This window comes from Vipera berus (genome assembly GCF_964194415.1).
Source record: "Vipera berus genome assembly, chromosome: 1".
Lineage (NCBI taxonomy): Eukaryota > Metazoa > Chordata > Lepidosauria > Squamata > Viperidae > Vipera > Vipera berus.
The window spans coordinates 202,616,833-202,688,921 of NC_138202.1; positions in this window are offsets into that span (position 1 = coordinate 202,616,833).

The window sequence follows — 72,089 nt, forward strand, 5'->3', positions numbered from 1 at the left end:
TTGCCTCTAGGTGTTCACTGATTCGTTGTTTGATTATTTTTTCCAGAATCTTCCCAGGTATTGATGTCATTCAGACTAGAGAAGTATAGCTAGATGGTGAACAAGAGAGGCAAAGCAGTTAAGACTGATGGGGTGGAACTACCAGCGGGTCACATAGTGGACATACAGACCAGTAAGAAGTACCTTGGTATCCCACAGTCACAAAGGAACTACAACGAGGAGGCAAGGAAAACAGCAACACTCAAGTACCACCAAAGGATCAGAGAGGTCCTGAAGAGCCAGTTCAATGGCAAGATCCATGCCATCAACGTTTGCTCTTCCAGTCATCAGATACCCTGCCAGTATAGTAATCTGGTCAAAGAAGGACATGAAAGCTGCCAATGTGAAGACCCAGAAGCTCCTCAAAATGTACAGATGTTTCCACCCCAAGCCCAACATCCAGTCAGAAAGAGGGCCATCGGGGTCTGGGGAGTGTCAAAGCTATTGTTGTGGATGAAACTCAGAGCATCCAGGAGTACTTTAGTAAGATGGCATCCAAAGATGAGTTGCTTAGAATGCCTGAGGCAGCAGCAGAAGTGGGAGAAAGATCAAGCAGAAGAAGAGCCACGACAAGACACAACCCCACGTGGGACGTACCATTGACAGATAGCTGAGGTCTATGGTGGAGAAATTCTGCCAGTGGCTGGAAAGGCCTGGACTAAGAGACAGCGCTGAGGCACTGACCATAGCAGCACAAGAACAGGCACTAAGCACCAGATTTATAGAAGCAGGGTGCTACCACCCTAAACAGGATCCAAGGTGCAGGCTGTGCAAAGAGGCCTCAGAAACAATCTGACACCTGAACGGCAGGGCGTAAGATGCAGACAGGAACAGCATATACCAGGGGTCTCCAATCTTGGGAACTTTAAGACTTGTGGACTTTGCTGGCTGAGGAAATCTGGAAGTTGAAGTCCACAAATCTTAAAGTTGCCAAGGTTGAGGACCCCTGGCATATACTGAATGACACAACAAAGTAGCTGGCATTGTGTACAGGAACATCTGTACAGAAGATGGGCTTGATTCTCCTAAAGGTAGATGGGAAATCCCACGAAAGGTTGTGGAGAATAAGAAAGCTAAGATCTTATGGCACTTCCAGATCCATGTAGACAGGCAGCTACTGGCCAATCAACCAGACATCATAGTAATGGACAAGGACCAGAAGACAGCAGTAGTGATAGATGCACAATTTCAGGAAGAAGGAGTATGAGAAACTGGAGAAATATCAGGGCCTGGTGCAGAACCCTCAGACTTCCAGGCCTTTTCTAGAAGACCTGAGATTGTGGAAGAAACATACCACTTGTAAGAGAAAGAAGGGATTTTTAATCTATACAGTGTACCCATAGACACATATACATGTACACACCTAGATGAATTTGATTGATTGAAAAATGGCACTTGTTTTTTCTTCCTTCTCAATAATTCAAAATAGACATTTTGCCTTCTTTTCATAAAAGATGTACATTGGGTTTCTGCAAATTGCTATTAAGCGGAACCCCAATGTCAATCGGTGCCCCTCTTTAAACCCGTGAGATTGTTTCAATATATTACGTCAGTTTAGAATTTCCTGCCCTGCTATATTAGCATAGGCCCGTGATAATTCCTCTGACAGCTTGTCCTCTGTCACAGTGTCAGGGTCTCTTTAAATATCAAGAAAAGCATATGTTAGCTGTGGATTTGAGGTGATAAAAGAAAGCTAATATTTCTTATTAGAATGTTTGGAAGCATCTGCTATTTAGCTTTGAGCAATAAACATCTTTGCCTGTTTAAGCAAAACAGTTTTAATGGGACAATATAGAGCATTACATTGGGTATTACGTTGGTGCCCAGAGAAACACTGAAGCACTTCCATTTAATGTGCTCTGCGTGATCTTGCTACTCAGTGAACTGCTACATGCATTTTTCAAAATTATTTGTTCTCATCATCCATTGTTAATGTAGCTATGTGTAGTAGAATAACCTTCAAGTGAAGTTTGACTCCTGTTCACCACATGGATAAATCCATGTTGTTGTTGTTTTTCTTGGCAACAGTGCAGTAGGCTTGCTACTGCTTTCTTCCAGTCTATACTTCTGGGACTTTCCAGTGCTTTCCCATCAAAGTATTAATCTGGCCTGATCTTGGTTTAGTTGTTCTTGAAAGCAGTCATGAAAGCGAAATAAGAGCATATTGAAATTCCAGAAATATCATTTCCCTAAGAAAGTGAGTTTACAAATTGCCTTGCTCAAATGATTATCTTCATGAGGAAGGGAAGGGAAGAGGGGGAGGGGGAGAGGAAATGGAGGGAGAGGGGAGAGAGAGAGAGAGAGAGAGAGAGAGTGAGTTTTGGTCACCACAATGTAAAAAAGATATTGAAATTCTAGAAAGAGTGCAGAGAAGAGTAACAAAGATGATTAAGGGACTGGAGGCTAAAACATATAAGGAACAGTTGCTGGAATTGGGTATGTCTAGTTTAATGAAGTGAAGGGTGAGGGGTGATGTGATAGCAGTGTTCCAATATCTCAGGGGCTGCCACAAAGAAGAGGGAGTCAAGCTATTCTCCAAAGCACCTGAAAGCAGGACAAGAAGCAACGGATGGAAACTAGTCAAGGAGAGAAGCAACCTAGAACTAAGGAGAAACTTCCTGACAGTTAGAACAATTAACCAGTGGAACAACCTGCCTCCAGAAGTGGTGAATGCTCCAACACTGGAAGTTTTTAAGAAGAGACTGGACAGCCATTTGTCTGAAATAATAATAATAATAATAATAATAATAATAATAATAATAATAATAATAATAATAATAATAATAATAATAATAATAATAATTATTATTATTATTATTATTATTATTATTATTATTATTATTATTATTATTATTATTATTATTATTATTATTATTTTATTTGTATACCGCCCTTCTCCCGAAGGACTCAGGGCGGTGAACAGGGCAAACATATAAAAATACAAGAATACAAACATTAAAAGAGATTAAACAAGTGCCCAGAAACTAAGAAAAATGAATTAAAATACATTAAAAGAATATTAAAATCTAAACCCATCACCCATCAGGCCAGGCCGGCTTGTTCAAACAAGTAGGTCTTCAGATCGCGTCGGAAGGAGCGAAGGTCGGGCGCCATCCGGAGCTCAACCGGCAAACGATTCCACAATTCCGGTGCGCCCACAGAGAAGGACCTCCCCCTGGGGGCCACCAGGCGACATTCTCTGACCAGTGGCACCCTGAGGAGGCCCTCTCTGTGGGAGCGCACAGGGCGGAGGGAAGTTGATCCTAGGTGATCCCTAAGGTACTCCGGACCCATGCCATGTAGGGCTTTAAAGACCATTACCATCACCTTGAATCTCACCCGGAAGACAACTGGCAACCAATGCAGCTCACGGAGCAGAAGTGTAACATGGGAATATCGGGAGACTCCCAACACAACTCTTGCGGCTGCATTCTGTACCAGCTGGAGCCTCCGAGTGGTCCTCAAGGGCAGCCCCATGTAGAGAGCATTGCAGTAGTCTAAACGAGAGGTCACGAGCGCATGAGTGACCGTACGTAGGGCATCCCGGTCTAGATAGGGCCGCAACTGGCGCACCAGGTGAACCTGGGTGAAGGCCCCCCAAGTCACAGCAACTATATGATCTTCTAAAGAGAGCTGTGAATCTAGGAGGACCCCCCAAGTTGTGAGCCCTATCTACGGGGGGGTAATAACTCACCCCCCATAGAAAGAGATGGAATATTCTGAGTATCCCAAGATGCCGATACGCACAGCCACTCAGTCTTGTCAGGGTTGAGTCAAAGCCTGTTCCTCCCCATCCAGACCCGAACCACCTCCAGGCAACGGGACATCACGTCAAGGGCATCACTGGGGTGGTTTGGGGTCAAAATAAAAAGCTGGGTATCATCAGCGTACTGATGATACCCAACTCCAAAACCACGAATGATCTCACCCAGCGGTTTCATATAGATGTTGAACAGGAGAGGCGAGAAAACCGACCCCTGAGGAACTCCACAAGCGAGAGGCCTCGAGGTTGACCTCTGCCCTCCTGCCAACACCGACTGTGAACGTCCCAGGAGATAGGAGGAGAACCACTGAAGAACTGTGCCTCCCACTCCCAGTCCCCTGAGACGCCGCAGCAGGATACCATAGTCAATGGTATCGAAAGCCGCTGAGAGGTCTAATAGGACTAGGACAGAGGAATATCCCCTGTCCCGGGCCCTCCAGAGATCATTCACCAGAGCGACCAATGCCGTCTCCGTGCTGTACCCAGGTCTGAAACCCGATTGGTACGGGTCTAGATAATCCACTTCATCCAGAACCAGAGGAAGCTGATGCGCCACCACACTCTCAACAACCTTCGCAAGAAAGCGAAGGTTGGAGACTGGTCAAAAATTATTTAACACAGCTGGGTCCAAGGCAGGCTTCTTGAGGAGAGGTCTCACCACCGCCTCAAGCCTGGAACCAGCCTCGTGTCCCCTCCCGGGCCGCATAAACCAGCCAGGAAGGGCACGGGTCCAATAAACATGTGGTGGAGCTCAGCCTCCCCATAATGGTTTAGGGTTTCCTGCCTGAGTATGAGGTTAGAGTAGATGACCTCCAAGGTCCCTTCCAACATTGTTGTTGTTCTTATTATTCGCACAGTGAACCAGATGTTCAGACTGGAATTGACATTTTTGTCTACCTATGGAGTCCTTACCAAGGGCCTGGGATAGGCAGATGTGGAAGTTTGATGGCATTTCAGATATCCTCGCAGGATGGAAGCAGTTCCTAGTAAGGCCGCCTTTTGCAATTGACTAATGGCAAATTTATTTTATTATTATTATTATTATTATTATTATTATTATTATTATTATTATTATTATTATTATTATTATTATTATTAAATTGCTTACTGAAGCATTCGTATAGTTCATTAAGGACTAAGCATCATGAGAGGTGAATTGATTGATGGTCTCTAATTTTAGGCAGCTGAATAACTGCAGGCCTCTGAAGATATACCACTCTCTGAAAACATTACAAAAAGCATAAACCACATTTAAAATATATATATTAAAAACAGTGTGATTTATAAGATATTCTTCCCAGTTGGAGAGATTTTCACTTTTTTTTCTTAACATAATCCTTCTTTTTAATCCAGTTCAGAATACATTGGTTTCTCCTTCTTTTGGCTTATAGAAAAAGAAAGTAAAGATTGATCACTTCGGATCAAACCCTTGATAACTGTACAGATGCCTCGATGCGGCTTTTGCAGCAACAGTTTTACAAATCTTTTACTAGATACTCACCAATCAGAACCTTTAGCAGAGTGAATATCTAGAGTACATTGAGACATATGTACCCAGGGGGAGGGCCTTCTCTGTGGGCGCCCCGGCTCTGTGGAATCAACTGCCGGTTGAGCTCCGGATGGCACCGGATCTCCGCTCCTTCCGGCGCGGGTTAAAGACCCACCTATTCGAACAAGCTGGCCTGGCCTGATGGGGAGTTAATTTAGGGTTTTAAATATTTGTATATTTTATTGTTTTATCTTGGGCATTAATTTAATTCTATTTTAACTTTTGTATTTTTGTATTTTTATTATATGCCCTGTTCACCGCCCTGAGTCCTTCGGGAGAAGGGCGGTATAAAAATTTAATAAAATAAATAATAAATAATAATAAATATCACTCCCATGAGGATAAAAAGAGTTTCCTCAGATGTTGGCTGAGTCATGTTTGCTTGAAAACTAATCAGCATTTCAGCTACACAGTCTTCCTCGTGTGGGCATGAGCAAAACATTTCTCTTTCTGCTTTCTGCTTCATGGCTGAAAGAAGCATTGAAAACTAACAGAGCACTTGCACTGAGGTATCAGTCAAATCCCACAGGTTGCCATCACTTTGAGAACACAGCAGCTTGAAGGCTCTAAGGATTTGATATAAAAGCAGTGCAAGACATCACTTCAGGTTTTAAAAATCATTTTTATTAAGAAACATGACTAGGTAGGTCAGCCCGTGTAATCAACTGGAACCATCTGTATTGAAATTTGGTATAATAATAGAATCTTGCAAGTCTGATTATGATGCACTCCTTCTCTGTGTCCTTCCCACTCCTTCTTTTATCCCAGCGAATTAGGGAGGCATGTGCCTGAGCAGCTTCTGGATATTATCTTGTTCCTGTTTTTAAAAAAAAATATTTTATTTTCCCTTTCTCTAGGTAAGAGTTCATAATTCCATCAAGGCCATCTTCTTTATTCTTTAACTAGGATTGCTTGTTTTTGTGATTTCAATATTTTGTTCTTTGAAACCTCACATCATCCTTCAATTTCTTGGTATGTTGCCCAGCACTTGCCTGAATTCATTAATTAATATTTACCTCACAGTAGCCCAAGATATAGTATGGGACTGACTTCTCTCAACATTTTCTTCTCCACTCATTTTGAACTTCAACAAGATGTGTTCTCTTTCCTCCAAGATTCCTGATAGACCTTCAATCGATTGACCAATTCCCCTCTGTGGCTCAGGATTAAATCAAGATAGATGACCTCCTTGTTTCTTCTTTTGCATTCCGAAAAATAAAATTGTAATTAAAATAAATTAGAAATGTGCTAAATTTCCCACTCCTACCTGAGTTAATTTTCCAGCAAATCAAGATAATTTGATTATTATCACATAATAATAATGCTATCACAATAGTCTGTCCTCTTAAGAATTTGTTGTCTTTGGAATAGAAAGGCATTGTTAATCTTTCTCTTAAGTAGACAGCCTATTGTAAATTCCAGAATTGTTTTTCTTTGCTCCTTATTTCTTTCAATTGTACCAAGACAGTTCCAACAAGATTTCCATATTCAAGGCAATGAATGTTGTCAGCCAGTGGTGGGATTCAAATATGTGAACAACCAGTTCTCTGTGTGGATGCCACTTCCAGAAGTCCATTCTGGGCCTGGGCAAAAAAAAAATTAGCTACTGGTTCTGCTGGACTGGTGTGAACTGGCTGAATCCCACCATTGTTGTCAGTGTTATAAAACTTATTTGTATATAAATCACTCACCTCCCCATCTTTTCTTTTGGTTTGACCAAAATATCCTCCATTTCCATGTTTCCACATGACTCTCATCCAACCAAGTTTCTGTGATACATGTCAGGTCATATCAACTCTCCTGTATAATAAATGTTAGTTTTATCTGCTTATTACCAATGTACTAGTGTGGGGAATATTTGAATATCTTTCCTGCTTCTCACTTTCTCTGTTATCTTGTGCAACTCAGCAATTCTCTCTTTAATTCTGTGCCTGTTTCTTCCCTCTTTCAAAGTAATTTAAATCCTGCCTAATATTTTTAGGGTTAAGTTGTGATGGAGTCCTTCCTTCACATGTGTGTCAGTAAAGATATATTGCTATGAGTACTGCCTAACTATTTCCTTTGGTAATCACTCTTGAAAATCATTACCTTTGTTAATTCTTGTTCATCTAACTAATTCCATCAGGCAATTTTTCAAATATTTTGAAAAAGGAAGCACTCATGAGTCAGAATTTCCTGGAGCAACAACACAATGAAAATTGTTGCCGGGTAGGGGGGAGAGAAAAAACATGTAATAAAAGCTTGTCGGTGCCAATGTTTTGTTTTGTTTTTAAAAAAATCACATTAAGTAAAGGGAGTTTTCTGAAAATGCCTCCAAAAAACAGCAAGTGCTTGTTAGCAAGCCGTTCCCTACCACCACACATCTGTTCTTACAGGCTATTATCCTTCCACACTTTGGGGAAATGGGTCAGATTCCTTGACATGTTGATAAACCCACCTATGCAAAAAAACAAATGCAAAGTAATATTGTTCTTTAAATGCTAAAGGCATAACAAGTTGATCATAGTGAACATTAAGTCCTTCTACTTGCCTTGGCACATGGAACACAGTGTCTTCTTTTAATTAAAAATGCCACCTTTGAATCTATATAATTAAGGAAAGAGGTGGTCAAATAATTGCTATCATGTGCCTTTCCTCTTCCTCTGAATATATTTGAGGGTTTGCACCGTAACAACTGCATGTCTAAAGCTGCCAGGGTTGTTTTTGGTTGGGTTTTTTTTTGGGGGGGGGGGAATCTATGCATCTTCAAAAGAGATAAATAATTAAACTGGTGGCACAGTGTCGTGGCAACACACGGAACAAAGCTAGGCCCGAGCCAAATGTTCCACAGTGAACAGTTTGAAAGTTGAGCTGTTGAAGGGGCTGATGAGCTTGATGAAACATCCTTTCCTTACTAATTTTATTTATCCTTCACCATCTGTACATAGCCCTAGCCAGGGTAGTAATTAAGGCACATGGACAGCAAAAGCAACTAAAAGGATGTCTTTACTCAGTTTGGGCTTTGAGATATCATCATGTGGCCATGTGTGATTGGCTACCAGAGTGGGACATAAAAAGGAAAATGTGTTTTGCTTCAAATTTAGAAGCAGATAAAACAACCCCCACTGAAAACATTGCATTAGAACACTTCAAGTTGTTAGAGTTCCCACAGAACAAAACTCAAGTTGACTTAAGTTTTATATTCCAATAAAACACTGTAACAACTATATCTACCAAGGTAGGATCTATAGCCCACACACACACACACACACAGAGAGAGAGAGAGAGAGAGAGAGAGAGAGAGAGAGAGAGAGAGAGAGAGAGAGAGAGAGAGAGAGAGAGAGAGAGAGAGAGATTTTGCATAGAAAACTTCAATCTAAAGCTCTTTAAATCTGAAGTCCTGAGAGTATCTGCACACATCCTTTTTTTCCAGCTGAGGATCACACTCAACCAAGGGCATCCTCAGAGGGATCTAAAAATCAAGATGGCAGCCATGACCATGATTGAAGCATTGACCCTTTTTAATAAGTGTTATAATGCCTACAAAAAAGGGGCAGGTCTTTGATTGTGTGGTGGCCATCCATTTTTTTAACTCCCACTCCACAAATGATCTGCACTCAATCTTCAAAGTGGTCTGAAAAGGGTGACATGAAACAAGGATGAGCCAAGAAAAATCCTAAATTACTGTAAATAAGTACAGTTGTTACCCATGTACTTTTTAATGTTTTCCTTCTATTGTTAAAAAAAAAACACATAACATTCCACAGAGGGGACAGGCTTATTTCTGGAGTGGATCTAGAGCCAGGTTGTATGCAGATTCAGCACTGCGGGGTTAGCATCTGTTATGCAACAGTCTGTGGTAACAGGACCTGCCACAGTACAATCTCAGATTAAATAACTTCTTTGTGGGGAGAGGGCAGGAGATCACTTAAGCAGTAACAAAGCAGAGTGGGAGTACTGACATGTATTACCAGGTCATACAGAGGCAAAAAGAGAGTGAAAGATTCTTCAGAAACATTTTGCTATTCTGATAGTTATAAGTTTCAGCCTTATAAGCCCCCCCACACACCATGTACTCAAATATCCACTCTGATGGATATCAATAGAAATCTATGTGCAGTGATGGAGTGCTATCTCGTGTGATCTCTGCTCTGTAGCATGTGGTCATGACCTAGATTTTTTAAAAATGGGCTTTCTCTATTGACAACTGTGGAGATTAATATTTCAAACAACAACCGTAGGACAGGCATTTTACCAGACCCTCCCTAGAAAAAGGCAACTTGCTTCTCTGCCTTTCTTCCATCCTTGGAGCTAGTTGTTCCCTTAACACAAGCACACATCTTCTGATTTTCATCTGTCAACTGTGAGAGGGCACACGCGGTGGCTTTGCTCTGCCTTGGCTAGCAAAGTGGTTTCTCAAGGGACAGTGGGAATCTTTTGACTTGAACAGTGGCCAGGCATTTCTTCTTTAATCCTGCCCTGCACAGAGATAGGAAAGGAACTCTGGACAAGACACAGGATTTTCTTTTGTTCCCCACTCCCACCCCCGCAGGCTGTAAATACATGGCACATTATCACTATCCCTGTCAAAGTTCACCCCGATAACTATTCCAAGAAGAGGAGAGGAAAAAGGGACACACAACCATTAAGTGTGTGTGTGTGTGTGTAGGGGGGGGGGTAGATTAGCCCTGCCTTGATAGCTCATCTCTTAGCAAAAGCCTCACACAACACCTGCTCTTAAGCCTGGGATCTGGCATTGCTTAACCCAGAAGAATTAAGTTCTTTTCAATCTACTGCCCAACTTTCAACTACCATAAAAAGATGCCATAAATATTCATGTCTATATACTAGTCCAAAAAAGCTTGGGATGATTCCAATCATTTCTTCCAAATATTCTGCAGCAGCAGTAGAGGAGTTCCTGATGAATGAAGAGATAGCCAGCAAGGAAAGGCTTTTCTGAAGAAACATTAGCTGGGTATCCTCTGAGCTTAATGAAACGGGCTGCATGATGAACATCCAAGTTAGAGGTTTGCATCCCGCCATGAACCACAGTTAGTGTATCCATGACTTTAGTCTGAATACCAAGATTCAATCCAGGAACTGTACTGTCTAATGTTTAGGTTAACACCTTTTTAATAGATCACTTGACAATCCAGAAACTGAAATGGAAAAACCCTGGTCCTTGCTAACTATTATTTAGCATGACATCTGAATTGACAATGTATAGAATGTTTTACCTAGCACCAAGATGATGAATTGATCATAGTTTTCAAATAAAACACACTGGCTGGATTCTCATAGCTCAAGTAAACTATAGAACAAGGTTCAGAAGCCACTCTGACTGGCTTCAAAAGAACACTAATCCACAAATAGGCTCATATTTTGGACTTAGCATGTAGTATTTAGACCAGCTATATATAGTTCCAGCATGGTTACATAGTGAAATTCACAGAATGTGAGATTAGACTATCAATAACAGATAAAATTTTAAAAGACAGAGGTTCTACAGCACTGCATGTATTTACTTAGATGCATGCAACTGCTTGGAGTGAGGTATGTTGAATAAGCAGAGGTGAAGCCATCCAGCAGGTGAGATCAGAGCAGCCTTTTACTGATAATTAGGTTTCTTTCTAAATCCTAGGCAAATGAGTTCATTAAAAAAAGTTACAATTCTGAAATCTGAACACCATGAATGGATATCATTCTTTCTTCTGATGGGCTTGTAATCACATCAATTGCCCAAGAAACACTAATTTGTGTTCTATCCTGAAAAATACACCAATTTACTCTCAAGTAAGCTTTCTTGGGTTCAATGTACCTATGGTAAGTGATAGAAGGGGAGCAAAAGTGTCATTCTTTCCATTAAGTATGTTTTGGCACACCTCCCCATTATTTCTAATCATCACTTAGAGCTGGAGGCATGAGCATACTTTTAATTTTTCAGAGTCTTGACATCTGGAGATACAACATTTACATTTATGTTGAATAGGCTTGCTTAGTGAAATCACAATAACATATTGTGCTTTTAAGATTCCCTCAAAGATGTCCATTAGAAATCACATGTGTCTATATGCACATACTTTCTAAAGCATCATTCCGAAGAAACCAACTTTTATATGGCATTTTCTAACATTCCTGTTATATGGTTTACAATGTCTACATCTCATTGAAACCAGTGGCCTTATTTCTTCAAAAGCCAGATCAACTCGAATCTTTATTGCTGTCAAAGACCAGCATAAGGAGGGTGAGGTACAACTTAAAAGGCTGCCAGAAACACTAATAAATTTCAGAGGCTTTCCTGGATGGTTAAAAAAAAATCAAAGTAATCTAGCTACACCCAGAAACTTTATATAATGTCCCTTCTTCTTCCCAGCTTCATATTTTTTTAAATCATGTGTTAACTTCAGACATCTTTCTCACACACATAAAAAGAAAACTTGGATAAATAGTTGGGTTAACACATGAATTGACATTGGAGGTAGAAACATATACGTCTACATGCCCATACATTATTTTGTTAAAGGAAGAACTCTAAAGATCTCAGGAGAGTAAAAAAAAATAACGATCCCTCAAAAAGGCAACCCACTTCCATATTGCTGTGAGGAAAGTGACAAAGACGTGTCCATGAAATTACCAAGAATCAAGTTCAGCCTGGTGCCTTTAAGTCTACAGACCCTTTTTCCAAGGTCCATATTTCACAGGCTGTATTTGTGGGAGGGAAATTCATGGAAATGGCATTCTCTCTGCATCTATGAACTGTTCTAACCACTTGAGCAAACGGTTAAAGACTGGGAGGGAAAGGATCCTCAGAGACACTCATCTTCTCCATGATTGATTCTCACCTAGTGCTAGTTAAATAGTTAAATTTAGTTAATTATTAATTAATTAAATTTAATTAATAGTTAAATATTTATGAGAGAAGAGGAGCCTCCCCTTTCTATCAAGATGTAATTTAGATAGAATAAAGGACATTTCTGTCTTCATATATTAATAAATCTAGCTTTTAGCTTCAAATACCACACATGGACAGTTCGTCTGCATTCATTATGGCTGAGCTAAGCCAATTTTCTGCAACCCATCCATTTTATTATGAACTTTTTTTAAACAGAACTTTTTGTCATTTATTCAGAATTTTTCAGCACACTGCTTATGCTCAAGAGCAAACAGTATTGTCTAACGAGGGTGCCTATTGAGTATTTATCAAGAGTATTGAAAGTCGAAATTAATACAGATGTTTATGCCTCAAAAAGTATTATTTTTTTTATTAAAGAAGTGACTTGCTGTTATAGAAGGTCACTATTTGGGGGGAGGGGGGCGAAGGAAAAAAAGAGGAAATGATCTATGATCTATTTTTCCTGTAGGAAGCAGGCTGAAAGGGGAAGCCTAAAGAGAAAGCATCAGATATTTGGGGGACAGCGTGGGTGGTGTAGAGCATACACAGAACAGGAGGAATAAGGAGGAAGACCATCACTTCTTATCTCTACTCCTGATTTCCATAGCAATCCATGGAATAATAATGGTAAAAGTGAATACTTCTAAAGATGTTTCTAACAGGTGCAATGTAGGTCAACTGGTTTATTTGTTCACATAATCATATCCCAACTTTTCTTACCTTATTCGGAGGCAGGCAGATAGGCTAGGCAAGCATTAACAGATGGTAAAGGGACGCGGTGGCTCAGTGGGTTAGGACGCTGAGCTTGTCGATCAGAAGGTCGGCAGTTTGGCGGGTCGAATCCTGAGTGCCATGTAACAGAGTGAGCGCCTGTTCCTCATCCCAGCTTCTGCCAACCTAGCAGTTCGAACGCACATAAAAATGCAAGTAGAAAAATAGGGACCACTAAGGTGGGAAGGTAACAGCGTTCCGTGCGCCTTTGGCATCTAGTCATGCCGGCCACATGACCACGGAAGATGTCCTCAAACAAACGCTGGCTCTTCGGCTTTGAAACAGAGATGAGCACCAGCCCCTAGAGTCGGAAACGACTAGCACGCATGTGCAGGAAAACCTTTACCTTTACCCTTAAAGCATCTTAAAGCCAAGATGATGATGATAATGTTATCCATTCAGTCATGTCTGACTATTGGGCAATTCTACGGGCCAGGCCTCTCCACATCTTCTGATCTTGCACCATTTCTTTGAGTTTTTCTGTGGCTGGAATCAGCTTTGATGGTGTCCAACCACCGTGTTTTTTGATGGCCTTCTTTCCTTTTACCACTAACTCTTCCAAACATAATTGCTTCCTCCTTAAAGCCAAGAAAATCAGGCAAATAATATGTCATTCAGTTCAAATTTTGCTGGGTTAGGTGATTTCAGAATGAAATAAAGACCCCAGGCGGAGCTTCCAGGCTTAGCATTCTGTATGAAGGATCCTGCAGTAATTTGATATTCCTTACTACACCACTCCATCTATAGTTCGATACAAATCTGCTTATCCAAAATCAAATAATATATTCATCTACTTCTCATCCGTTTGCTTCTGTCTTCTCTCTCCTGGTGCCCAATAAATCTGGAGAGCACCTGGAGAACTCTGGTCTGTTCTCACTTCAAGTACTCTCCAGGGCTTGAGGGAGACAGAGAAGGTTTTCCCATATCTTGTACATGGTCTTTTATCGGAAACGCCACTGAATGAATGAGTTACCTGGGTGCAAAGCACCATTCAGGCAGTGATTTTTCCTAAGCCTCGTGATCGATCAATCAATCTTGAGCTAAAAACAACCACTCTGGAATGAGAATTCTATATATTTATAAATATGTATTCTAACCTAAATAACAAAGCATCTCAGCATGAATGAGGCTAGATATTTGTCAGATTTCATTTGGGCTCTTCTATCTTTAAAAAGAAAAGTCATAAGGCTCTTTTAAATTAGGTATAGAGAAGCTGGTCGCATTTGTTTTTTTGCTGATTCTCATTGTACCAACTCAGTTTGGTTTGGCTCCATTTATCTGCATGCTGGGTGGTTGGGTGGTTTTTGTTTTGTTTTGTTTTTGTGTGTGGATGTGCATGTTTCCCTTAACCCAGGGGTGTCAAACTCAATTTCATTGAGGGCCGCATCAGCATTGCGGTTGCCCTCAGGGGGCCGGGTGGGTATGGCTAGGGTGGGCGTGGCCTACTGGGTGGGTGTGGCTAGAGTGCATATGGCCTACTGGGTGGGCGTGGCCAGCTCTACATCGTTCGCATCAAGGGTGCCTATGGGGGCCTGGGCAGGAGTGGGACAGATCTGAGGGTCTCTGGCAGAAGGAGGGTCTCTGGGCCAGGGCCAAGGCAGTGGGGGCCATTCCCTCACTGTTTCCAGGATGGCTTCGCGGGCCACATGAAACCACTTCGCGGGCCGGATCTGGCCCCCGGGCCTTGTGTTTGACATGTCTGCCTTAACATATGCTTACGCACACTTCTGCTGCACACATACTATTTGTTAGCACATTTTTCTTTTTTTCCTTTTTTTTCTTTTATTGAAAAGTTTTACAATACATTTTTAAATACAAAAAACTCCCTCCTCCCCCTCCCCTCTCCCCAACCCTCCCCTACCCTCCCCTCCCCCCTCCCCAACTTCCCAGAGCTGAATACAGGGTATAATAATACAAACATAAACTAAAATATGCTAACAACAAAAATAACACATTAAGTTCTATCGGACTTTAACTCTCCATAGTCATAATATTAATAAAGTAACAAATGACTAATCATGCATCATAAAAATCCACTACTTATTCAAATGCTAAATGAAACTTTTTAGTCCCATATTTATTCTGAATATATTCAATCCATCTTCTCCATTCCACAATATATCTCTGTTGCGATTGATCTTTTAAATATGCCGAAATCTTTGCCATTTCCGCCAAATTGGAAACTTTCAAAGTCCACTCTTCTATAGTCGGCAATTCCTCCTTCTTCCAATATTGCGCAACTAAAAGTCTTGCCGCCGTAATTAGATGCAACATCAACTTAGTGTCTATAACAGTAGTATCTGTAATAATACCCAATAAAAACAATTGCAGAGAAAACTTTATCCTTTTCTTAAATATCTTTTGCATATTCCACCAAATTTTAATCCAAAAAGCTTTAACCTTTTTACAAGTCCACCATATATGAAAATATGTTGCATCCTCAATTTTTCTTAAGCCCAAATTGTTCCCTATTTACTTTTTAGCACATGTTCCCTTTGTCTGTGCATTTTGGGTCCATCTGTCTGAACTCGGGACCACATCTCAACTTCTTGACATTTTCCATGTTTGTATGCCTTCCAATTCACCATCAGATCAAGAAGGGGGAAGGAATAATACATTGTTGACAAAATCCAGCTTGGATTTTCAGCCATGCCATCTTTAGGACAACTTACTATTGCACACTGAAAATCTCTTACAGTGCCAGGTAGTCTCAGCAAAGCATAGATGCTTTGGAAATTGTGAGCTGTAAGGACAGCATTTAGTATGCCAAATTGGAATGGCTGAGTAGGAAAATAGTTCTTTAATCTAAAAGGCTTTGCTAGCACCCAGGAATATTGGCTTCAAGCTTCAACTTCAGAGACCTCCACTCCAAATCTCATTTCTTTTTTCAGTGGCCTTCCTTTTTCTTTCCTTTCCTAGCCTCTCTTCATCAGATTGTGTTTTTCTGCTGTTTATTTGTTTATATCTTTGCTGCTAGAGGCATGCAGTGGGAGGGGAGATGGATTAGGACCGAAGCATTTTGGCATATTAAACTTGCCATTTGTTATTAATATAATTTGCAGAACAGTTACTAGAAGTCCAAAGCCATTCACGAGAGGGTTTTTTTTTAATTCCACTAGAAACCACAAGATAATAAGAGGAGGCTCCAAGAGAGGTGTGGATTGCCCACAAGAGGTCTGAACGACAACATGTATTTTTACTGGAAGTCTGCTTACTAGCCAAAACCTTTGGAAAGTCATGACACTAATTTGGCAAGGCACTATCTCCGTCTGCTTCACTGAAAACATCTTAGACAGCCTAATAAATAAAATGCACTTCGTTTTTTGGGGTTTTCAACTTGTCTTTCTCTTGGCCTGCAGTCTGTCAGCAGGCAGAGATTAGAGAATTGACTGGAGCTTAGCAAATTTGGTTCGAGAGAAATCAGAGAGGTAGCAGAGGATAGGACTGTATCTCCTTTCCAGCCACCCCGGTGTTGAAATATTGCCAGCAAATGCATTAAATACAAACCAAACAAAACCTCATCACCCCACCATATACAAAGTTTCTGAGTTTCTGCTCTGGGAAGTCTGCTGTAAAATATCAATAATTATTTCAAAGGAAGAACCAAGCTTAGAACTTTTTTTTAAAAAAAGATACCCCAAACCAGTGGTGGGATTCAAATTTGTGAACAGCCAGTTCTCTGTGTGGATGCCACTTCCAGAAATCCATTCTGGGCCTGGGCAACAAAAAATTAGCTACCGGTTCTGCTGAAGTGGTGCGAGCTGGCTGAATCCCACCATTGCCCCAAACCAATGCAGAAACTATATTTCTGACAAAACAGGCTTTTTTTTATATAGCTAGATTTGCAATGGCAGAGTGCCAAAATTATCTTGGCACTACTGAGACATAGGATGGTACAGGAGGATTTCTTGGTGTCTCAAGCGCTTACCCACATCAGAAACTTTCCCAGAATTTATTCTTCTTCTGGTACCAGTTTTTCACTTGGTGGAATTGTTAGAATTCCTGCCAGTGCAGAGATTCACGAGCTCTGACATTGGTAAAATAGTCTCTTGTTTGCTTTCTGCTGCAGGTAGTATTGTTCTCCTTTTTTTCACTTTGCCTCATCCGACATTCCCTTTCTCATTTAATCATGAAACTGATGGAACAAGTTGCATTTCCTGAAGGTCTACGGGAAACTACAATCTTATGGTCTACAAGAGATGATTTTAAAAGGAGGCACAAGGGTATAAAAAGATGTGTGAGGAATTAGGAAAACAAATGCGAAGAGTGTCTATGAAGATTCTCAGTCATCCAGGTCATGGTTGTCCCAAAGGTGCTTTTTCAGGAGGCAACTGGACTTTCTTGTTTTTCTTTGAAGATGTTTCACTTCTCATCCAAGAAGCTTCTTCAGCTCTGACTGGATGGTGGGGAATGGAAGGACTGGGACAAGTGTGATGAGGTGAGCTGATCGGAGTAAGAATCCATGTTTCAAAGAATGACTCTGTAGGATACAAAACTTCAATTTTATAGACCTGGACCTACCAGCCACCTCGCATCTTGGTATACTAGACTTCATGATAACCACCTCCTGTGTGGGTCTCCAGCCTGTGTATTGTGGCTTCGATGAGTGTTGTTACTTAGCATGGAGAAGGGAAAAGTGGAGGAAGAAAGGTCTCTTGTCCACTTGCCTGTCAGTGATTGAGAGGCTAGCCAATGGAAGAGGAAACTATTTTGGCAGATGAGATTTAGAGGAATGGCTTTGGGAAATGTAAATTCTTCTCCAGCCTGGAGGCTGGTCCTAAAGGGAGAACCTTTCAGAGGTGTTAAAAATTAGCCCTTCCTTAAAACCAAGCATGTACTGTACATCCTTCCCCCTCCTCCTTCCCAAGTTCATATTGAAGACGGCATTGTAAAAGTTTTGCCAAAAAAATTGACAGTTTCCATGAGAAGGCTAATTTCTTCTACAATTACTAAATAAGGATATTGCAAACCCATCTCCATCAAAAAAGTATCTGTTGGGGGGGAACCCCTCAGTAACCTGAAACATTTACAAAATCTGTTTCGCACTGGCAAAAGATTTAGAGCTACTCTTAACACTGCTTTGCTATCTGATCAAATTGGGATTGTCAGGAGAGAGAAAACAGCTGTGCGGAAAAACACTTTTGACATTGCAAAAACTATGGGTGGATCATACAGTTGTGAAAATAGGATACTTGGTGATAATATTCTTACATGCTCTACACTTCTGAATGGCAAGCCATTCTTGGAAGGAAAAAAAAACCATTTCCGACTTTAGTCATTTGCTATGGATTTAAGTACACTACAGAGTGATGAATTAAATCTTTTTAAATGGAGTCTTCCCTCAGAAGAAATGGAGTAGCCTTCATAGTCAATAAAAGAGTAGGAAAAGCAATACTGGGATGCAATCCTCAAAATGACAGAATGATCTCAGTTCGAATCCAAGGCAAACCATTCAATATCACAGTAGTCCAAGTCTATGCCCCAACCACCAGTGCTGAAGAGGATGAAATTGACCGGTTCTATGAAGCCCTACAGCACCTTATAGAACTAACACCAAAAAATGATGTCCTTATCATCATGGGGGATTGGAATGCTAAAGTAGGAAGCCAAAAGATAACCAGAATAACAGGCAAGTTTGGCCTTGGAGTACAAGATGAAGTAGGGCACAGGCTGATAGACTTTTGTCAAGAGAATACGATGGTGATAGCAAACACTCTTTTCCAACAACCCAAGAGATGGCTCTACACATGGACATCACCAGACGGTCAACACAGAAATCAGATTGACTATATGCTCTGCAGCCAAAGATGGAGAAGTTCTATACAGTCAGTAAAAACAAGACCAGGAGCTGACTGTGGCTCAGAGCTTGGGCATCTCATTGCAAAGTTTAGGCTTAAACTGAAGAAAGTAGGGAAAAGCGCTAGGCCACTCAGGTATGAATTAAATCATATCCCTGTTGAATATACAGTAGAGGTGACAAATAGATTTAAGGAATTAGATCTGATAGACAGAGTGCCTGAAGAACTATGGACAGAGGTTCACAACATTGTACAAGAGGTAGCAACTAAAACCATCCCAAAGAAAAAGAAATGCAAGAAAGCAAAATGGCTGTCTGAGGAAGCTTTGCAAATAGCTGAGGAAAGGAGGGAAGTGAAAGGCAAGGGAGAAAAAGAAAGATACACCCAATTGAATGCAGAATTCCAGAGAATAGCTAGAAAGATAAGAATGCCTTCTTAAATGAACAGTGCAAAGAAATACAAGAAAACAATGGAATAGGGATGACCAGAGATCTTTTCAAGAGATGAAGGGAACGTTTAATGCAAAAATGGGCATGATAAAGGACCAAAATGGCAGGGACCTAACAGAGGCAGAAGAGATTAAGAAGAGGTGGCAAAATTACACAGAAGAACTATACAAGAATGAGCTTAACATCCCTGATAATCACAATGAGGTGGTCACTGACCTCGAGCCAGACATCCTAAAATGTGAAGTGAAGTGGGCCTTAGAAAAATTTGCCAGCAAATTTTGAAAACTCAACAGTGGCCACAGGATTGGAAAAGATCAGTTTGCATTCCAATTTCAAAGAAAAGCAGTGCCAAAGAATGTTCAAACTATTGCACCATTGCACTCATTTCACATGCTAGTAAAGTTGTGCTTAAAATCCTACAAGCTAGACTCCAGCAGTATGTGGATCGAGAACTACCAGAAGTACAGGCAGGATTTCGAAGAGGCAGAGGAACTAGAGATCAAATTGCCAACATACGCTGGATCATGGAGAAAGCTAGAGAGTTCCAGAAAAACATCTACTTTTGCTTCATTGACTGTGCTAAAGCCTTTGATTGTGTGGATCATAACAAACTGTGGCAAGTCCTTAAAGAGTGTACCAGACCATCTTATTTGTCTCTTGAGAAACCTATATGTGGGCCAAGAAGCAACAGTGAGAACTGGACACGGAACCACTGATTGTTTCAAAATTGGGAAAGGAGTCCGGCAAGGCTGTATACTGTCACCCTGCCTATTTAACTTATATGCAGAGCACATTATGAGAAAGGCAGGGCTAGATGAATCAAAAGTTGGAATTAAGATTGCCAGAAGAAATATCAACAGCCTAAGATATGCAGATGATACCACTCTAATGGCAGAAAGTGAAGAAGAACTAAAGAGCCTCATGTTACAGGTGAAGGAGGAGAGTGCAAAACTTGGGTTGAAACTTAACATTAAGAAAACCAAGATCATGGCATCTGGCCCTCTCAATTCCTGGCAAATAGATGGGGAAGAAATGGAGATAGTGACAGATTTTATTTTCCTGGGCTCCAAGATCACTGCAGATGGGGACTGTAACCAAGAAATTAAAAGAAGCTTGCTCCTGGGGAGGAAAGCCATGGCAAATCTAGACAGCACACTAAAAAGCAGAGACATCACCCTGCCAACAAAAGTGCGTATAGTCAAGGCTATGGTCTTCCCAGTTGCAATGTATGGCAGTGAAAGTTGGACCATAAGAAAGGCTGAGCGCCAAAGAATTGAGGCCTTTGAACTTTGGTGCTGGAGAAGACTCCTGCGAGTCCCTTGGACTGCAAGGCGATCAAACCGGTCAGTCCTAGAGGAGATCAACCCTGACTGCTCTTTAGAAGGCCAGATCCTGAAGCTAAAACTCAAATACTTTGGCCACCTGATGAGAAGGAAGGACTCACTGGAAAAGAGCCTAATGGTGGGAAAGATTGAGGGCAAGAGAAGAAGGGGACGACAGAGAATGAGGTGGCTGGATGGAGTCACTGAAGCAGTAGGTGTGAGCTTAAATGGACTCCAGAAGATGGTAGGGGACAGGAAGGCCTGGAGGAACATTGTCCATAGGGTTGGATGGGTCGGACACGACTTCGCAGCTAACAACAACAGCAACAAAATGGAGTGTTATGCAAACAACCAAAAGCAGAATCAAGTGCAGAACTGACCAGGAATTTGCAAGCAGAATGTTGGAGATGTCCACCTGTAAAAACTCAACATTTTTTTTTAAAAAAAATCACATTTGTTCCTCTCCTCACTCCTGCTTCTTGATTAATGGAACTAACAGGATGTTCTGTTTTAGGAAGTTAGCAGAAGGGGAAGATTCCATCATTGTAACTAGCTATACTTTGCAGACAAGGGTTATGCCAGGGGTAGGCAACCTTGGCTCTTTTATGACTCGTGGACTTCAACTCCCAGAATTCCTGAGCCAGTCATAAAAGAGCCAAGGTTGCCTACCCCTGGGTTATGCTAACTTAAACTTTCTTCTGATTCCCTGAAAATACTCAAACTCATTCAGATACCTCCATGTTGAAGCAAGTCTCACTTCTAACCTCAAACTCACAAGCACTGCTGATGTCAACAGTTGTTTAGAACATACCTGGAGTGATCTTTTTTCACAACAGGAGCCATGGTCTATGGACTGGAACCTTCATTAAGCCAAGATAAGAAGCTGGCTCAGTATTGGACTTACCAGAAGCAAGCCTCTGATGTTTATATAAACATCTGTCCACACCTGAAGAAGAGAAAAAAGCAGGGAAATAAAACTCTTTTTTTTCCTAATTGGGAAGCAAGTTAGAAAAATAATGCAAAGTAAAGCAGCATCTCGATATTTTCAGCTTCACTGGCAGTTTGGGAGTTCTTCTGCCTTCCAAAGGCCAGTGAGACAGCAGGGTAACATACATATAAACAGAAATCAGTAGGAGGAAAAATGATATTACTATGTCCCAGTGCTGAGGCATTAGCAAGTTTTTATTATTATTTAATTATTTTTATTATTTTAATTTAATTTAATTAATTTAATTTATTAATATTTCTATACCGCCCTTCTCCCGAAGGACTCAGGGCGGTGTACAGGGCAAGAATAAAACACAGAAATTTACAAAAGATAAAAGGTAATTAAATACATGCCCAATTAAAAATACAGTTAATACATACTAAAAACCCCAATAGAAATAGTAAAAACCCCACCAATCCCCCCTCAGGCCAGGCCAGCTTGCTCGAACAAGTATGTTTTCAGATCGCGGCGAAAGGAGCGAAGATCAGGCGCCGTCCGGAGCTCAACCGGTAACTGGTTCCATAGCTCCGGGGCGCCCACAGAGAAGGATCTCCCCCTGGGGGCCACCAGTCGACATTCTCTGACCGGTGGCACCCTGAGGAGGCCCTCTCTGTGGGAACGCACAGGGCGGAGGGAAGTAGACGCCGGCAGCAGGTGTTCCCTAAGGTACTCCGGACCCCTGCCATGTAGGGCTTTAAACACCATTACTAGCACCTTGAATCTCACCCGGAAGACAACTGGTAACCAATGCAGCTCACGGAGCAGAGGTGTGACATGGGAGTATCGGGAGACTCCCAACACAACTCTCGCGGCTGCATTCTGTACCAGCTGGAGCCTCCGGGTGGTCCTCAAGGGAAGCCCCATGTAGAGAGCGTTGCAGTAGTCTAGACGAGAGGTCACGAGCGCGTGAGTGACCGTGCATAAATCATCCCGGCTTAGATAGGGCCGCAACTGACGCACCAGGCGAACCTGGGCGAAAGCCCCCCTAGTCACAGCCACCATGTGATCTTCCAAGGTGAGCCGTGAATCTAGGAGGACTCCCAAGTTGAGAGCCCTATCTACGGGGGGTAATAGTTCACCCCCCATAGAGAGAGATGGAATATCCGAATAGACCCGGGATGAAGGTATGCAAAGCCACTCGGTCTTGTCGGGGTTGAGTTGAAGTCTGTTCCTCCCCATCCAGACCCGAACCGCCTCCAGGCAACGGGACATCACGTTGAGGGCATCACTGGGGTGGTTTGGGGTCGAAAGGAAAAGCTGGGTATCATCAGCATACTGATGATACCCAACTCCAAAACCACGAATGATCTCACCCAGCGGTTTCATGTAGATGTTGAACAGGAGAGGCGAGAGGACCGACCCCTGAGGAACTCCACAAACGAGAGACCTCGCGGTCGACCTCTGCCCTCCTGTCAACACCGACTGCGAACGTCCCTGGAGATAGGAGGAGAACCACTGTAAGACTGTGCCTCCCACTCCCAATCCCCTGAGATGCCGCAGCAGGATACCATGGTCGATGGTATTGAAAGCCGCTGAGAGGTCTAATAGGACTAGAACAGAGGAATGACCCCTGTCCCGAGCCCTCCAGAGATCATTCACCAGCGCGACCAATGCCGTCTCCGTGCTGTGCCCGGGCCTGAAACCCGATTGGTACGGGTCTAGATAATCCGCTTCATCCAGGACCAAAGGGAGCTGATGCGCCACCACACTCTCAACAACCTTCGCAAGAAAGCGAAGGTTGGAGACCGGACGAAAGTTGTTCAATACAGCTGGGTCCAAGGCAGGCTTCTTGAGGAGAGGCCTCACCACCGCCTCTTTCAAGATGGCAGGGAAGCTACCCTCACTCAAAGAAGCTGATATAACTGCTTGGAACCAGCTGCGTGTCCTCTCCCGGGATGCATAAACCAGCCAGGAAGGGCACGGGTCCAATAAACATGTGGTGGAGCTCAGCCTCCCCATAATCCTGTCCACTTCCTCCGGAGTCACAGAATCAAACTCCTCCCAGGTGATATCGACAAGACCGCCCATGTCCTGATCGTCAGACTCTGCCCAGTCAGAGTCCAGACCGGTCCGAATCCGAGCGATTTTGTCCGACAGATAATGGTTAAACTCCTCGGCACGACCCTGCAAGGGTTCCTCCCTCACCTCTTGATTAAGGAGGGAGCGAGTCACCCTAAACAGGGCGGCCGGGCGATTATCTGCGGATGCGATAAGGGTAGCGAAGTGATTAGACCTCGCCACCCTTATCGCAGCGAGATAAGACCTAATATAGGTTCTTAGTCGCAATCGGTCGGATTCGGATCGGCTGGACCTCCAACCGCTCTCTAGGCCCCGTCTCCGACGCTTCATCTCCCGGAGCTCCGCGGAGAACCATGGAGCTCGACGGGATCTGCATCGGGTCAGGGGCCGCAAGGGTACAACTCGGTCAAGAGCCTCAGTGGCTGCCCTTTCCCAGGCTTCCACTAAGGCATCTGCCGAGCTGTGAGTGGGGGAGGCAGGTGGGGACCCCAGCGCTGCCTGGAACCTCTCGGGATCCATTAAGCATCTGGGGCGGTACCATCTAACTGGTTCCACACACCCACGGCGGGGGGTAGCAAAACGGAAGACCAGCCGCAGGAGATGATGATCGGTCCATGACAGGGGCATAATAATTGGGGAGCCCCCACCAAGATCATCTAACCACCGACCAGATAGAAAAACTAGGTCAAGGGTGTGGCCTCCCTCATGAGTCGGTCCTGAAATTACTTGCATCAGGTCCATGGCCGTCATGGAAGCCATGAACTCCCGAGCCAACTCAGATGATCCTCCCAGAGATGGTAGATTGAAGTCCCCCCAAACTATAAGTTTCGGGAACTCAACCACCAACCCAGAGAGGACATCGAGAAGCTCAGGCAGGGCTGCTGCTGCGTGACTAGGTGAAAGGTACACCAGCAGCAAGCCCAACTGCGCACCAGGGCCGCATCTCAAAAAGAGAGACTCACACCCGACTATTTGCGGAACGGTGGCCTCCCGCGGACCTAAGGTCTCCCTCATAACAACGGCCACTCCCCCACCCCTACCCTGAGCCCGAGGCTGGTGTAGCACCCGGAAACCTGGTGGGCAAAGATCAGCCAGAGGAATACTGCCCTCTGGGCCCAACCAAGTCTCCGTGATGCAAGCCAGGTCCGCCTGCTCACACTCGACCAAGTCACGGACGAGAGGAGCTTTATTGACGACAGACCTGGCATTCAAGTACACCAGCCGGAGCTCAGGAGGCTGCACATCCTCACTCCTGGGACCTCGGGGCAGAACAAGAGGGTCGGAACGCCTCACCGCTTGCAAGTAGCGGAGAGGCCTTCCCTGAGATCAATACGGCCCTCTGTTCCTACACCTGCTGCCATTCCCTAACGTCGTGGGAATGGGCAATCCCACGACTTGCCCTGGAGCCCCGGGGGCAACCGACCCCCGCTCCTCCCCTCCACGATCAATCCCGGCCCTGGCCTGAACAACGGTTGCTGGACTGCCCCCCATATCCGAACAACCAAAAGAAGTTCCCACCCCCCTCCCTAACCTCCTAAAAAATTTAACCAAAAAACTAACCAGGGGCCTCTTATTTGGCTTATATCAGAGGCCCCTACCCGTGCCCAACCATCTCTCAGGGTCCCAACAATCGGGCCCTTCATCAAGAGGAGGTGTAAAGAGTAAGGCGGGTCGCTCCCAGGATGGGGGGGGGGCCCTGAGGGCGTGTAAGACCGTGCTAGAATAAGTCAGATGCATGATCATTAAACAAGTCCGACAAAAAAAACAGCAAGGCAGGCCAGATCGATACGGGAGGATCTCAAAATAAATAAGTCGGAGGCAAATGACCAGAGAGCCAGCCCAGCTCCACTGCCACTAGAGCTGGGAAACCCCGGAGCAGATCGAATCCTGCCCTCTCACGGCGGTCAAGGCCGGGGAGCAGCCTGGTACATAAAACCGGGGGAGCAATACCACCCAGAGCTCTCACCTCTGGGAGGCAGCAGATGTAAAATCTTAACCACTCTCCCACAGTGGTTATAACCCGGACCTTCCATTATAGGGGAGGGGGGAGAAGAGGAGGGAGTTAGAGCAAAAGAATCTATAAAATACATCAGGATTAATAAGCCGGTATAGTCACAAAATGGTAGGAGAGATTCCGATTGTATAAGTCAATTCCATGTTGCAAAAAGACCGGGTGATAGTCAGCCAAGAAGGAAACCACAACATGGTCTAATCATTTTTAGGTTCAGTGATATCCTTGGGCACCAACAGTTTTGGGGGGATGGTAGGAAACATCCTGAAATGGTGGTTGTTTTGGGGGGTGACTATGAAATAATTTTGTAATAAGAAAATCTTCAATGACAATAATTTCATGGAGACACCCATTCCTTGTACAGAGTTCCAGGTGTACCTCCCTGCATTTGTTATCAAAATATACTTGGGTTCTGCATTAGTTTTTCACAAAATTTAATACTGCCTCTGCTAATGAACCTCTTATTCAGGAAATGTCCCTAATCATCGAGAATGTTTTTGTCCAAGTCTGATCAATCATTCACAGACAGTAATCCAGCCAAGTTCAGAACCATATTATGTCTTCTGGATAGCTCCTTAAGTACCACAAACATAGCTTCCGGAAAAAACAGACTGCTTGGCTGTGCCCACACCTGCTCATGTGACTTGATGATCCTCCAGCTGGTTCTGTCTGCACTAAATTATAGGTCATAATAGCTTTGGTTTCACATCACTGCAAGACTAAGCCAAGATTTCATGCAGTTGGACAGAACCCAAAAGCCTGGCAGTGCTTTTCTGCAGCTATCGTGCAGCAAGGAAAATCTTTTATTTGTTTTGCACGGATCAACACATGATGTTCAAGTGAACTGCTACCAGATGCAACTTCCCTGCAAAGCATGTGGACATGCCAAATCAGACTTTCAAAAGTGGCATCAGGTTCCCTCTGTCTAGTGTACTTGATTATCATGTTTCACTAAAGGTTATTGATGCACGCATAGATGGATATATAGAGATAGAGATATAGTGATAGTGATAGCGATGGTAGAGATAGAGATAAAGAGATTAGATAATTTAGATAGATGATAGATAATAGACAAACATAGATATTCTAAGCTACAACCCAAGATATTAACAAATGATTAATAAGGCTAAAGATGCTTGCAGAGCTACTGAAAAGGGCCACAGAAACAGTTAAGCTAACAGATGTTTCAGATGATTACACGATACCACGCTACTTCCTTCCCTGTTTAAGTGGGAATGGACTTTTTTTTTCTGGATCACATTCAAATAGGTAATGAAATCAGGGCTGCTTTAGCTTTTAGTTTGTAAAGCACAGGAGGAAGTTTCAGAGACATGGCTGATGCAGAGAATGTTTTATTGAAGAACTCTCTGATTATGAAAAACCATCAAACCATCTCACGTTTTCAACCCATCAAGCTATAGTACTTATGATATTGTGGACTTAAAGTTTATATGCCTTCTCTGGGTAGAAAATTAATCCTTCATGGTTTAATTCCACATTTTTATTGTCATTGTGATAGATTCTAAAAGAGATTATTTTCTCTTAGTGTATTTTATGTAAAATATACACACAGAGAGAGAGAGACCTCCAAATCATCTGTGTGTAGGTGAACAAGGGTGAGGAAACAAGACTAGACAAGAAAAGCAGATTAAGGTTCTTTTTCTGTTTAAACTGAAAAACAAAATGGCAGCTTATCCTGCCTCTGTTCCTTCACTGAAGCCAAATGGATCATCACTGGATTTATTTCATTAGTGACAAGATGGCTGAAGTCTCTATTTATTATTCCAATATTAGTATGCTATCTCATCTGTATGACTCAGGGTAGCTTACAAACAGTTAACCATTAGGCATGAAAGCACAAGACTACAACAAGACAGCCCTCATGGCTCACACACCACCATCTTTCAACCCCTTCCCACCTTTTCCCACCCCCTCCCGTGCAATGTCTGAGATAACCACCTGATTTGCCGAATTGGTTCGCAGACAGACCTAAGCGAGAGAAAAAGACAGCAAAAATGAATCATAACATCGTTCGTCAATCTACATTTTCTGGGTGCTTTCCTGATCCAAGTGTATCAGGAAACCATGGGTTGGTTTTGGGTGTTTTTTTTAAAGTGAATCATCTGTGGGTAGAAAAAAATTATGGGTTTAAATTATAAGGGTGGGGGGAAAGTCTGTGAATTTGAAATAACTTTACATACTTAATTTGCAGTTTGGGACATATTGAAAAACCCTGAAACCCACTGAGTGCACTCATCCCAAATACTGAACCTGGCCCCAGTTAATATATTTAAGACCAGATGGGATGTTGACTGAGGGGACTTTCAGAAGCAAGGCAATGACGATGTCTTTATTCCCATCTTTTCCCAGTCTAAACCCTTGGTTACTATCAGAAAATAGCAGCCACAGCGGGATGGGGGGGGGAATGCAAGGGCATGAGTCACAGTCACCATTCCTTTTCCCACTACACAGCCCTGAGTGGAAGACAACTTTGGAGGGGCTGCAGACAGCAGGACTTGGGCCTGGCCTGGGAATGCAGAAGAAATGATACCTTCTTTGAGGCAAGCCCTTTAATAGTTTATCTCTACTTGGCGAGTTTCTCAACATCGAGTGTTTCTAATCAGCCTCCTCCTTTCCCCCCCTCCTGCACACCCAGCTCCCATATAAACCTCCTAAGTTGGATCTGGAATTTGTCACTTCTTGTTTTTCCGCTCTGAAAGAACTGTGAATGTATGTGAAAGGCCCATCTTGGTTTGCATTTTGGAAAATCGAAACCGATTGCCTCCGTGTTTCACACAAATGGTTGTGAAAAACTAAAGAGGGTTTGGGGAAGAAGAAGGAAAAAAAAGAATCTTAGAAGATAAGACTGATTTTGGTTCACAGGAGGTAACATCAAATGCTCCAACAGAGCAAGGAGTCGGAGCATCAAAAATAATGAAAAAAGTTAGGTGGTTAAAATTATATGTGCGCTTTCATATCTTATTTTTCCATATTTTGCAGTCTCAGCAAACTTTTCCCCATTCTTTACTCTTATTAGCATGGTTCAGAGAAAGCTTCAGCCAGGAACATTTTACAAAATACATCTGTACGCTTTTTAGAAGTATTGATTTGCTATTAAACTGCACTTTTTAAAAGGGGCTGTAATCAAACCTGTCTTCAAGTGTTATAATGCCAGAAGGCCTATTCCTCTCAGCACTGCAGAGCTGGCTGAAGGCCACATCTTTGCGTGTTGGCTATTGGGAAACATTTATGACGAGTCAAAACTCCTGAGGCATAATGGTTGCAGGTTGGCTAATACTGGGACTGAAATTAATTGTTTGAATTTTATGTATAAAATGTTAGTGTGCACTTTTTCAAAATAAGCTATTGCTTGTTTTGAGCAGCTTACCAACATATTTCACTGAAAGTCTCCCTTTGAGGGAGATAGACGATTCAGAGATGCAAAAATATAAATGTAAAATAACCATCTAAAAATATAAACTAAAATCAGCAGCAGAAGTAAATCAGAAATTGATTTAATTAAATGAAATGCTGCATATTTGTTAATGTGGAATTCTGAAGCCCCATTTCCACAATGGATGCTCCAGAGTCTAGACAGTAAAAGAAAGCAAATGCCTTCCTATTATGAGTATTTCCACCACAGCTATAACTATGAATACTTCTTTTGTCTGGATCAATGTTCCCTGGGCTTTGTCTCTGCTGAACAACACAGAGATCATACCCAAAGGTAAAGAAACTCATCACCATAAAATGATAATGAAAAGAAAGTTTGAGAAGTCCTTAAGGTATGAGTTAAGTCTTGTCTGAGTCAGCTTTTACTCCTGGTGACTTCATCAATACATCTGTGTAGGTTTCTTGGCAATACTATGGAGGTTACATGCCACCTTCTGCGATGTTTTGCAACTTTCCAGTCTAGTCTATAACCCTGGGATTTTCTCATAATTTCCCAGTATTAATTGGCTCTAATCCTGTTTAAGGAGAACCAGTTCCTTTGGCCTTAGGTATGAAGTTAGTGACTTTGGACCAATACCTCTCTTTCAGCCCTAGGAAGATGGCAATGGCAAACTATGTATGAAAATGTTACCAAGAAAAGTGCAGGAACTTGTCCAGACAGTTGCCAAAAGTCAAGACTGACCTAAAGTCATGTGTATGTCTATGTATGTGTATGTGCATGTGTGTATGCATATATGTCTGCTTAGATCTTTGAGATAAATCAAGGAGTGAACAATTGCAAGCTATATATACTGCTCAAAAAAATAAAGGGAACACAAGATAAGACATCCTACTATTAAATACAGTACATTGTGTTGTTTAAGTGTTCCCTTTATTTTTTTGAGCAGTATATATTACATATGGCAAAAAATAACCCAGAGCAACTAGGTAAATTTGTGTTCTTTGGTAAAGTATTTACTAAAGATGAGAAAATGAATGAAGAAATTCTCAGATATGCAAACGGTAGTACAAAGGTAATGAATAAGTGCTGTGAGGAATTAAAATTTGTCAGAAAAAGCAAAAGCAAATATTATAAGCCACTTAATTATATGGAAGAGAAAGTTGGATGTGGAAGGACAAATATACGGTAAAGGGAAGTTGAATAGAGTTGAATGATCAGTGCAAAAGAGATGCATTGAGATGATTCTGTCGTATACATTAGGATCTAATTGCAAAATCAATATGTGAAGGAAAACAAAATGAGCTGAGAAGAAGGAGATAACCAAGAAAATCACAACGAAGTGAAGTTGATCGGGTCCTGGAAAAAAAGAAGAGGTAAGTTTAAAGAACAAAAGTCAATCCACATAGTAGTGTATGAACATGGTAGAAGTGGGCTGGTTTGCACGGATAGGAAGATATCACAAAATTTACTGAATGGTTGATGCAAAGTAGATTTAGTTGGATTTTCTTTTCTTGTGCCTGTAATTTAATTTTATTAAATTTTATTTTCCTCATACTTTTTCCTCTTTCTTAGCCTTTATAGTGAATAATTTCCCCTGATGCATTGATATAGTTTCCTCGATGCATTTTATTTCATAGATTTATTTATTATTTATTTTATTTTATTTTATTGAATTTATATACTGCCCTTTCCCGAAGGACTCAGGGCGGTTTACAGGGTACTTAAAACATTGATACAAAAATTAAAAACAATTAAAAAGATTAAATTTAATCCCTGAAAAAATATATAAAAAACCCCAATTAAAAACTCTCAGCCTGGGCCGGAAAGCTCAAAGAGCCGGGTCTTCAGGTCAATGATTCAACAAACTCTATATGAAAATTGCATCGTTCATATTTGAAAATTATATTGAGGCCTAGACTTAACATCAAAACTCACACGATACACTCAATAATGACTTTAATTTTCCTCAAAAACAGGGACAGAAAACTTTTCATCAAAGCTGGAATTCTCCTGGAAGTAACCAGTCTGACTGCAGTTTATAAAGACACCAATTATTGGGGCAGAAATGGAAAAAATCCCAAATCACACCCACCAAGGAAAGATTGTGTCTGTTCATCCCATCCCATTCAACACACGTTTGGCTTTCCACCAGCATGTACAACCTTACTGATTATCTTAACTAAATTAATCTTCACTTCTTAACACAGTCGTTTCTCCATTGTTACTGGCATCAGAAAATCATATTCAGTTCTTTTTCACTTGGCTGATATACCAATAGTTGGGCAATAGACAAAAATGGGTAGAATTTTCCAGAGCTCTGTGGACTGGCTTGAAAATGACTGACAGCTACATACGATTAATGAATCGGGGGTGGGGGGTGGGGGTGGGGGAGGGGTGCCAATATGTGCCATGAAAAAAGAGCACAGTCCAAATTGTGTCAGCCAGAATGGAGCATTATGCTCCTAATAATGTGGGCCCTCTCCTTCATGAAAGCAATCCTTTCCCTCAATTTCCATTTTTTACGGAATTTCGCAGGAGATGGAACAGAATCATTAGCAAAGCCCTCCATCATTCATTCATCTAAATATTTTGTTTTTCTTTCCTTCCACATTCCTGGGGGAAAAAATCTGATTAGCAGTTTTTGGGCACCTATGAAATCAAATCTTTTTTATGATTACAGAGGAAAAAAGAGTCAGATTTGCTTTTAAATAAGTGGAAACTGGCTTGGTGAAATATTTAACATAAACCTGAAGACACTTTCGCTGTATAATGATGTAGAAGCTATAAGAAGGTCCTTATTAAGCCAAACATCATCTAGTCCTGATGAAACCATATGGCCTGAACAATGACTCAGCTAGGGCTGGACCTATTGATTGGACCTTTGCAAGGGAAGTTAATCTGGATTTACCAACTACATTTTTGCTCATATTTTGCTTTAAACTATCAGATATATAGGAACAGCTCTAAACAGGGTGACAATAAGGTGAGGAAAAGAGCAAGTGAATTCAGGGGTTTGCAACTGAAATAATATAAAAAGCAATTAAAGAGGGCATATCCTTGGTGAAGGAAGAGTGTAAAGACCTGACAGACCCACTCATAGTTTTCCTGAACTTTTCTACCCCTTTCTCCAACAGCCTTTTTGTACAAAAACACTTTTTTTTCTCTCCATTCCATGCCTCTCCCTCTTTTCATAGTTCATATTCCCAGGCCCTTAAAAAAAGCTATTATACAGTTCTCCCTCCTACTAATGATACATGTCTTCATGTTTTTTGCATAGCTGAGGACCACACATTACTAAATCCCCAGATGAAACACAGATCTCATTCTCACAAACAGCTTCTCCCTACCCCCCCCCCCACCACCACTAATATACTCCTGGTTCAGTTCTGTGGGGAGAAACACCTTTGCTGGACCTCTCAGACTATGGAAGGCCACAAACCCTAAGAGTTGTTAACTGCAAAGCAGAATTACTGTTGTTAGACCACTAATCTTAACTTGCATGGTGCCTTTTATCTGTTGTTGTTGCTTTCAGTGATATGAGGGATGTTCAGTCACTGCCTGGGACTTGCTTTATCTGATTACTTATATGTTTTCATTTGTCCTGTCCAGGGCTTTCTCCACAATACTTCAAAAAAGGGGGAAAATGGATCCAAGAAACTACAGGACCTATCAGCCTGACCTCAATACCTGGGAAGATTCTGGAAAAGATAATCAAGCAACAAATCAGCAAACACTTAGAGGCAAACAAAGTCATTACCAAAAGCCAGCATGGGTTCGTCAAAAACAGATCATGCCAGAAAAATCTTATTGTATTCTTTGAACAGGTGACAAAATTAGTGAACCAGAGGAATGTTGTGGATATAATTTCCTTGGACTTCAGTAAGGCATTTGATAAAGTAGACCACAACCTACTACTTGATAAGATAGAAAAATATGTGATAGACAGTATCACCACCAGATGTATTTGTAGCTGGCTGACCAGCCGTACTCAGTGTGTGATTCTCAGTGGAACTGCATCTACATGGAGGGAAGTGTGTAGTGGAGTGCCCCAGGGCTCTGTTCTGGGCACAGTGCTCTTCAGTATCTTCATCAATGATTTGGATGAGGGGATAGATGGGGAACTCATCAAATTTGCAGATGACACCAAGGTGGCAGGAATAGCCAACCCACGAGAAGATAGACTTAAGATACAGAAGGATCTTGACAGACTTGAACATTGGGCACTATCTAACAAAATGAACTTCAGTGGTGAAAAAAGGTTCTACATTTAGACAAGAAAAACCAAATGCACAGGTACAGTATAGGTATTACCTTGATCAATAGTAGTTACTATGAGAGAGATCTCAGAGTCCTAGTGGACAATCAACTAAATATGAGCCAGCAGTGTGCTGCAGCTGCCAAAAAGCCAATGCAGTGCTAGGCTACATTAACAGAGGGATAGAATCAAGATCACATGAAGTGTTAATACCACTTGGAATACTGCATCCAGTTTTGGTCACCACGATGTAAAAAAGGTGTTGAGACTATAGAAAGAGTACAGAGAAGAGCAACAAAGATGACTAGGGAACTGGAGGCTAAAACATATAAAGAATGGTTGCTGGAATTGAGTATGTCTAGTTTAATGAAGAGAAGGACAAGGGGGGACATGATAGCAGTGTTGCAATATCTCAGGGGCTGCAACATAGAAGAGGGAGTCAAGCTATTCTCCAAAGCACTCAAGACAGGACAAGAAGCAATGGATGGAAACTAATCAAGGAGAGAAGCAACCTAGAAGAAATTTCCTGACAGTTAGAACAATTAACCAATGGAACAACTTGCCTCCAGAAGTGGTGAATGATCCAACACTGGAAGGTTTTCAAGAGAGTGGAGAACCATTTGTCTAAAATGGTATAAGTTTTCCTGCCTGAGAAGGGGGTTGGATTAGAAAACCTCCGAGGTCCCTTCCAACTCTATTATTATTATTATTATTATTATTATTATTATTATTATTATTATTATTATTATTATTATTATTATTATTATTATTATTATTATTATTATTATTGTTGTTGTTGTTGTTGTTGTTGTTGTTGTTTCATTAAAAGTAGGGCTGTTCAGTATTTTGGATTTGAAGGCAATGTAGCACCTTTCTACAATTCATGAAGGCAGCCATGCCTTTTCTCACACAGTTAATTGCACAACAGGATTTTCTGTGCTATCACTGATCATTGCTAATAATGACAGTATTGCCAATAATTCATAACAGTAAATAAAATGCTATACATAGGATGATGAGCAAAGGCCAAAATAGTCTCTTGTCTAATTTTGGACACATTCAAAATATTGGACTGATCTGATGGATAGCCAATGGCCATATGTAAATTAAAGTGGAAATGGGTTGGACCCAGGGGGAGGTTCTCTTGCCCTGGCCATGGGTCAGTGACATTATTGTCATTAAGATCTTAAAAACCTCAGTCTTTACTGTGACGTCTCTTGATATTATTTATTATTTCTCTCTCTCTCTCTCTCTCTCTCTCTCTCTCTCTCTCTCTCTCTCTCTCTCTCTCTCTCTCTCTCTCTCTCTCTCTCTCTCTCTCTCTCTCACACACACACACACACACACACATTCAAGCTAGAGAGCTGTCAGAGTCACGACATTATGATTTAAATCCTAAAGATTCTAGGAATCAAGGAAAACAGAGTTCCCTTTGTTCTGGCATATTTACAGATTTTAGTCTTACAATAACTGAGTTGAGAGCTATTCATCTAATCTTCTAATCAAAAGATAAAATTTCCTTCAAGTCAAGATCAATGATGGTGACTTCATGGACAAGACCATGCAGGTTTTCTTCAAAAACATATAGAGGTGTGTCGTCTTCTGGAACATGTTTTGACATCTCCTTAACATATATTCTACAGCCCTGATATTCCCTGGAGATCAACCTATGTCAGTAATAACCAAGCCCAACTTTGCTTAGTTTCTCAGAGCAGATGGTGTCAGTCAGATGCCAATGCCCACTGAGGATCCTTTCTATGCTTCGTAGTGTGCATCAATTTCTTTGTCATGAACACTAGTTTGTAAATTCTAACCATGACCACAAATCTATATAATACACTGGTTATATAAGTACACAGGTCCACTCTGGGTTAGTTCAGAGTATGTTCTTTTCCCCACGATAAGGAAAGATAAATAAAAACTGATAAATAAGGCTCAGCGGAGAGAACATCCCTGGGCATCCATTCTACATTTTTCTAGAGTCTATAGTTCATGGGGAAAAGCATTCTTATCAAGGACAGATTACTTTAAAACATTCTTAAATTAACCCAGAGCAAGCTGAACAGGCAAAGAGTTTCATTGGTTCAAGCTTTTTTTTCTCATTCCTGAAAATAACACTTCTCATTTTCTGGGAAATGCAACATGACCACCTTTCATTAAAAGCAACAACAAAGTAAGAAAAGGGGCAATGTTCTGTACCAGCCTGCTACCGGCCCTGCAGAAAAGGCAGGGACAACCCCTTTACAAACGGCAAGAGGCTGGAATTACGCCTGCCAAATTTATTCACATAAAACAGAGTAAGACAAGACACCAACCATAAAACACGAGCTAAGAAGCAGGAACAATCCAAGCGGTTGCCTTCAGCAAACCAGCCCTCCCACACATTCCCCTTAAATACAGTTCAGGGCGTGGCCTCTCTGTGCCTCCTTCCGAGGTGCCCCATTGCCTTCCTCTGTTTACTCCTGACTGACTGCCTCCTGCGTCGGGCGTCCTTGAACAGGGCCAGCTGTGGGTCATCTTCATCCACGCTGTCAGGCTCACACAGCTGGGTCTGCATCGTGACCAGATGAGAGGGGCCTTGCTGGGGGCTCTCATCAAGCTGTCCAATCCCCTCAGCAAGCTCTTCAACACCCCCCTCCTCCTCCTCTGAGTCGTCCGACCCAACTGCCGAACCCACAGGCTGACCCTGAATCACAACAGGCAATTTTACTTGGGTGAAGGAGATTTTTTTTATTATTAGTGTCCTATTGAAATCTATGGATTTCTTAAACAAGACAGAAATGAAGATTTTTTAAAATAAATAAATAAATAAATAAATAAATAAATAAATAAATAAATAAATAAATAAATGTGGGTAAAGGTGAATCTGGTTCATCCATCCCGTTTAAGCCATCCCATTCGCTTTAGTAAAAAAAAAAAAGGCATTCCAGCACTGCATAAGAAGATTGCCCAGCATTAGGACTGGAATGCAGGCATTTGCTAAGATCTGCACCCTTGCAGTGGACTCCTCTTCAAGAACCCCCTGACTTCTATGGCTTCTCCTCCTTATCATTGGGACCTCACTACTTGATATCACCTCCCTTAGCAGGCAGGAAAGAGTGTTTTCTCCTTATTCATACATCAGCTCTCCTGACTACTATCCAATCTGTGGCAGTAATAAAGCAGAAGAGGCAAAGCAATTAGCAAGAACAATGTGGTAGGTGCACATTAAGTAGAGAAACCCAAAAGAGGTTTCCTTGCTTAATGGAGCCCCAAAGCTTGCAGCTGTCATGACTTCTGTGAAAAATGAACCTTGTTCGTGCAGCAATAAGGCACAGTCTCATAAATGAGTCCTCCACACAGACAAAGGCAGACCATATGACTGAACAGGCATGCGAGCATAGGTGTCTCTATGGCGATTATGCGATTTGCATCGGTTGTGTTGTGACATCCTGATCTGAAAGAAGTACATTATGTCATTTGCATAATGACTGATGATGTGCAAATGTTCCCCTTTCTCCTTTGCAACAGATATGTATGCGTTAAGATGTAGACATAATGATAAATAATGGAATGGATAATTTCACTACTCTAAAATAATATACCATTGGGATAAAATACTCTTTTTGTCTTAGAAATTATTTAGCTGGAAAACAACTTCTGTTCTCTCCTGTATGTCTGATTAATTCCAATAAAGGACAGGCCTAGCATTAATGGTTTTATAGTAGCTAATAATTTAGTCAAGGGGAACCCTTTTCCACCTATGATACCATCTATCTGCAGCTGTGCAAAGTGCAGTCTTCCACTTCAGCACTATAAGCAGAAAAATGGGATAAATATATATGGATTTCCTATATTGCTTTGTTGAGAGGAGTATATCCATCTCAGAAGATCTCTTTCTCCTTCTCTCTCCTAAATTATAACTTTTCATCCTTTTTCTTGGTATACTTTCCATGATCATAAAAGGAGAAAAAGGGGCTATGCTAGATTAGGCCAAAGGTTATCTAACTAGTCAGACATTTGGCTCTTAACATTCAGGGTGATGCCAATGGGGAGGTGGGGAGGGGCATTAGTAGAACAGTGTAGTATCTTCTCTGGCCCACATTCCTCAGCAAATGGTATTCAGAAGCATATTGCCTCTGTCCCCAACCAAGGTAATAAATGTCATCATGACTAAAAACCATTGATAACCTGACCTTCTAGGGAATAACTAACAGGGCTTTACACATGTCAAAACTGATTGCAGAGATTTGGTTTAGGCCTTGCATAAGCATGGCCATTTTTATGCCAAATTTTACAGCAAATGGCCTTGCAACCAAGCCAAAAACAAATAAAACAAAACATGATGACTGTATTAAGCACTGCGTTGCCTTTAACCAATTGACTCTTTAAAGTAGCTGCAGCTTTTTTCCAAGTCCGGATAGAACATGGGTGTCAAACTCACGACATCACATGACGTGTCACGACGTATTGTGCCTCTTTCCCCATTGCCGGCAATGGGGTGGGCACGGTTTTAGCGTGATGTGTTCGGCCTGCAGGCCGACAGTTTGACACCCCTGGGATAGAAGCTTCAAGGAAAGGCAGCTGCTTTAATGATGAGCAGAGAAGAGCTATGTTCACATGAAGTTCAAAGCACTTCTTCTGAAATAATTTTAAAACTATCCAGGTTTCTTGCAATCTTAACAACCTGACTTGAGTAATTCCATACATCACCTAGAAGTTCTCCATACTGACTTGAAGAGGGCCATCCTGAAGGAAAGAATTTACAGAGGATGATTAGACCATAAAACATCTAATCTAAAAACCATTAAGAAATTAATGGAAGATTTCTTACCATACTTACATGTGCTAGTTGGTTTATTATTGCAAGAATATCTGTGTCATATTCATTCATTGTTCTGCTCTTTATTGCTATCTCTCGGTGATTTCCATTATTTCTGGTACTTCTTGTTAATGTCCTCTCCTTTTCAATAATGGCTCTGTATATTCAATATAATATGTCCATACTATAATCAGGGCATTTGATGAAATGGATTGATCCCCAGAGATTATGCAATACTAATTGTATTATAAGGGACACGGTGGCTCAGTGGGTTAGGACACTGAGCTTGTTGATCAGAAGGTCGGCAGTTTGGCAGGTTGAATCCCGATGCCGCGTAACAGAGTGAGCACCTGTTACTCGTCCCAGCTTCTGCCAACCTAGCAGTTCGAAAGCACATAAAAATGCAAGTAGAAAAATAGGGACCACTAGGGTGGGAAGGTAACAGTGTTCTGTGCACCTTTGGTGTCTAGTCATGTCGGCCACATGACCACGGAGACGTCCTTGGACAAGCGCGGGCTCTTCAGCTTTGAAATGGAGATGAGCACCGGCCCCTAGAGTTGGAAACGACTAGCACGCATGTGCGGGGGAACCTTTACCTTTACCTTTAATTGTATTATTTACATGTCACATCAGATTCTTAATTGTATTATTTACATGTCACATCAGATTCTTTCTGATATCTGTTGAAGGAATAGCAATCTAAGATATGCCATCCAAAAATGCTATTTAGAAGACTTCAGCAACTAACAGTTTGGCTCACCAACCATCCCACCAATCAATGAATGTTAGATTTTGGTCCCAATGCTACCCTGAACCATAACCTGAAAATACCTTGAATCAAGGATCATTTTGGTGATCTTTGGAACCAAGTGCACATGCTGGTCCTCAAATTATATGGGGAAAGACGAATCCACATAGTTATCTCAACTTTCACAACATCCCTTTTGCTGCTGTCTCAGAAGAAAATTGGGAAATACAACTGACCAAAAAGAAGATAATGAAACCTGGGCTCATGGGTTTCTCTATAGATTCACCTTAGATTTCTCCCTGATAATTTGAAGTAGGTAATTCCATGCTTTGGAGTCCTGCATGTGACTATTATCATTGCAAGCTACTAATACAATTTGTTATAAATATTTCATTTTCTGGAAGTCTGCAATACCCATACATAAGAAATTCCACAAAAGTTATAAATGGTAAAACTCCTGTTTACTTTTTTTTAAAAAAGATTTTTGGATTGTCCCAAATCAGAGGTTCCTACTAAACGTAATAACTGAGATGAAATTAGTGAGAGGGGAGGAGAGGGGAGGGGAGGGGAAAGAAAGAAAGAAAGAAAGAAAGAAAGAAAGAAAGAAAGAAAGAAAGAAAGAAAGAAAGAAAGAAAGAAAGAAAGAAAGAAAGAAAGAAAGAAAGAAAGAAAGAAAGAAAGAAAGATTTGGAGATAGAATATAAGAATCTACAATTACCGAAACAGTCTTCCAATTACATGCGGCACAGAATTTACATAAGCTGCTATAAATCCTGTAAGCAAAATATATATTTTATCTATCAGAACAAATGCCTTTGAAAATTCAGTTTATTTTTATTTCTATTTGACATTCTTCATGGAGACGTCTGTATAACAATAGGGGTTGTAACATGTGCCAGTAAAATACTGAAGCATGTATCTAAAAATCTTAACCTATCCAAAAGATTCTCAGGGAGATACAGTTTACAAGGCCTTTTAACTTTTTTTTTTACTTTGCAAAATACTCAGTCTTTGGTCTTTGTTCTAGAGCAGGGGTGTCAAACTCAATTTCATTGAGGGCCGCATCAGCATTGCGGTTGCCCTCAGGGGGCCGGGTGGGCGTGGCCAGGGTGGGTGTGGCCTAATGGGTGGGCGTGGCTAGAGTGCGTATGGCCTACTGGGTGGGCATGGCCAGCTCTACATCCTTCGCATCAAGGGTGCCCATGGGGGCCTGGGCAGGAGTGGGACAGATCTGAGGGTCTCTGGCAGAAGGAGGGTCTCTGGGCCAGGGCCAAGGCAGTGGGGGCCATTCCCTCACTGTTTCCAGGATGGCTTCGTGGGCCACATGAAACCACTTCGCGGGCCGGATCTGGCCCCCGGGCCTTGTGTTTGACATGTCTGTTCTAGAGGCAAACTGAGACTTTATGAAGCCTAATAGAATCTAATTTAATCTTCTATAATTTGATGTTCTCCAGATTTACAAAATATGACATTTTCTAGCTAGCAGGTCAATTTCATGCTAGCTGGGGGTATAATCATCACTGTAGTCCATGTTACTTAGAAGGATTAAGTATGGACATAATCCATTTAAGCTTGAGTGTCTTGCTCTGTTGCACCTCAAGACTCTGATCGTGCTGACTTTATTACTTCAAATTTAAGTCTTCCTTTCTTCAGCTCCTCTCTTTCCACACAGGTTGTTTTTTTTGAACACCTTGCTAAGTGATGAGATGTCAGGATGTAAAAGTTTGCCCACAATTTTGTACACCTTTGATTAATTCTGAAAATAGGTTTTTTTAAAAAAAAAACCCGGACCATTTCATTTTAATTTTTTGCAACTCAGATTGTAAATGTCTCTGTTTGGGTAAAACTGAACTATTAGCCCTGCCTTTCCCTATTTCTATTATCATCACCAGTATCTTTACTATTGAAATACCAACAGGCAGGTATGTTACAACAGCTTCTGTTTAGTATAGCAGCAGTCAGTGTCTTTAGCAGACTCACTTTAAGAAGAAAGAAAAGATCAAAATACCGTAGTGCTAGTCTATTCTAGGACTGTGGCAGTTTTAAGAGATAATAGTCTGCTGCATCCTACGGGAGAAGGGCGGTATATAAGTTTAATTAATAAATAATAAATAAATAAATATTGGAATGGTCCAGTATATTTTGATAACCGAAGAATAAAGTGCTGCTTTTCTTTATACCCTACGGACTAAACACCAATGGAGTAACAGAAGAATCTTTCTTCAACACTGCCAATGGGATGGCGCCCTTCAATGCATTTGAAGGCGGGGAACTCATTTAAAGGTACACAACAAGTTGTACGGTATACACAACCATTTTTTTTCCAACTCTTGGAAGCTGGGCTAGGAGAATTACCTCCATTTGCCAAATTGCCCTATGATCTGTCATTCCAAAGATTATTTCATTCTATTTATTTATTTTATTTATTTTAATTCCATTTATATCCCGCCCTTCTCCGAAGACTCAGGGCGGCTTACAAGCTTAGCAGTAGCCTTCATTCTATGTATATGCCTGCTTATTAGGGCTTTCACACACACCCCAAGCGGCATTATTACAAAGCCAGCTTAATTGCCCCCAACAATCTGGGTCCTCATTTTACCTACCTCGGAAGGATGGAAGGCTGAGTCAACCCTGAGCCTGGTGGGACTCGAACCTGCACTAATTGCAGGCAGCTGGTGTTACTTAAGGAGGCATTAGCCCACTGCTCCACCAAGGCCCTATGTTTCTGTGCTATATTTCCCTTAGAGGGCAATATATGGCTATCCTGAACTGATTGAAATTGAGAGGTTTCCCAGAGTTGTGATCCTAACAGAAACCCAGTCAGATGGCCATTATTGGCTACAGTTGCTGGCATTACTCTAAAAGGTGAAACAGAATCTACTAAGAAAGAATGTACCATGGAAAAAGTAGGAGGGAGGTGAGCCAGGGAGCTGTGGGCAAACAGACCTATAAATCACTCCATAGCTAATTTTATGGGGTCTGATCACCTGCTGAGGTGATCTTTCATGTGGCACATATGACTGCATACCTGGGGAATCTTGTTGGAAAAAAGCACATTAGTTTTTTTCTGTAAAAATCCAAAGGTTGTCCCATAGTTGAGAGTATGTTTTACTCAGACTTCTAGAGCCTGTCAAGCACATTTTATTGGCAGTAGGTTTCACTGTGTTTACTTGAGTTCATCCCCAAATGGATAGTCATAGCCTTATGAGGCTTGTGTTGATTCTATAGTACCCACATTACTCAGAACAGTGATTTCCTCAAATGTTTTGCTTTGGATAAATGGAGAGCATTTCAATGTGAAATATGTATTCAGTAAATTAAATCCAAAATTAATTTAAATGAACAGCTGTGGGGCGCAGTGGTTAGAACACAGTTCTGCAGGCTAACTCACTCCTCACTCCAGGAGTTCAATTCTCATCGGCTCAAGGTTGACTCAGCCTTACATCCTTCCGAGGTCAGTAAAATGAGGACCCAGATTGTTGGGGGGGCAATATGCTGACTCTGTAAACTGGTCAGAGAGGGCTATAAAGCATTATGAAGTGGTATATAAGTCTAAGTGCTATTGCTATTGTTAAATTATTAACTGGCCCAAACTCTTTCAACTGTTTTCAAATTCATCTTCATAAAAAACTTAAATATATTAAGGTAGCATCACTATTTATTTTACACAAAAAAGAAGCAAGTTTCATAAGTATTCATAAATATGCTGCTTTATTTTACACACATTTAGAAGCAATTGTTGTTGTTGTTGTTGTTAGCTGCGAAGTCGTGTCCGACCCATCGCGACCCTATGGACAACATTCCTCCAGGCCTTCCTGTCCTCTACCATCTTCTGGAGTCCATTTAAGCTCACGCCTACTGCTTCAGTGAATCCATCCAGCCACCTCATTCTCTGTCGTCCCCTTCTTCTATTGCCCTCGATCTTTCCCAGCATTAGGCTCTTCTCCAGTGAGTCCTTCCTTCTCATTAGGTGGCCAAAGTACTTGAGTTTTAGCTTCAGGATCTGGCCTTCTAAAGAGCAGTCAGGATTGATCTCCTCTAGGACTGACCGGTTTGATCGCCTTGCAGTCCAAGGGACTCGCAGGAGTCTTCTCCAGCACCACAGTTCAAAGGCCTCAATTCTTTGGCGCTCAGCCTTTCTTATGGTCCAACTTTCACTGCTATACATTGCAACTGGGAAGACCATAGCCTTGACTATACGCACTTTTGTTGACAGGGTGATGTCTCTGCTTTTTAGTGTGCTGTCTAGATTTGCCATGGCTTTCCTCCCCAGGAGCAAGCGTCTTTTAATTTCTTGGCTACAGTCCCCATCTGCAGTGATCTTGGAGCCCAGGAAAATAAAATCTGTCACTACCTCCATTTCTTCCCCATCTATTTGCCAGGAATTGAGAGGGCCAGATGCCATGATCTTGGTTTTCTTAATGTTAAGTTTCAACCCAAGTTTTGCACTCTCCTTCTTCACCTGCAACAAGAGGCTCTTTAGTTCTTCTTCACTTTCTGCCATTAGAGTGGTATCATCTGCGTATCTTAGGTTGTTGATATTTCTTCAGGCAATCTTAATTCCAGCTTTTGATTCATCTAGCCCTGCCTTTCTCATGATGTGCTCTGCATATAAGTTAAATAGGCAGGGCGACAGTATACAGCCTTGCCGGACTCCTTTCCCAATTTTGAACCAATCAGTGGTTCCGTGTCCAGTTCTCACTGTTGCTTCTTGGCCCGCATATAGGTTTCTCAAGAGACAAATAAGATGGTCTGGTACTCCCATCTCTTTAAGAACTTGCCACAGTTTGTTATGATCCACACAATCAAAGGCTTTAGCATAGTCAATGAAGCAGAAGTAGATGTTTTTCTGGAACTCCCTAGCTTTCTCCATGATCCAGCGTATGTTGGCAATTTGATCTCTAGTTCCTCTGCCTCTTCGAAATCCTGCCTGCACTTCTGGTAGTTCTCGATCCACATACTGCTGAAGTCTAGCTTGTAGGATTTTAAGCATGACTTTACTAGCATGAGAAATGAGTGCAATGGTGCGATAGTTTGAACATTCTTTGGCACTGCCTTTCTTTGGAATTGGAATGTAAACTGATCTTTTCCAATCCTGTGGCCATTGTTGAGTTTTCCAAATTTGCTGGCAAATTGAGTGTAGCACTTTTACTGCATTGTCTTTTAAGATTTTGAATAGCTCAGCTGGAATACTGTCACTTCCACTAGCTTTGTTGTTGCTCAGCTTTTCTAAGGCCCACTTCACTTCACATTCTAGGATGTCTGGCTCTAGGTCAGTGACCACCTCATTGTGATTATCAGGGACGTTAAGCTCATTCTTGTATAGTTCTTCTGTGTAATTTTGCCACCTCTTCTTAATCTCTTCTGCCTCTGTTAGGTCCCTGCCATTTTGGTCCTTTATCATGCCCATTTTTGCATTAAACGTTAGAAGCAATACCGGGCCAATACTCTAAAGAATATTTTAAATGTGTTTTAAAAGCATAAGCAAGTTAAATCCAAGTATTCACTTCTGTAACTGAGATCTGAGATAAAGGCATAATATAAAGTACCATTTTTATCTCCATGTTCAAAAGCAGAATATTATTGCTTAAGAAACACTACTTATGGAAAATGACTCCTTATCTTTCATTTTTCTTCTCTAGCCAAATCAAATTGTTTCAAGGGAATAGTCTTTGAAATAATAGATGCATTTCATTAGAATAATGAAGTGTAATTATGACAATAATATTGACAGTATTGACTGCACTGATTTTGACTCTGCTTATTTTGCAATATAACATTTGAAGAGGCCACATATGGCTCCTTAGTTCTGAATCTGAATGTAGTGGTTCACGTGTAAACTTCTATAATCAATCGCAGAATCTCAACAAAAAGCTAGTGGTATTTAAAAATTAACAAGTTTGTTGCCATCTTATTTTGCTTTTAAAAATCTATTCTTATGTTACTGAACATTAAAGCAATCTAACCCATTTTCACAGGGAAAAACTTTGATCTATAAGTTCCAAATGCAATGCTATATATAGCCATCATTCTAGTCTATTACTGTTGGTTTGTAGAGGTTGCCTGGAAACTATTCTGTGTATGTCTACATCTTACTAGAGAAGCTCAATAGAGAATGGAACAAAGTTTATTATTTGTGGTCCTTTGGCCTGAAAATGTGCTGATTTCATGCCATTGTATTGGGTCTGTTATGTGAAGTTGTTTTTATTGCTCATCTGGTAACTCTGATTCACATCTGATGCTTTATGTGAAACAACCTGGTGGCCAAGCCCCTCCAGGGAAGGAATTCATGTCAGAAACTCCACTCTTGCAGAGTCTGCAACCTGTTTCCTTCCTTTCCCTAGTTTTCTGCAGAAGGAAACAAAGTCACCACAACATCAGTCATCCTTAAGATCTGACCAGTTCTTTCCAAAGAGAGCACTTACCCTTCTGCACCAGTTGTGCATTCACAAAATCAGCACGATTTTTTTCCCTCTTGACACATCTAATTGCTCTCTTCATGGAGCCATGAGCATAACTAAACTCTTTGCAGAGTTCTGCTGATCAGCCTACTGTTTCGGCCATCCTAGCATGATTTTAATATGTGCAAAGGGGTACTTTCCTTCTGTCTCAGATGTCTTTAAGGTACACAGATCCAACCAGAATCTTCAGATTTCCCCCCCCCCCCTTGCATTGCATCTGTATTATAGGCTTGTTTTGTTCTCGTTTTTGGAGGCCATCCTCTAATTTCTTTGACTAACTGAATTATATGGTGGATGGCAACCAATGCTGCAATATGTCAACAATGTCAATGAATTATTGCTTAATTTATATTTTGACCAATAAATAAACAGATGCAAAAAAAATGCTTAAGAAGCAGACAAAATTCATACCTCTTGACCACTTGGTGCTTATAGTTTCCTAGTAAAATCTGGGGGCCATAAAGGAAAAAAATATAAATATTTTAATAAATTATGTAAAATCAGCATAATAATAATGGATAGTGGGTGTGGCAGTACCTGAAGAGAAGAAAAAGAACTAGAGAAAATGACAAAATATTAAAACCTTTTTGACATAATCACCATTCAAATTGAGGCACTTGTCATAAAGTCTTACAAGGTTTGAAATTCCTTAGTAGTAGTCACTTGGCGCCAAATCTGGGCTATAGGGGGTAATCAAAAAAATCCCAACTGAACGGTTTCAAATGTTCTTGGGTGCATCTAGTGGTGTGCGGGTAAGCATTATCATGAGCCAATACCACATCGGAAGTCAGCTTGCCCCAGGGCTTGTTATGGATGGCTTGTCTGAGTTTTCATAATGTTTCACAGTAGACTTCTGAATTGATGGTCGAACCACACTCCATGAACTTCACTAGCAGCACTCCTTTGGCATCTTCACATTGGGTGGGATTTTCTATGGCACCACTTCCGGTGTGGTGTGGGTTCACAATAATGCTTGCCCACACACTGCTAGACGCACCCAAGAACTTTTGAAGCAATTCCGTTGGGATTTTTTTGATCACCCCCTGTAGCCCAGACAAATTCACCATCGGTTGACTGCAAAAGGCAGCTTTACTCAGAATAGTTTACATCCTGCAATGATGCTTTTGACACCATCAAACATCAATATCTGCCTATCCCAGGTCCTCAGGAATGACTCAATAGATGGACAAAAATGCCAAATCCCAATTTGAACATCTGGCTGACTGTGCAACCAACCATAGTAATAATCTGTAAGAGGCAGAGAGACAGATGAATTATACTTTAGATAGTATTTCAAAATTCCAATGTGTATTTGCATGTGTGCATACGTGGGTGCACACGCATACGTGTATGATGCTACATTTGTTTGCTCAGGTTTGTCTAGGTGTTTATGTCCCCTGCAAACTGTAAGAAAATGCCACAGTTCTTCCTCTCACTTCAAACCTCAGAATTTCCTAAGCCTACTTCTATCTTTCCCATGTGTGAGAATGCTTTTGTTTTATAGACCAGCATACAGAGAACTGAGTTCACAGCCCACGTAGAGGAATAATGATTTCACTCAAAAGCCCATTCAATAAAGGAAGCACTTGTCAGGAAGTTTGATTTTCCTTCCCTGACAGAAGAGAACATTGTCTTTTGTTATATAACACCATCCCATCTGACTGCTCTGATTAGTTAGTCAAGGCAATTAAATCTATGATTCATTGCTACCAGCGGAGTTAGATTTGTGTTATAGAAAAAGCAATTGATTTTTTTCTCCCCCACTGCTGTACCTGTCTCCATTTAGTTGTTGAACAATGTAAGATGGGAAGGAGAGATGTGGGTGAAATGATGTGGCCACTGCTTCTTCTGCAGCACCTCATCCAAGGAAGACAGTAAAGATGATTCTTCCAACACGAGCATTCCACATCATAATTCAATGTATGGTCCGTTTGAAATATTTCACTTGGACATCAACTGAAGCAGTCTGACTTGTGCTCCAGAAGCCATATGGTGCTGATTATCAAGAATAATTAAGTGAGACAGCAGTCTAATCTCAACAGCTCTGACTCCAAAATTCATAAATTTGAATATTTCAGTTCTGTTTTCCTTGGGCACCATGCTGAATCTGAAACCAAAGTGATACTTTTGGGAGCTGTCGTTCTATATCTTTATTTGCTTCATTACTTCATAGTTTTCTTTCTTCTAACCTTCTGCATCAGGGAAATGATGTAAATATGGTTGCAGCAGCCAGGCCTCGGGGAATAATGACACTTTCACAATTGCTCTAATTAGCTCAAAGGATATTTTATTCTACTTTGCATTTAACATCCATGCATGTATTTAAAATATATTGTAATTAAAAAAAAGCTATTGCACATGATGTCTTGAAGCTTCAAACTTGAGGGAAAGGTATGAGAAATAGATGCATAATTTATTAAGGTTCTCAGATATAGAAATTCCTTCCCAGAATCTCCTGATTCTCAGAATGTCTTTAGCAAACATCTCTTTTCCTACCTAGCCCAAAGTTTGCCAGTCTAATTCACTGCCCCCTGATGTATTAGGCCAACTGTCACAACTGCTCAGCCAGCACAGCCACATGATTGTGTAATTTTTAGTACAAAACATCTAGAACTGAAGAAGCTTCTTGGATGAGAAATGAAACATTTGTTCACATATTTGAATCCCACCACTGACAGCCCCATGTAGAGCATGTTGCAATAGCCAAGACAGGAGGTGACTAGGGCACGAGTGACCATGAGTAGGGATTGTTGGTCCAGGAAAGAACCTCCTGGGTGACTCATTGTCCAAAAAATTGTAATCACATAGGTAGCAAAATATACATGCTTGGATATAGGAACTGAAAATGCATATTTTGTGAGACATGTCTAAATAGATCTCAGTATGTTTTTGTACACGTTTTAAGAAGTGTAAATCAATGCTATAAATACATAGGGGCAGAATCAATTTTGGAATGAACATATATAAAATCTGCATATACCAGAAAAAAATCAATCTCTTAATCTCTCCCTGTACTCTTAGATTTTGTTGCATAAAGCTACCAGATTCTGCAGAGGTAAATGCCTGAGGATCTGTCTCCAGCTTTTACTTCTTGAAATACATGGTGCTTTCACAACAACAACAACAACAAGGTTTGTAGTTCTATGGCCCAATTTGGAGAATACAGACTAGAGCATATTACGAGCATGATTCATTGAGTCTTCCATTGATTTTCTTAGGCATAACCCAGGCTGTAGTGTTTGTGCAAGGACACAAGCCATGCCTTCCTAAAAATCTCAGAGTTGAAGGTGAACTGTACAGGACCATGCATCTCTATAAGCAGCTCAGGCACAACCAATACAATATTTTCTACAGTACTGTGAGCGCCTTGAAATAGGATGGAAGATAACTGGCAACTAAGGTAAAGGTAAAGGTTCCCCCGCACATGTGTGCTAGTCGTTTCCGACTCTAGGGGCCGGTGCTCATCTCCATTTCAAAGCCGAAGAGCCAGCGCTTGTCCGAGGACGTCTCCATGGTCATGTGGCCAGCATGACCAGACGCCAAAGGCGCACAGAATGCTGTTACCTTCCCACCGTAGTGGTCCCTATTTTTCTACTTGCATTTTTCTGTGCTTTCGAACTGCTAGGTTCACAGAAGCTGGGACGAGTAACAGGCACTCACTTGGGATTCAACCTGCCATACTGCCAACCATCTGATTGACAAGCTCAGCGTCCTAACCCACTGAGCCATCATGTCCCTGGCAACTAGGGAAGCTTAAAACCTGTTCCTAGAGGGAGAGGGAATGCAAAGCCATCCAGAATGTGTGTATTTCCTCCATTTGGAAATGCAAAGCCTAGATTCAGTTATAACTCCACTTTATGTGAATTCATATTCCCTCATATCCATTCCTTTACAGTTTAGGTTATATAGAAATTTGGGGACTTCTGATATCTGCATGTAAAGGGAAGTATATCTGAGTATCATGGCAAATTAATGCCAACTAACTCCAAACCAGCACTGCATTTAGATGTTAAATATCATGTGAGGCTAGACACCCTTGCAGGACACTGAAGACATTTCCAATATCCAGATAAAGAGAAACAGAAACTCCACTGGTACAACCAACCAGTCTCTCAAATACCATGGTCAATTGCATCAAAATCCATCAAGAGATCCAGAAGTTTCATTAAGGGAATACTTTCCCATCTTTGTCCTGATTTAGACCATCCATCGGATGAACAAAGACTGTGTTCATGACAAACTTGGTCTGAATTCAAACAGGAAAGACTCGTGTTAACATATTACATGTGAGTGCTCCTGGAGCTGAAATGCTACCGTCCTTTCTACCATATGAATTATTGTTGTTGTTAGTTGTGAAGTCCGACCCATCGTGACCCCATGGACAATATTCCTCCAAGACTTCCTGTCCTCTACCATCTTCTGGAGTCCATTTAGGCTCATGCCTACCGCTTCAGTGACTCCATCCAGCCATCTCATTCTCTGTTGTCCCCCTCTTCTCTTGCCCTCAACCTTTCCCAGCATTAGGCTCTTCTCCAGTGAGTCCTTCCTTCTCATTAGGTGGCCAAAGTATTTGAGTTTCAACTTCAGGATCTGGCCTTCTAAAGAGCAGTCAGGGTTGATCTCCTCTAGGACTGACCGGTTTGATGGCCTCGCAGTCCAAGGGACTCGCAGGAGTCTTCTCCAGCACCATAGTTCAAAGGTCTCCATTCTTTGGCGCTCCGCCTTTCTTATGGTCCAATTTTCACAGCCATACATTGCAAATGGGAAGACCATAGCCTTGACTATACGCACATTTGAATAGCTATATGAAATAGGAACAGTTGTTAAAATTGATTGAGTCCCAGAACAGCTTCCAAAGTAAGGGCCTGATCACTGCCACTGAGGAAAGAAATTCTGCCTGCAGAGGATCACAGTGATAATGGGCAGCACAGTATCCTTAGAAATTTTTACACATTCTGCCAGATAGGAATCTAACACACAGTTATGGAGAAAACAGGTCCAAGAACCTTATCTACTTCTTCAGGAGACCAGCAACAAAAACTGATGTGGCATTATGCAATGTGATATCAGGTACGGGACAGATCCGAGGGGTCCTAGCCAAAAAGTGAGTTCAGATAATATCAGGGAATTGCCTGGAATCCCTAGAGATGGAGTCCTCTTCCCAATAACCTGGTCTTTGTGGCCTATGAAAAAAACCCATCACTTCGCTAACTGCTGGAGCATGACGACGCCTCCATCACATCCCAGTCAGTAGGTATATGAGTACATTCAGCAGCTCTTTAAATTTCCCTCATAAAATCAATTGGTCCTGAAGTGCTTCAATTTTGCTGGAGGATACAAAGTGCATTGAAGTTTGTTAAGAGTTGTATTTGCAACCACTAGGACAATAGCAATGACACCAGCAATTATTTTTCATACACACACACACACACACACACACACACACACACACACACGTGTCCCTACCACTTGTCTGACCATTTATAACATGCATCCTCCTTCACAATATTTTAAAAATCAATAGTAATAATGGTTTAGATAAAATACAGCGATAAAAGTAAGTGGAAGAGGCAATGAAACCAGTTTTCTGGATGTGAAATTGCATCATCAGAAGTAACTGATTCCGCCTAGCAGACACAATAAGAAGTCTGTAGGCTTAGCCATTTAGATGGTTCCATCAGCTGTACAATGAAGCAGGGCAAGAGATCATAGTCTCTGCTTGTATGTGAGAAGCCGTTCTAAAATTACTCCTCTTTTGCTCATTTGGAGGACAGTAATTTGTTGTTGAAGAAATCCAGCAAACAAGGACAGATCCCAAGACTTCCTTGTCTGCCTCAACTCCATGTCCAGACGGGTGGAGATTAGGAAGGGTTGGGGTGCCAAGGAGTTTTGATACAGAGAGAAGCATCCGTAAAATTTCACATGTCCTGATCCCTTCCAGATCCAAAGCCTTGACCTTTTTTTGCTGAGACATTTTTAGGGTCAGACCACAGACAAAAGGGCTGGTGTCCTTGCTGCCAATTTCTGACTCACTAGGAGGCTACAGCCCACTGTGGAGAGTCTTTCCCACGAACAAAATGTGTTTTGCCCTATGAAACACCAGGGCAGGAATGAGCATTCTCACTGGGTAAAAGAACTGTTTTAATGGTATCGGCATTTTCTGGACTTTTCTACTATTCTATTTATTTAATTATTGCTTTATAAATAACTCAAAGTGGCAAATATGCTTACTCCTCCTCCCTCCTCCTATTTTCCCCACATGTGAAATGAATGAGGATACGAGAGAGCAACCGGTCAAAAATCATCCACTCAGCTTCCGTGCTTAGGACAGGACTAGAACTCACAGTCTCCTGGTTTCTAGGCCAGCACCTTACCCACTCCCAGCATGCTGGCTCTATGTGCTTGTTCCACCCACCTGTCCATGTAAAAACAAAAAAAAGTATAATTCTTATTCATTACAGTTTTGCAGCGAATACATGTCTTGGCCAAATAATTTGCAATTTTAATTCAGTAGAAATCCTCTTCTGTGATGTTTGTAACTCGGCATTGATAATTCAGATCCACTGCCAGCTTCCCCCACGACTCCCTATAGAACGTGTTCATCCAGCAGAGCAAAGCAAAACAAAACATAATTTGTTAACTAAATATTACAGATGTTGCCATGAAATCTGAAAGAAGGAGGAAGGGCCAGTTCACACATGTGCTGTTCCATAAATATGTACTGTGAACTAGGATATCCGTTAGACTAGCCATGACATCATGGCGGCATATTTCACAGCTGTGCTAATAATGGGAGTCATCTTTCAGAATGACATATCCATGGACATGCAAGCTAATGGGAGATACTCTGCAAAAATTCATCTTGGCAAGCTTTGTCCAGAAATCATGATTGACTATGGTCTCTGTCAGGTGTTTAGTCCACACAAAGGAGGAGTGGGGCCCTGCCAATTGCTTGCTTCCAGCATTGTCAACTTAACATGATCATTTGATACAGCCATATGTTTTATTTCTTTCTAAATGTTTAGACTATAACTTTCACAGTCCTTTGCTATTGGCCATCCTGGCTGAGGCTGATGGGATTTGGTGTCTAAATACCTGGCATGCATTAACTTGCCTGACTCGCATCTGTAAATGTGAAGGCTTGTGCCGGCACACAAATGGACTAAATGGCTGGGAAACAGCCATCTCTGTAGCCCTGATAATGAAAAAGTCAAAACAAAACTGTGTATTAGAACAGGGGACTGCAACCTTGACAACTTTTAAGACTTGTGGACTTCAGCTTCCAGAGTATAGCTGGCTGAGGAATTCTGGGAGCTGTAGTCCACAAGTCTTAAAATTGTCAAGGTTGCAGACCCCTGCATTAGAGAGCTATACAATTATGTATTTATCCATTGTGTTCAAAGATGTATTTATGTATTTATCCATAAATACATAATACATACAGTACATTATGTTCAAATATGTATTTATGTATTTATCCAGTGTTCAAAGATGAAAACTGTATGACTTTAAAACACGAAAAGGCACAAATGGTGTACAATGGAGGAAGCTAACTATGAATTTCCAGGGTGCTTTTTTTAAAAAAAAAATCATTTTTAACATTTATGTCATATTCTTTGACCTCTCTTTATTCCTATAACTATCTTGCCCTCTTATCTCCAAAAAACATTTCAAGTATAAGTATAAGACGAAAGCTTTTCAGAAATGCATTATGCTCTACAACAGTGCTGTCAATTATAGGCTTATGGCATTCAGAACACATTCCTCTACAGAGATTACAAAAAAAAAATAAGCCTTCCTGTTCAAGACAGCAACAACCATTATAAGCGACTGAAGGTTATTTTGATTATAATATTATGCAGTATCATATTGTATTATAATATTATTTCTTGGTTTGCCATCGATCCTATTTTTGACCAGGGGAATCAGCCAACCCTGCTTCTCCGCCCCACCACCACATCTGCATGCTCTACATGTTTGTCAACATTTCTCTATTATATAGTAAAGATTCATCAAATAAATTTTAAATTCCAAGTTAAACTGTCATCCACCCAGAGGTCTGGAGTAATGAAGAACACGGCCTTCTTCAACTGACACAATTTTTCATCTCCCCCCCCCCCACCTTCACAACGCTTCAGTTGATTGGCATTTGCATCAACCTTGGAAGATCTGTGGTCAATTTTTAAACCTCAGATCACATGGAACGTTTGCATTTCAAGACAATGTGAAATGCAGAAAGGAAGCCAGAATCTCTCATTCCTCCTCCTTCCTCCTTCCTCCTCCTCCTCCTCCACCCCCACCCCCCAATGTGACAGAATTCCACAGAGCAGCTAAAATGATCACAACTGGGTGCAGCAGGATGGAGGCTAGCTGTTCCACTTATACTAGACAAACTCTGTTGAGCTGGCTCCTGGCCAGGAAAAATAACCCATTACAATCCAAACTCAGCTAAGTCAAACAGTCCATGCTTAATTAAGCCTACTCTAAAGGTTCTCTTTCCCCACCAACCATCAGAAAGTTGATATTCTCAGCAGGTGAGATTGAAACTGTCCAGGTCTAGCTATCCAATTTAAACTCTCAATTTAGACATGAAGGAAGGAGCTCAATTGGAGTGCATTGCCAATAAATGCTAACTCATAGGGAGAGAGGTGCCTGGGGATCCCACTACATATTACACACACTGAAATCTCTTCAGGTTTTTGTTTTTGTTTTTTTTTTTAAATGCTGCTCATCCCATGATTTTGCTGTCTGAAGCTCTGCTGAAGTGAATTTCCCTGAACCCCACCGCCTCAGCTGTTTTAATAATCTTGCTGCCATATTCAGACATCAGTTGCTGATTTCCTCTGTGCCATTATAATTTCTTTTCCTCTATTTCTGCTGATAACAGGTCCAGCTTCCCCCAAGAAGCTAGAGTAGGCCTATTGTTATTGTCTTTTCAGAGCCAAATTGGAACATTACTGGAGAGCCTTTTTTAAAATTCAGCTTATGGAGAGAATGCCACCTCTGTGTTAATATTGCTCTAAATAATTGTTTTTAATTTTGTAATTGTATTGTTGTACTGTGGTTGTTTTACACTTATATATTCTGTAATTATTTTTGATAGGAGGCTTTTCATTTTGTTGGTGAGAGAGAGAAGAGGGAGGGAGGGAGGGAGAGAGAGAGAAGAAAGAAAGAAAGAAAGAAAGAAAGAAAGAAAGAAAGAAAGAAAGAAAGAAAGAAAGAAAGAAAGAAAGAAAGAAAGAAAGGACAACTATTCTAGTGCTTACAAGAGCCTAGACAAAAAGAACCTAGAGTGAAATTGAAGTTCCATTTCCCATTTTAGGCCAAGTGACAGATTTCAGCTGCCAAGCAGCTACATGTCTGCAACCCATCATTCAGGCAACTTGAAAGGTGGCTAAAACTCTCCATCCCAGGCACCTGCCTATCCTTATCTACCCCACTCCCCTTCACCTTGGGTTCAGGAAAGTGATTGGTAGCTATTTTTTTTTAAAAAAAAAATGCTGTCCTCTATTAAAATGGTCTGGACATCAGCCTTGTCACTGGGTTCGAAGAGGCTTTGGCAGTTAGAGGCTAACAATTTATGCCAATGTACTTTTTTTTTTGCCAAATCAAGGATTGAAGAAAAGTATACTAATGCAGCATGAAGAAGAGCCCCTCATCATATTCCAAATTTTAATGGAGCGTGTCTCTGTGTTGTATTGAGTCAGGTTTTAACTTTGCACTGCATCTTCAAAAAAAAAACTACAAAAAAATGGGCAGATTGCATATTTGGAAACTAAATAAAATGAGGATAGATAGATAGATAGATAGATAGATAGATAGATAGATAGATAGATAGATAGATAGATAGATAGATAGATAGATAGATAGATAGATAAAGTCAGTTCTCAGCTGGAATTCCATCAGCTAACACGAGGTTCTCAGAAGCAGTAGGTGACATAGAAAATATCCAATCTGCTGTATGTTGAATACAGCATCTCCTTTGCCCTGGAAATTAGAATGATGGAAAGTACTGTGTGATGGTGGTGTCACAGGGAGTGATTTAGCCTACAGGTGAAGGAGCAGCAGGAGAAACACTGAGTAGGTTGTAGTGGTAGGTCTGTACTGCGTGATGTGGACAATTGGCTACTGGAAGAGACACTTAAAGAAATGCTCTTCTAACCAAGATTTGCTTGACCTTTATTTAGAAGCCACAAAGATCTTACTTCTTTTTTTTTCCTCAGATTCCCATGGATTGTTTTGTATTGCTTCCCTAGGCATGAGCATTTTTATTGCAGCATTTTTAATCAGTTTAATAATATCGCTGATTTCTCTGTGCTGTGTTGGGAATTGGTGGAAGGATGAGGGGAAAAAAAGGTTTAATAAATGAATCATCATCAACGACAACCACCACATTTGGCAAAGGACTCTCATTTTGGGAGAAGTTATTTTCCCCTTTCTTATCATTTTGTCTGCAGTTGTCAAAGGAAGACCTTGGGTTTTAAAACTAGATTTCCTCTTAGGAATTGTTTCTACTCTGGAGCAATCCCCACCACTGTCACATGAAATGGGCATAGAATCACGGCTTCATGCTTTCAAGTCCTAACCTGGACATTGCTAGTGCTTTGTCCTGATTTTCCTTTTACCTTAATTGTTACTGTTTCTACACTCAGATGGCTCTCTAAATTACATTTAACGCTTCATGTGAGAATAATAATCTCTTTTCAAGTGCTCCACCTTAATTTGCACTGGCTGGCCAACTGAGACCCAAATGCAGGAAAACCAGTTTACTGCTGGGTTTTTTTGTGGGGGATAGGGCAGGGGGGAGTCTAGGGCCAGAATAACAATCATCTCTGTGGAATATTCTCCTATATCTTGCTCTATCACTTTTTAAATTCTTTCAAAATCCTTCTTGCACAAACTGTTCTCTCACTTTCAGCTACTGTGGCCAGGGCCTTCTCAGCCTTGTTACTGCCCGGCCGTTGGTTGATTGCTGCATTTTGTTATGTATGTTTTAAATTTGTTTTCCTTCCCTGTGGGCATGTTAGAGGTCAGACACATTCAACCCAAAGAGAAGACAGACAGGAAAACATCTGCAGCATGTGTACCAAAGTTTCTCAGGGCTGGTTGTCTGCACTGAGTGATCCAGGCAAATAAACAGTGACAGCGTTCAAAAGAGACTCCCCCACTTTCAGACGCAGAGGTGTGCAGGCCAAGACATGGCTCGCCTGATAGAGCCAAGTGTGGCTCATTGTGGCAAGGCTTTTGTGTTGTTGTTTTTTAATTACTCAGAAGCTCTGGTTCCAATTCCTGTTTACAAAGATGGCTGAGGATGAAACATGACCCCCCCCCCCCTCTGTTAAGAGGCAAATGGAATGAAAAGCCCAAACTGGGCCTGCTGGACAAACCAAGAAAGCTGATCCCACTTCCCAAAATGGTTTATTGCTTTAGTCTGCACTGTTTGGTCCTACTGGCAACCAACGTTTTGTGAAGCTGACAAAAATAGAAATGTGTAGCATTGTCAGTGTTGGATACAGCTGTGTCTTTCTCTCTCTCTCTCTCTCTCTCTCTCTCTCTCTCTCTCTCTCTCTCTCTCTCTCTCTCTCTCTCTCTCTCTCTTTCAAAAAATAAAATTCTCTGCTGGAAGTTAGGAATACATACATACATGCGTGATGTTTGCCAAGGACTCTTTTAGCCTTTGCCAATAGAAATGGTTTGCATGATGCAATGAGCCTTAACAGCCCAAATATCATCCTTGCAGAAAGTATATCACTGAGCACCTTCATCTAGGACTGTAAATGTGCCTATGAATTGCTTTGTGTTACATTTGCCACATTCATCTGTGCTATCATAACAATCGCTGAAAGGCAAAGTGCCATGTGTTTCTGAGAACCTTCACCCCATTATTAACCTCTCCAAATGCCATCTCACATAGAAAATAAGTATTATGAAAAAGATCTTTATTAACTTTCCCAACAGGACATCCCATTCATAAAATGAGGTCAGGGATAGGAGGCGACTACGCTGTAGCTGTGACATTCAACACAATGAAACAGGATGGGGGGAAAAATTGTCTTTGGCCTAAAAGGCTGGAAAATGTTGTTATTTCTAATCTACATATATAGAATTTATATCAGCTGAACTGAATGCTAAACTGAATTCTTATGGTCTTTCCAACAAATTTGCTTGTTGTTCAAAAGTTATCCTTCGTCAGGATTTGCTAGAAAACTGGGAAAGGTTTAAAAGAACAGGTTATTCAGATGTCCCATGCCCTAGTGATACTCTCAAACCTATAAGCATTGATCTTCATTCTCAGACAACTCACAGAAGTTTTTCAAAATATGATGAGACACCTAATTGGCCAGTTTTCTTTTTCAGATTAAAACTCATTGCTCAGAATTCTTGCTGACTTGGGAATGTCATAAGGAGACAAAGATAGTCCTATATGGTCTCTCAGCCATTTCACCATTCATAAATGAAAACCTGCTAAGAGCTTTTAGGCAACTAATCATCTAGAGAGGGTTTCATATGCAGTATATTACATCAAAGGTAATGCAGTCACACACACGAACGCACAGTCTCACACAGGGACACACATAGAGAGACACACACACACATACTCAGGAAGAAAGAGAATCTTCAAAGCAGAATTCAAGATCAGTGCAAACGTTTAGATGAATCTGGGCTGGATTTGAAACTGCAGGTAGTCCTCATTTACCGACTGCCTCATTAATGACATATATCCAGATCGCTGGTTGACACAGCTATAATCAGCTATATAATTATTTTTTTAAAAAAATGTGGTTTTGTAATTGAATATGACATGAAAGAATATAATAGTTTTGGAACTCATTTCAACCTTTAAAGCAGTATATAAATGAGTATTTTTTAAAAAAAACCTACTAAAGTCTTGGGTGAAAGCCAGATAATGAATAGAGGCTTCACAATCTGCAAGCTGAGTTTTTGTCTTCTCTTGTTCAGTGGTGCAATTAGATGACTTTAGGCTCAAATGATGTTACAAAATGCTCTTTTTTAGAGGGCCATATGGATATTATTTCCTTACCCATTTCAAAATATGATGATCTTGACCTGCTTGCATTTAAGGGTCCTTACATTTACTCTGTCAGGTGGGACCCTGGACTTCCTCTTGCCATGACAGCCTCACGCTTCTCCTTATTGAATAGCTTAGACAGATAATCCTCGGCTTACTACATCTGAGGCCAAAATTTCTGTTGCTAAGAGAGACAGTTGTTAAGTGAATTTTGCTCCATTTTGTGACCTTTCTTGCCACTGTTGTTAAGTGAAACACTGAAATTGTTAAGTTAGTAACACGGTTGTTAAGTGAATCTGGCTTCCCCAATGACTTTGCTTGCCAGAAAGTCACAAAAATGACCCCAGGGTACTGCAACCATATGTAAATATGAGCCAGTTGCCAAATGCACAAGTTTTGATCACATGACCCCGGGGATGCTGCAATGGTTGTAAGTGTGAAAAAGAGTCATAAGTCACTTTTTTCAGTGCCGTTGTAACTTTGAACAGTCCCTAAACAAATTGTTATAAACCGAGAACTACCTGTACATAGCTTTGTACGATACTAGAAGTTTTGCTTGCAGAGATTCCCAAGAATTTCAGGAAGCAGACCATGAAGAGGCACCAACAGTTACAGGGAAAACTTAATAAATTCAGTCAGACATATGCAACACGAGGGCTCCACGGGTGCCCGATTGGATTCCTGATGGGACAAAACAAGCAAAGTTCTTGTTGATCCTCAGAACTCCCAAAACTATAAACAAGGACTACATGGCACATTTACTCTATGTCAGAGGTCCCCAACCTTTTGGGCATGAGGGACCGGTTCTGTGGAGAAAGATTTTTCCGTGGACCAGAGAGTGCGTGGTTTTGTGTTGGTCCACGGACCGGGGGTTGGGGACCCCAACTCTATGTCTCAGATATCTTACTATAAATTAGATCTGATTCCATATAAGGCAACAGTATACTTTATGGCAAGGGTGTCAAACTCAATTTCATTGAGGGCCGCATCAGCATTGCAGTTGCCCTCAGGGGGCCAGGTGGGTATGGCCTGGGTGGGCGTGGCCTACTGGGTGGGCGTGGCTAGAGTGCGTATGGCCTACTGGGTGGGCATGGCCAGCTCTACATTGTTCGCATCAAGGGTGCCTATGGGGGCCTGGGCAGGAGTAGGACAGATCTGAGGGTCTCTGGTGGAAGGAGGGTCTCTGGGCCAGGGCCAAGGCAGTGGGGGCCATTCCCTCACTGTTTCCAGGATGGCTTCATGGGCCGCATGAAACCACTTAGCGGGCCGGATCTGGCCCCCAGGCCTTGTGTTTGACATGTCTGCTTTATGGCATTCAATGGTATCATTGCTTACAAGTGGCACCTTATTCTAGGAAGATGGAACTTTGAAGGTCGCTGAATTATAACCCACCCATGGTTGCAGACAGCATGGAAAAGCAGGGAGTTATTGTGCAACTATATCTGCATGATCACAGGTTTCCCTTTCTACTCCACTCAGACACCCATGTTGTGCTGTTCTCCAATTGCATCCAAGAAAACGTCAGCAAAGCAACCTTCAAAGCCTATGAAGAAGTCTTCTTCTGGTCTTCTGGTTGGAAACTGATCAAAGAGAGAAGCAACCTGGAATTAAGGAGAAACTTCCTGACAGTGAGGACAATTAACCAATGGGACAGCTTGCCTCCAGAAATTGTGGGTGTTCCATCACTGGAGATTTTAAAGAAGAGGCTAGACAGTCATATGTCTGAGATAGTATAGGTTCTCCTGCTTGAGCAGGAGGCTGGACTAGAAGACTTCCAAGGTCCCTTCCAGCTCTATTCTATTCTTTTGCAAGTGTCTGGTTGACACTGTGAGGTAGTACTAACGTGGAACACTTTCCAGGAGCCAGCCTTTTGCTTCTTCAGCTTCTCCAGATGAATCAAAGTCCTATAATCACATATGCCTGTAATCTATGCCCTCAATGAAAGTAAAACCTTTTCCCAGACGCACACAAGCAACTGTAAAATTCAAGATCTGAATTCTGTATAATAGCTGAACCCAGACACATTAAGACATTTAAACTTTAAGTGTAGGGAGGTTTGTGCATTCTTCTTGTCTCTTTATCTTTTTGTGGAAATTCTTCCCTCAACATGGAAACGTCAGTCTTTGAAGTGGCCCAGATATTTCTTGGTCTCTGAGAACTATCACTTGTTTCTGTTTTGCATGACAGAGTGCACGTTGTCAAGTAAGTGGTTACAAGTCCCTCACTGCTTACTTTCCCACCGAGGGGGGTCCCCAAGTCATTACAACAATCTGTGAGTCGGTGTGAAAAAGACTTTGAGAAATCCTAAGATGAAAACCATATGCTGGCAGCCTCCTCTATGAAATTATGTGACCCAGTATGTGTGTGCAGACCACCAACCAACACTCCAATAGCACGCTGGTTGTCTTTATGCTCTCCGATCTCTAACAAGCGCCTGCACAGTTTTCTCAGCCTCCGAACAGGTCCTGACACATCACATGTGCAGACTGAACAAGCAGGGCTCCCACACTGTGGTGAATGTGTTGGAGAAGACGCCTGACAAGACCAAGTGGCTAACCCCTTGCATGCTCGCCCTAGTTTTATCACTTCTGATAATGAGGCAAAGATGCAGCCTGTTGCAGAGAATGGGGGATTTGCTCATATTCTGAGTGACGCATATTGCCTTGATTAAATTGTGGCCTATTTAAACAAAGAACAAACATAGATCTTCACAGACACAGGCACATGAAAAAAATCTCTGGTCCTAGACTGGGAAGAGAAAAGACACCCTCCCCTCCTACCCCACCCACCCCACCCCCCAGAGCAACATTGGAATAGGATCTGAGGATCATAGTATTCCTGCAGAGCAGAACTACTGCAATTTATCTTCTCTCCATATGTGTAGATCAGCCTGCCTTCCAGATGTGATGAATTTTCACTGTAGTTCTGTATGTGGGCTGTGTGTAATGGGATTTGTAGTCCAATACATCTGGAGGACATCAGACAGGGGAAGGTTTCTATAGATGATAAACTGGAAGAAATGCAAGGGAAAAATACTATCAGACCAGCCCTTCTAAATTCCTCTACCACATCTTCCATAGAAAGGTCCAGAAAACTGAAGTCTGTGTAGGGCTTTCGAGTCCAAACAATGTTCAAGAAAGTAGGCATTTAAGTAGGTATTTAAGTAGCTCCAGTTAGCTTAAAGCAGTAGTGATCTTTTCCTGGGAACAAAAAACATCTTTAAGGTACTGCAGACAGAGGCTACATTTACGTTTCTACTTGTTCCAAACCATCAGTTCTGAAAAGCTACAAAGCCTGACCAGGTATCATCTCTATTGGTTGATTATTTATCCTATTTATAAGTAACTTATCTACATGGCCCCATTATAATGTGTCCAAAGCAGGAAGATCAAGGGACTGTGTACTGAAATGCTTATTAGACAAGGAACAGAATGTATGAAACACAAGTATGAAAAGGTGAACATTCCATGCACTCTCCTGGTCCCGTTTGCCTGAAAATGGCCTCCAAACAGGGCTATTCAGAGATGCTTTGTTGCTTGAAGTCAATAATAAGCACAGCAATGAGAAACATTACTAATTGCACCTGAGGGCAGGACAGGAGCTTCTTCTGGCATCTGCTCCCTGAGCTGCTATTTGGGAAAGACCTTGGGAAATGGGGGCAAGAGGCTCAGAAGGTCTCAGGCTGTAAAGGTGATGGCAGAAGAATTGTACATTCAGACTTGCAATGCTCTGTTAATGTAGCCTTACAATAAAGTAGAATTAGTTTATCTGGTCATTTTCCCCTGTCTCGTCTATCAGGTAAGGCTGACATATGGCCAAACCCACCCTAGGCATTTCAAGGTGTTGTATCATTAGGATACTTGGAGTTCAGAAATAGTGTTTCCTGCTTAAATCACTTCTGAACAATTGCATTGGATGAGCTGGTGAAGCTGCTGTAATCTCTGCTCAGTTTCCGTGACAGCCAGGGCTATGGGTTGTTTTGAGTCTTTGGGTGGGTGCAGTTGTCTGGGCCACACATATGGAAGGAGGCCCATCTGAAACACAGTTCTGTACTTGAAAATTATAAGATGGGTTGATCTTGTTAATTCAAGAATGAATCATTTGAAATCTAAATCCAAGTGCTACTTCAAACCCTGGGTTTTCCCACACACTTCTGTTTACTGGGCCACTGACCACAGTGAACAAAAACAATGGAGAAAAAACATTGGCATTGGCACAAATCAGGGTAGAAGCCATCAACACGAGGATGAGGATCACACCAGCTTTCTGCAGCTTGTCAGAGGCCACACCCAAAAATGAGGCCAAGGGGGTGGGAATTGGGTAGTATTTTATTTGTACAATAGTTAGGTCATGCACTTTCATACAGGAGCCCAGGACAGCATATACAACACATTGCTTCCCCTAATTTATCCCCAATCAACAATCGTTTGAGGAAGGTTGGGATGAAAGAGAGACATTGGATCAAAGTCACTTAATGAGCTTCCATAGCTAAGGTTGGACTATAAACTGGGAATTCCTATTTCTAGTCCAACCCCTTCACTACTACATCATGCTGGATTTCTGCAAAGCTGGAGGTATCCATTTCCCCAAATCCACAAGAATGCCAAAGTGGGAAGGAAATTTTGCCTGCTCCCACTCGGGGGGCGCGGGGGGAGGGAATACTATTTGGGTCACAGAACAAATGATATCTGGTCATGGGCTTTGCATCCATGGATTAAGAAATGATGGATCAAGGAAATCCATTATATTTTTAGTTTTTGCTAATATGGGGTCTTGTAGTCTTATCAATATTTGACCTGGTTTTCTTCTCAACAATGTCACTGAAGATTCACCCAAAGGCACCATTTCCTTTCTTACTAAACCTGGTACCTTCAGAGTAGCAGCAGATTGTTTGCTGTTTTCTGTATGTGTTTGTCACACAATAGAATGAAGGCTATTGCTAAGCACATTGATTTGTGCTTCTTAGATTGTAAGCCGCCCTGAGTCTTCGGAGAAGGGCGGGATATAAATGGGATTAAAAAAAATAAAAAATAAAAAAAAAATAAAATAAAAAAATGATTCTTTAAAGAGTCTAGTGCTACTATAAGCAAACTAGTTTTTTTTTTCTTTTTTTTAATGTTAGGAAAAGAAAAACCAACACTTCTCTGTCACTTTTGCTTCTGATGTAAGCCTCCCACACACAATATGGATAGTAGTAGTAGTAGTAGTAGTAGTAGTAGTGGTAGTAGTAGTAATATCATTATCATTGTCATTGCCTTATTTATTTATTTATTTATTTATTTATTTATTTATTATTACCCAGCAAAGGGGGGGACTGACCATTGGCGGACTTCATTTTGGCTAGCATCCATCCTGTCTAAAATCCTATGGGAGCAAAATGCCACATTTTATTCCCTCCAGGACCCCAGGTAGACTTACATTTTAATCTTAGCATAGGATGAACTCAGCACATACGGGGACCTGCTCTGAACATTCTACCTCCAGACTTGCACAGCATTTTTCCAAGGGCTTGGATTTGTTTGCTAACCATTAAGTGCCACTAAGTCATCGCTATCTGATCTAAAGATGCAACAATTCAGGATTGCCTCAGCTGGATTATTTGACCTGGTTTTGGTAGAAGAGAAGAGAAGGCAAACAAGATGCTCAAATGGGAATTCATGACAGCCAAGACTGTTTTTGCCCATTAGAATTGTGAAAAAAGGAAACTTTTTAAAAAAACTAAATACAGGTAGTCCTCCGCTTATGGCCACAATTGAGCCCAAAATTTCTGTTGCTAAGCAAAATATTTGTTAAGTGAATTTGTCCCATTTTACAACCTTTCTTGCAACTATTGTTAAGTGAATCCCTGCAGTGGTTAAATTAGTAGGTTTCATCTTTCGGAACCACGGCAACGTGGTTGTTGAGTGAATCTGGCTTCCACATTGATTTTGTTTGTGAGAAGGTCACAAAAGTGGATCACATGGCACTGTGACTGTCATAAATATGAGTCAGTTGCCTAGCATCTGAATTTTGAGCATGTGACCATGGGGATGCTAAAATAATTATAAGTGTGAAAAATGGTCAAGTCACATCTTTAAGTGCCGTTGTAACTTTGAATGAACTGTTGTAAGTCATGGACTACCCATGTCCAGCATTAGTCTTAAATCTAGGTATCCAGCAATCAATTGTTTTGATTCCTGTATACATTATAACCCTTTGTAGGCTTTATTTCCAGTGCTGGAAAACACAATTGTTTAACGAATTTGATTATTTTATTTGTTTAATGGGTGGGTGGGCAATAGGTACAGCCTACAAATTCATTTTTCTTAAGATGTCAAAGCAGGAACCAGCAGCATCAGCACAAGGAAGTGTTGAGATGGTTGTTGTTGCAGCCACAGTTGAAGCCTTCGTCCTTTGTATGTATGATTGCTCAAAGAAATAGAGTATGGTGTCAGTCATATGGCCACCATCCTGATGTCTGCAGAGCTCACGGGTGGGGACACAGTTCAATCAAAATTTCAAAATAATTAAAAACAGCTATTAGAAAAAGGAAATAGCATAACCCAACCCACTGAAAAAAAATTGGTGAACACCAGGCCACAAAGTTACCCTGACAGAAATGGGCAGTAATATTTCCCCTAAGTGTTAGATTGAGTTCTCCGGCTTTTTCTCCCATTCATTCTATGGCTTCCCATTTTTATTTATTTATTTGTTCGAAGATTTCTGCCCTGCTTTATGTATCATACAATATCTGAAAGCAATTTGTAATCATTATGAGTTAATTTAAAATAGGTACATAAAAATGGATGTGAGAAAGAACAACAACGCAAAACCCATCTGTGTCACACAGGGAAAGCCTCTTTTTTTTAAAAAAAAAACCTGAAATAAAAACAAACTCATTTTCAGCTCCCTTTTTAATGTGCTGATTATATGCTCATAAGAAGATATGAACAATTACTGTTTGTAGTTAAATAAAAGGGGGGGAATGAAAGTAATAACTGTTGAGAGTAATTGCTCTACTATTTGGAAACCTTGACCCAACTACGGAAGAGCTTTTATAATGCTTAAACCTATTCCAAAGATTTAAAACTCATTATATAATAGCTGCCTTCTAGATATAAGAGGATTGAATTTAGAAATGAAAGAAATGTTGACTGTTTTTCCTAAAAGAGGAAAATAAGAAGAGATAGGAAAAGAAATTGTGGCTAAGGGGATATATTCATTCTGTTAACAAAGATCAATTAACTAGGGTTGGAGACAGGCTGAAAAATTGAATAAAAGCTTGGCTTCCTCCCAACTTTGCAATTTGTACAAAAGATAGACATACCAGTGAATCACACACAGATTCAGCCATTAGTTATGTGCCTCCCACATGCTTCACTCAGGCTGACTGCCTTTAAAAAAAAAATTCCATGTGCATCTGCACATTTCTTTGCTTACTTATTTGTCTTTCCCCATACTGTATATTAAAAAAAATGTTTTGTTTTGTTTTTTCACTGATCCAGGGATTGAGATCAGTATTCCAGTAACATCTTCGGCTTTAGCCAATTGGCACTTTCCACTACAGCTTCTGCTTGGTGTTTCTACTTGTTTGTTTGTTTTCCAGAGCCTAGTATGGAGTGGGAAAGGTGTATTTGGAACAGACCCTGTGAAGTGCAAACATTATGTCTCTCTTGACCCTATATGGCATTCTTGTAATCGGTCAGATTGTAAATAATCTCTCAATTTAGAATGTATCTTTTGGCCTTCCTTGGAGAGAGCCAGATCAAAAATGATAGACACTCCCACACGGGGTGGCTGCAAAAGAGTTCTGCACAATGGTGTTTTCTGATGCTTTTTCAGGCCAGTCAGTTGGATAGTTTCCATAAGGATGGCTGGCTGGAAGATGCTCCTACTTTGCACAACGTTATTATTCAGGCTCACTATTGCAGGGTTTGTCCAAGACTTTCTGAGATGGCCTAGCAATGTTATATCGTCCATTCACGGTTCTTTTCTGGGGGTGGCATTTTTCAGTGCTCCCCACTATGGTACTTAGGTGCAAAGGCCAACATGCATTTTATCCATTTTATCTTTAGGTAGGTTTCACCATCACTCTGGCCTAACGGGCTGTGGACAGCGTGGGCCATTTCTCTTGCTATTTTAGTGTCGCCCCCCAAATGTCTCCTCTTTATTTCCAGATGAAACTCAGCCACTGAGGTTTCCCTTTAACTTCCGAGATTTGGAAAAATGAGCTATTGGATACCCAGCTTCACGGAGACAGAATTCTCACTTGTTTTAAGTAGCGGCATGGTAGATTTTGATTAAAACAATCTTTTTTAAAAAATAAATTTTATTAACACTTTTAAAGATGTTGATAAAAGCTATCACAGACAAATAAATTGTAAGCAAGAAAAAAAGAGAAATAAAGAAAAAATGAAAAAAAAAGTGTAAGAAAAGAAAGCTAGGGTAGAAAAATAGAAAAGAAAGAAAAAAAATACAAGTGGCTTCTGATATTCTTCACAGCAGTTATATACAGGGCTTTTTTTCTCATAGAACGCTCAGAACGCTCTTTGGGATGGAACCTTGTAGGGTAGGCAAGGCGGGTTGTATGACATGTGTGAGTTCCGGCACCTTTTTCTTTTACAAAAAAAGCACTGGTTATATATATTTTGACCTCTTTCTCTAAAGTTATTTCATAGCATTATCCTTTCTGTAATCTCTGTCTAATCATCAAAACCAAAAGTCACAAGTGCATTTTGTTCATTTTTAGACAAAAAGTCCATAAGAGGTTTCCAGCCGGTAATAAATGTAGATAAAACCTTTTCTCTAATCAAATATTTCCATTTTAACAAAATCTGTCAGCTTCACCAATCATTCCTCCATAGTGGGTGGTGTTGAATCTTTCCTTCTCTGTGCATGCAATAATTTTGATGCTATAATCATATATTGAAATAATTTTCTATGGCTTTTTTCTAACTGCCTGTCAATTCTTCCTAAAAGGAGACGTTCTGTCTTCAGTTGAATATTAAGTTTTAAAATCCTCTGTATCAAAGTATATATTCGGATCCAAAATGTTTTGGCTTTTTTACGTGTCCATGAAGTGTGATAAAATATCCCTTCATGTCATTCACATTTCCAACATACATTTGAAGTACCTTTATATATTCTAGATCAGACATGTCAAACACAAGGCCTGGGGGCCGGATCCGGCCCGCAAAGTGGTTTCATGTGGCCCGCAAAGCCATCCTGGAAACAGTGAGGGAACAGCCCCCTCTGCCTTGGCCCTGGCCCAGAGACCCTCCTTCTGCCAGAGACTCTCAGATCTGTCCCACTCCTGCCCAGGCCCCCATAGGCACCCTTGATGCGAACGATGTAGAGCTGGCCACGCCCACCCAGTAGGCCATACACACTCTAGCCACGCCCACCCAGTAGGCCCCGCCCACCCTGGCCATACCCACCTGGCCCCCTGAGGGCAACCGCAATGCTGATGCGGCCCTCAATGAAATTGAGTTTGACACCCCTGTTCTAGATAATTTCACTGGTGCCATGCACCATTGATACATCATTTTATAAAAATTCTCTTTGAGATAATAACACATGTAAATTTCAACCCTTTGTACCACATATTTTCCCCTTTATCCATCTTTATATTATAATCAAAATCCTTCAGAATCTTGGGGTGTAATACATCTGGTCCTGGTGATTTGAACTCATTTAAAGTGGATAAGTGTTCTCTTACCATTTTCTAGCTTATTTTGACTTGCATTCCTAATCTGCATTTTATAATTTTGTTTGATAGCTTGAACTATTTTTTCCCTTTTGTGTAAAGATGGATGCAAAAAACGAGCTAAGTAGTTTTGCTTTCTCCCTGCTGCTCATCACCTTCTTGCCATTTTCTCCATTAGTGGATCAACTGTTACTTTGACAGCCTACAATGTTGGATGTACCACATTGTAAGCTGAAAAGGGAAAGAGGAGAGAAAAAGTCAACCCAAATCAGTCATGCCCTACTTGTAGTTTTTGTTGTCTTCCAGTTTAACAACTATTTGATTTAATAACCTTAATACTCACCTCCTCTCTATCAGTTTGGCTACTGGAAGTGACAGAGGAAATATTTGGAGAAGTACAAAGCACCTTGAAAAAGCAAATTATGTCATCATTGCACCCCAAGAGGTTAACACTTTGCTTTCCTGTCACAAAGCATCTCACAAGGCTAAGACAAAGATCACCATGATTTAAGATGGGCTCTTAAACAGATAGATTTGCAAAAGCAATGTGAGAATACAACACTAGAGATTCTGCTAGGCCCGTGCACAATATATCTCACCATTCATGTTTAGACAGCAATTAGTATCAATGTCTACTACTATTTGCCAGTTTCAGCAATCTATTCACTGAGAATGTATTTTATTTTGTGGTTAACTTTTCTGTCAGTGGGAGTTTTAGCAAGGAACTCTTGTTAACATTTTGGAAGTTCATTACTTTGTGGGTAAATTCTTAGTCCATTTGCAGCAGGTAGTTAACACATACTAACGACCACACAGATACTAGAATGTATAAGATAACAGATAAAAGAACAATGCTGTTCATTTCTGAACTTCCCACACCAAGAAAACTGTTGTGATAGTATCTGCAAGGGAAATAGCAAAATTCAACAGTCTGAAAGGACACAGCCTTGGTTCATAATTAAAGGCCAGTTATCTTCTAGAAAGCTGAGCCAGATGGTCATATGCAGATGTGATGACAGCAGAAAGACCTTTTTAGAGCTAACTGTACCTCAACCAGCACCTCCACACCACTGATTTCTTTCAAAGACTTTTCAGGATTCTGAAAGGCCCAGAGGCAAAGCACTCATTTAAGCGCCCCCTCCCCACTCTCTTCTCATGACATCTTCTAGCAATTTAATCGTAAAGTCTCTTTTGTTTCTTATCCACTGAAACCAGTATCCCTATGTGAGGGAGCTGAAAAGGAAGTCTAACAACTTTAAATCATTTTTGGAAGTATAATTTCTAACCAAATGAGAAGCATCAATGCAGCTGATCATTGCAACTACTGAACTATAGAAAGGTGTCTTTCGTGTAGGAGTCCTACAGCACTTTCTGCCTGAAGATGCTAATATTTTAGGTTACATCAATAGGCTTTATCTGGATTCCATTTTCTTTTCGTGTGTCCTAATTCTTGTCATCGATTTCAAGTCTTGAAAATAATAATAAGTTTGGCAACATAGGAATTTGTAAGTTTCAGTTTTGATTGTAGCAATGCCTCCTTGGTTCCAGATTTGAATGTATGTAGTTCTCATTTAGTGAACACAATTGGGACTGGCAGCATGGTCATTAAATGAAGCATTCATAAAAAGAAATTGTGACTGGGTTTATGATCTTACTTTAGCTTTCCTTTACAGATCTGCAAATGTGAGGATTGGTCATAAAGTTACGTACCTTTCATCACTGTCATAACTGCAAAAGTTGCTAAATGAGGCAGTCACTAAACAGAGACTACCTGTATTTACCTAGTCTATGACTGGTGTACCCTACCACTTCAGGGTCCTATCACAATCCATTATTCTGCTTCTAGTGGCCATCTTGTTCTATATCACCTAAAACCAATCAATTTAGCCCTGGACCTAATGTGTGACCCCAAATTTAGGTCCGCCACGAGTATTATTATTTTTTAAAGCAAAATTAATTTAAGCACGTGAAGAATATCACATGGCAGCCTTTGCTTTCCCTCTTTACTGGATACAGACTTTGTGGGCAGAAGCACAAAAGTTAAAAACAGTAACAACTCTTTCCCCATTCTTTCTAAAAAAAAATTAAGGCATTTTACTTCATTGCCAAATTTTGGATTAATCTGAAATACATTTCTTTCCACAGCTGCAATCTATTATCTTTGGCATAGAGAAAAAAAATACTCTGGTGCTCTACAGGCAGCAATAGAATATATGTGTTCACTCTGTTCCCTATTGAGATAGCCATGGACAGAACATCATTAAATAAATACAGATTCTTAGTACCTCCGGGCAGGTGTTGGCTGGCACACATAAATATCACAACTGGGCAGGAAGCAGAGGTGTGTACACAAATCTTGCTTCTACTGTCTTGCAGCATGCGGGTTCCTCTGAGGGCCTTCCTCTTTTCAACTCAAGAAAGAAGTTTGGACCATTTTCAGATAAATATGGTTTTAACATGCCCTGTCGCACTGATCAGTTGATAGATTAATAAAGATTTCAGAGACAGTTTGATAAACAGCCATCTGCAAGTTCCCTCATTATCAGTAAAATGAACTGCCTCTTTGCCCATTTACCAGAAAGCTGTTAAAAGAATTACTTTCAACTGACTCAAGATGCCAAAGTGCCCAAAAATTATTAGTGTTCATGAGTGTGTGCAAATTTCTAATTACATCCAGTTGAATGCAAGTTGATGCCCTTAACTGAACTTTTTGACGAACAGAAAAAGGTCTTCAAAGCCTGGGACAACTGGGGCCAGGACTTGATTGCATCTCCTTCCTCCTATGTTTCTTTGAGCCATATAAGTCTTCTTCAATCTGGGCATCCTCCAGCTGGGTAGATGTCAATACTCAAAATTCCCTAGCCAGCAAGCCATTGCTGTGAATGTTGATAGTTGAAATCTACAGCTCTGAAACGCTTGGTATGTTTGCACACCTTTATAGATCTATTGAGAGTTGTGTGTCAAGATCTACATTCATAAAATGATAGCCCAATTTTACTCTCATTAGATAGCCTTAAGCACAAGCCACAACCTTTGTTCTGCAACAGAGGGGAAGCATACGGTGAAACCTGAAATTGTGCTTTAAAAGTAGGGGGACATATTCTTTTCGGGATAGGATTAGAGTATGGTAGGATTATACCCAAAGTGTGAACCATGATTTGAAGGTCTGGACTTTCCTAACGCATGCAAGCATTCTCCAACTAAGGTATATAGACAGAATAACATCATTTTTTAAACTATCTATTATTATAGATAACAGCTTTTTTTCAACATGGAATCCTGTACAAATACAACGCCCATCATGTCCAGTCAGCATGGCTGTGGTGATGGGGAATGTAGTTCAATCCAACCAGAGAGCACATAATTGGGGATAACTGGCTTCAAATTCCTCAGTGATAAAATTTCCAAAAAAGTCCAAAGACCTAGGCATTACTTAGGTCAAGGAAGGAAGGAAGGAAGGAAGGAAGGAAGGAAGGAAGGAAGGAAGGAAGGAAGGAAGGAAGAAAGAAAGAAAGAAAGAAAGAAAGAAAGAAAGAAAGAAAGAAAGAAAGAAAGAAAGAAAGAAAGAAAGAAAGAAAGAAAGAAAAGCTGAGAAGTTTGCCTGCCAGCCCTCATGTTATCAGAACGATTTAACAGTGACTTTACCCTCACAGAGCCCATAAATCTTCACTAACAGCTTAACATGTGAGGCATTTGAAGTGTCTGGGAACCTGCTGTATGAAAGAAATTAGCTGTAAAAAAAAGAAGCAAAATGCCTATTCCCATGGGAATACACAGCTCAGCTTCTAATAGATCATTTGTTCACTTGGAAGATGACTAGTTTCTCTGAGTAAAAAAGAGCAAGTTGCTTTAAACGGGGGGGGGGGAGAGAAAGAAAGAGCTTTCTACCACTTTCACAGGAAATATGGTACTAAGGGCCAATAGACAGAGCAAATCATCATATCAATTACACGGTCAGTAAACATTTGTTCTCCCATGCTTCCTAAAGGGCAGGCTGTTTCCTGTATGGCGCTCAGCAATGGAACCAGCTCCGGTTAGTTGTAATAGCCTGGAAGATAGATTATGGCTGAAGAGTTCCTCAACAGAAGTCTGCTGGGAAAGGTGGTGGAGCAGGTGGGACAGGTTGAGGGAGAGG